This window comes from Chenopodium quinoa, unplaced genomic scaffold, assembly GCF_001683475.1.
Source record: "Chenopodium quinoa cultivar QQ74 unplaced genomic scaffold, ASM168347v1, whole genome shotgun sequence".
NCBI lineage: Eukaryota > Viridiplantae > Streptophyta > Magnoliopsida > Caryophyllales > Amaranthaceae > Chenopodium > Chenopodium quinoa.
In genome coordinates, this window is record NW_018742817.1 from 3034677 (window position 1) to 3093791 (window position 59115).

Sequence of the window (59115 nt, forward strand, 5' to 3'; positions counted from 1 at the left end):
TTTTTTAAAATAAAAACCATAAAGTCAAATTGATTCGAGTCAAGTAATTAAAACGCAAAATGGCTTAATTTACAACGCGTGGTCAAGAAAGGAAGGACGATTAATCAAAGATAACCTCTTCGTACAAGTCCAACTTTTCGACAAACCTATAGCTCGCAAGAGGAAAGCAAGAGTTATAATGGAAACTCAGGAAGAAGTTAACGATCTCAAGAACCAACTGGCTACTGTAATTGAGACACTAAAGCTTCTCGCACTTAAGATCGAGGATCCCGCGAAGCAACAACAAATGGACCTCATGCAAGAAAAGCCTAAGCAAGTTGTCCAGCAACTACAAGTGTCAAGAACTCACATCCCAAGGGGTCTCGGTGGATAAGGATCTTCTTCCGCAGAAGTTCAGTGCCAACGACATCCCAAAGTTTAGGGCAATCGACAACCCCTACTTCCATCTAAGGGCATTTGAAACAATAAATGAGTATCAAGGGTATCGATAAGAAAGTTTTCCCTTCTCTGTTCTCGCTATCTCTCGAGACCGTTTGCCAACAATGGTTCTTTTCTCTTGAAAAAGAAAAGACCTCTACCTGGGAATCCATAGCAAACGCTTTCGTCGATAGGTACAAGTGCAACGTTCAAGTCGAAACTGACCATAAAGAACTTGAAATCCTCAAACAGAAGGAGAATGAAGGCTTCACATCTTTCTTTAACAAGTGGAGAGAAACCTCAGCTAAAATGATTGAGATACCAAGTGAAAAAGAGTCTGTGAGACTGTTCATTAAAAATCTCCAAGAAAAATATTCAAAACATCTTAAATATCAAAATAACCTTCATACCTTTAAGGCTGTTTATGATATTGGGGTTAATATTGAAGATGACTTAGCTAAATCTAAAGCTGCCAACAATAAATCCAACAGTGGTTGGAAAGGAAAGAAGAACGACAATCCTTTTTCTTCCAAAACCGCCCACTCAAATAATGTTAGCGCCTTTAATCTAGGAGAATTCCTCACCATGAATAATCAAGGACAAAAGAAACCCTTTAGGAGAAACTTCACTCCTATTGGCATGAGTTATGACACCGAGTTTGATCGGCTAAATGCAAAAGGTCTTATAACTCCCATTGGACCATTTGGAGATCCACCAGTCGAGAAGAGGTCGCCTAATTGGAACCCCAATGCGCATTTGCAAATATCATCAAGGTAGGGGCCATTCTACTGAAAGTTGTTGGAAGCTTAAGGAAGCTATCCAAGACCTAATTGACAGTAACAAGCTGCCGTTGCCCCCTGCCAGTAAGAAACCGAGTATTGACAATGCACCTCTAGCTCACACATTGGCTATCTCCGATGAAGAAAGCGAAGTTGACCCCTCATATCTCATTAAGCCTGTCAAAGAAACCAACGTCGAAGAGGAAGAAGAAGAGACCTTTTTCGATGTCGAAGATAATTTTCCAGAACCAGCAAATGAGGTAGAGATACGAATACTCACACTGTATCTGAGGGAGACATCGCAACTATTACATGAAACTCTCAAAATTTTGAATGAACTTCACAAGGAATATGATGAAGAACCTAAGAGAGAATTCACACCAGTAAAAACGACTTATGAGGCAAAACACTTTCCCTTACAAGTCACCGAAAGACCCAAGAAGAGCAATAAAGTTTATACTCCAATTGGGATCCCGAATACACAAATGTTTGAAATGCTCTCCGAGAATGGCAAGATCAAACCTCTCGAACCGAGACCATTTGAATCATTAAAAATGACAGATAGATATTACTGTCAATACCATCAGTCAAGAGGACACACCCTAGAAAACTGCTTCAAGTTTAAGGATTTGGTGCAGAAAATGATTGATAGAAAGGAATTAGTCCAAGTTCAACAAGAAGAGGACATAAATGTTAATGGAGTATGGGACAGTGATGAAGAAGATGTCTATCTAAAAGACATATTAGGACCTTCACCTTCTGTATCATACACCACGGACGACATTTGTGCTGAAGAAGATTCATCAATAGACGTCCTCACAAGATCCGGGAGAATACAACCTCCCGTTTCAACAGAACCTATGCCTACTGTACAACAAGTTCCCATACTTATCATCGAAGACAATGACATCGTTAAACAATTCAAGAAAACAAAAGTGGAGATGAATGTATGGAGGCTTCTGGCGACATCTCGAGAACATAGGTTAGCTGTGATGAATGCCTTGGACAAAATCGGGATAGATTCTGACACCACTCCTGAGGGACTAGCTAACTTCCTCACGAGTGACCTCCCTAGTCCTATTAATCTAATCACCTTCTCTGATAAAGACTTACCCCCGGAAGGTGACAAACACTATAAGGCGTTAAACCTCACGGTAGTCTGCAAAAGGATGAATGTTCCCATGACTCTTGTAGACAATGGATCGGCTATTAATGTCTGTCCACTTAGGACTGCGAGGATGCTCGGCATAAAGGATGAGGATTTAACTCCGTCCACACAAGGAATAAGAGCTTACGATAATACTCGACGTCAAGCTCTTAGCAAAATAACCCTAAATGTGACGGCAGGAACAATAGAACATGCTACTACTTTTCAAGTGGTAGACATCAAAGCCTCATTCAATCTGTTGTTAGGACGCCCTTGGCTCCATGATCTAAAGGCCGTCCCTTCATCTCTCCACCAACAAGTGAAAGCCATAGTTAATGGAATCCCCATCACCATTGATGCTTCACCAATGAGGATCAAATTAATAGAGAATCCAATCATCAACGTGGAGCATGACGAAGATGATGAAGACCTATGGGGCTTTAACGAAGAAGTCTCCTTAATCCAAGAGGATGAAAGGACATCTCTTTGCCACGACTCCCATTCCAACATGATTATCAACACTATGCTAAAGAAACAAGGACACTTCCCTGGGATGACCTTAGGAAAGAAGAAGGGGATAGCAAAATCGATAGAGTCACCTGGCCTCCCTAAACTAGATACTTTCGGACTTGGTTTCGATCCGACTCGAAAAGATCTCAAGCGATCCAGGACAAATTGAAAGCACGTGGAGACGCTCGCATTCAAAAGAAAGTAATTCCAATGGATCAGTACCCCCTTACGCTTAATGGTCAGTTTATAAAAGAAGGAGAGGACTATCCATGCCATGAATTTCCCGAACCATTTGTTGTAAATGGCATACGACAACCAGGATTCGAGATTTTCTTGGATTGCTACTTCATTGACGAAATCCCTACTCCCGTCCATAAGGAGAAAGCACCTCCATGCTTTGACTTTAACGTCATGGGATTACTGTTTGGGCAAGAAAAGAATGAGAAAGTTTATGAAGGAAGATAACTCCTCACTCATTCAAACGGTCCTACAAAGCGAAAAATTCGACCCCTCCAAGTGGGAGGAAGATATCAATCACGACAGGGCAAGGGCCAATGTTTGAAGAATCGTCAGAGTCAGAGTCTGAGTTTTTCCCTGTAGAATCTTCTGGGTCTTTAGCTATAACGCCTCCCTTCCTATTTCCTCTCCTAGGATAGTTAGTCATCCAGTCCCTAAGGACATATCGCTCTTTGATGTAATGATCTCAGAGTATAATAATATCACTCATTCTCCTTACTTCTCGTGTTCTTCCCTAACCCAAGATGACGAACATTGCTTAGCTAACGATGAAAAAGATAAATAATTTATTAAAGCAATGGAAACACTTGAAAAGAAAACACCAGTAATTGAAGAGACTGAAACAGTTGACATCTCAAATGATTCAACTCATAAAAGAGAAGTTAAAATCGGACTAACATTGAATAAACAAGAAAGAACCAATTTATTTAACTTGCTTAAAGAATTTATCGATGTATTTGCTTGTTCATATGAAGATATGCCAGGCATTAACAGAGAAATAGCTCAACACACTATACCATTAATTTCCGGAATGAAACTTGTAAAAAAAAAGTTGCGTCGAATGAAACCCGACGTAGCACTTAAAATAAAAGAAGAAGTTCAAAAACAAATAATTGCAGGTTTCATCAAGGTATCCAAATACCCCGAATGGGTCGCCAACGTTGTCCCAGTTCCAAAGAAAGACGGAAGGGTAAGGATGTGTGTCGACTATCGAGATCTAAATAAGGCAAGTCCAAAGGACGACTTCCCTTTGCCACACATCGATATTCTGGTAGACAACACAACAAATCACGCGCTTCTCTCATTCATGGACGGATACGCAGGGTACAAACAGATTCTCATGGCGGAAGAAGACATGGAGAAGACAACTTTCATCACACCATGAGGCACTTACTGTTACATGGTAATGCCATTTGGGTTGAAAAACGCAGGTACTACTTACCAACGTGCAGCAACTGCCTTGCTTCATGACATGATGCACAAAGAAGTTGAAGTATATGTCGACGACATGATTGTGAAATCAAAGGACCGTCCAGGCCATCAAGTAGCCTTAAGAAAATTTTTCGAAAGGTTAAGAAAATACAATATGAGGTTGAATCCATCAAAATGTGCTTTTGGAGTCACCTTAGGCAAGCTCTTGGGGTATGTCATAAGCTCTAGAGGAATAGAGATAGATCCAACCAAGATTAAAGCAATCATGTCAATGTCACCGCCCAAGACTGAGAAACAGATTCGAGGATTCATTGGTCGGTTGCAATACATAAGTAGGTTCATATCAAAACTAACAACGATATGTGAACCAATCTTCAAAAAGCTCAAGAAGAATGTACCAGTAATATGGGATGACGAGTGTCAAAAATCCTTTGACTGGATCAAAGCCTATCTCGCAAATCCTCCCGTGTTAGCGCCAGCATTTCCCGGAATACCTCTTAGGTTATATCTGACGGTTACCAAAGAGACAATGGGAGCCATGCTAGCACAAGAGGTAGAAAACAAAGAGAATGCAATCTATTACTTAAGTAAGAAGATGCTCGAATACGAAACACGCTATACACCACTCGAGAAATTGTGCCTCGCTTTAGTGTGGGCCACAACTAAGTTGAGACATTACATGTTGGTGCATACCGTTTTCGTGGTATCTCGATTAGATCCACTCAAATACTTGTTCGAGAAATCAACGCTCAATGGACGTATTTCAAGATGGATAGTCAACTTAGCCCAGTTCATGTGCGGTTTATGCCACAAAAAGCTATTAAAGGATCCGTGGTGTCAGACTTTCTGGCAGATTTTCCAATAGAAGACTCGACACCAATATAGGACAACGAATTTCTAGATGAAGATTTGATGGTCACCGAAGATGATACTTGGACCTTGTATTTTGACGGAGTCTCAAACCAAAAGGGATGTGGTGTCGGAGTGCTACTAGTATCACCTAAAGAAGAACACGTCCCAATCTCAATAAAACTCGATTTCGACGTTACCAACAATGCTGCTGAATATGAAGCATGTGTGGTAGGCCTTGAAACAGCTTTGGCATTGGGAGTAAAGAAGTTAAGGATATTCGGAGATTCCTCTCTAATCATCAATCAAATATCTAAAAGGTGGAAAGTAAGGAGCGAAAGCCTAGCCCCTTACCAAACTTATCTGGAAACTCTTACCGATCAGTTAGAGAAGGTGGAATACACATATCTACCTAGAGAAGAAAATCAATTTGCTGATGCCTTGGCAAGATTAGCCTCAATGGTTAGGATTCCACAGATATCGAGCAAATGCCTCTAACTATCGAAAAAAGGCACAAACCGGCATATATACAGGCTATAGAAGACGACGACCCAGTCCAAGACGAAGATGAAGAACAAGAAGAAGAACCATGGTACACAGACATTCTCAACTATGTCACCAATGGAGAATACCCTCCTCATGCTGACAAAAGAGCAAAACGAGCCTTGAGACTTTTGGCTTCTCAATATGTACTCATAGACAACGAGCTACATAAAAGGGTACCTAAAGGTCGAGCCCTCCTATGTGTAGGGAAGGTGGATGCACAAAGAATAATGAGAATGATCCACGAAGGAATCTGTGGAACTCATATAAATGGCAAAATGTTAGTCCAGAAAATAATGCGAGAAGGGTATTATTGGACTACCATGAATAGGGACTGCCATCAATATGTGAAAAGATGCCCTAAGTGTCAAATTTACGCCAATTTACAACACGTTCCCCATCTTTGCTCTACACCTACACATCACCATGGCCATTCTCTACATGGGGAATTGACATAATTGGCAAGATCGCTCCTCCAGGGACAGGAGGCCATGAATTTATTCTAGTAGCAATTGATTACTTTACGAAGTGGGTTGAAGCACAATCATATGCTAAACTCACCGCAAAACATGTAGCACTTTTTATCGAGAGAAATATGATTTGTCGATATGGAGTCCCACATGAAATGATAAGTGACAATGGAACTCACTTTCAAGCCGAATGTGAAGAATTAGTACATAAATATGGTATCCAACATCATCATTCGTCCCCTTATAGACCTCAAGCAAACGGAGCAATCGAGGCAGCTAATAAGAATTTAAAGACTATCATCGAGAAAATGACAGAAAATTTTAAGGATTGGCCTGAAAAACTTCACTTTGCATTGTGGGGTTATCGCACGTCAATCCGTACGTCAACAGGAAATACACCATTTTCTTTGGTATATGGAATGGATGTCGTACAACCTGTCGAAGTAGAAATACCATCTCTATGTATTGCGCTAGAAAGTAAACTCAATGAAGTCGAATGGACTAGGGCACGATATGAAGAATTGATCCTACTCGACGAAAAACGACTAGAAGCACTACAACACACTCAGTGCTATCAAACTCGTATGGCTAGACATTTTAATAAGAAGGTCAAGACAAGAAATATCAAAGTAGGAGATTTGGTATTAAAAGCGCTAAGAAAAAATGTTTTAGATCCAAGGGGAAAGTTTAGACCTAATTGGTCTGGCCCCTACATTGTCAAAACAATCCTGTCAGGTGGTGCAGCAAAATTAACTGACATGGATGGCAATGAATTCTCAAATATGACCAATCTTGACCAACTTAAAAAATACTACCCATAATTACTTGATTAGGACACTCAAGAGAGCTACGTTCGGCCTGATTCCTTAGGAAAGGATACGTAGGCAACCCATTACGGGTGCAGCCACTTTATTTTTCGACATCTCCGCGTTCCAGAATCAACAAAAAGTCAACAAAAGTCGGAAAAGCAACTTGCGTCACAGAACAGAGTCTGGCACCAGCCAAAAGCCATTAGCGCCAGACGATGGAATTGGCGCCTGGCGCCGGACCTCAATAGCTGGCGCCAATCTGCAATTACTGACGCCAATTCAGTCATAAAATCTGGGCGAATTTCGGTGTTTTTTCGGAAAATTTTCGACTTCCGTACTTGAAAGATTTCCGAAAATTAATTTTTTTCGGTTTTTCATTGCTTTAATAAAATAAATTTAAAGTAACAATTTAATTGAAAGCTGAAATTTCATTAATGAAATAAAATTACATTGTTAATGGAATTTAAATAAGGCAGAAATAAATTAACTTTAAATAAAAATTAAGATTCTAATAAATCTAAAGCTAAGCAATGTTCTAGTCTTTCTTCTCCTTCTTTGCTCTTTTCCAATTCTTTTCCGCCTCCTCCTCTTCATCCATTACTTTAGCCAGTAGGCATCCTTTAGAAGACCTACATTCAATTTTAGAATAGATTGTTTCTCCTTCAGCTAGCACCCCATGCTTCTTTTCCACCCAAACTTTCTTGTCTGTAGCTTTCCTTTTCCCCTTGTCTCTAGTAGTATTCTTTCTCTTAGGCATTATAGGTGTTTTGAACTCAATTCTTGCACCTAAGTGTTCCTTGGCCGGTGTCACCCTGTCACTGACAAGGGTTAAATCGGTCGCTACAATCTAACTCTCAATCAAACAATACTTATACGAACACCCTATAACCAAGTACAATGGCAAATAAAGGTTCGGTCCACGAGGAACGAGAGTAATTACAATTCAATCTTAAACCTAAGCTAGTTCGAAATCAATGGAAAATGGTGTTCTAAAATAATACTAATAAGATGGAATAAATCAATAAACTAAGACACTAAGGAGAACGGGAATCCGCCTAACCATTGGTAACTAAGCAACAAGGAATCACAAAGACAAACGGGATATGAAAAGACTATAAGTCTGATCAATATCATGTGATAGGAAGACAACGGCCAATACTAAGCTTGGATTTCTCATGCACTTAACATTACTCGATACATAATCAAACCACATTCAATAATGAAATACTCAATTCACAATCTCTTGTTCAAATCAAGAATATCATGCAATCAAATTCAAGATTCTAGGTTAGCTACTCCTATTATAATGAATTAACATGCAATCGCATATAATCAATTTAATCACAATCCGTTTATCAAAATCAATCCTCAATTACATAGATTACCTAGGCCGGGTTTCATCCCGAAACCCTAGCTAGGAGACTACTCACACATATTCATAATCAAAGCAATAATGAATTCCAAAAGCATAATAGATATAAACATGAATTCTGATTAAGGAATAATAAAGCTTGATTAATAAACAAGAATGAATAATACCAATTGTATTGATGCGAATCAATGGAAAAGTTCAGAACTTTGATATCCGTCGTCAATGAATAATACAAAGAATCTTCGCAAATCTTGCTTCAAATCAATCCAAGAAAACTAAAATCTTTAGAAATATCTCTAAGAAAACTAATGAATCTCTAATTCTAAGAACGTTCTCCAATAACTCTCTACAAAGGCTCTCAAAACTATCTCTAAAACTGTCTCTTGAATCCTCTTAAAGTCGGGCCTTATATACGTCTTCTAATTCGGAGAAGTCAAGCGCGCAGTTAACCCTGGATCAGCACGGCCGTGCTGAATTTGGCACGGCCGTGCTAGCTTGTCAGTAAGTAAACCGGATTTCTTCTTCAAATTGGCACGGCCGTGCTATATATGGCACGGCCGTGCTATATATGGCACGGCCGTGCAGCTTCCTGGCACGGCCGTGCTAAAAATGGCACGACCGTGCTGAATATGCTCTAGCACGGGGCTCATACTGAAGCTGACACGGGCACGGGCAACATCTGGCATGGCCGTGCTAATGGCCTGCACGGCCGTGCGGGTGCGTGGATACTGACACGGCCGTGCTATTGGCTTGCACGGCCGTGCTGCCTTGCCTGGGGTTGCTTGCTTATAGGCCAGCACGGGTGTGCCTATGGTAACACGGCCGTGCTGCCTGTGCTATGTAATCAATGCACGGCACTTGAACTTCCTTAACTCCTCGGACTCCGGTCAAGGCTAGCTCGGTTACGCATCAAGGGCTCGGGATCCGATTAAACTCGGTTGATATTACCTGAAAACACATCAAAAACAAACCGAAAACCCGTGAAGCATGTAATATGGGGAACGTAAGCATAACAAGGTAATAATCGGCCAAAGCGGCCCCAAATACATCCAAAATCATCCTAAAATATGCTCTAAAGCGCGCCCTAAAGTGCGCTTGTCAAAACCCCCCAAGCTACACTTTTGCTAGTCCTCGAGCAAAAACCAAGGGAAACACACACAATATCAAATAAACTATGCCATTGCGAACAAATCAAATTAAGCACGAAATGAAATAAATGGATCCTACTTAGAACAACCATGCACGGAAGGAAAACTCACTCAAACAAGCAACGAGACACACAATCCAAGATATCGTTGATCAAATGCGAACAAGACCTAAACCAAGCATAGAGAACAAAGAAATCATGCTTCCCTCTAAACCTGACCAAACCGGCCACGTCATCCCCTTTTGCTTCAAATCCTCACCCTAATTGGCCCCTCGTGATTCCTCGAAGGAACCGGAAGAAGTGATGTTTTGAGGAAATAACAAAGGTATCCCGACATCTCGATTACGCATAATCTTTCCATAGGGTTGAAAGGTATCTCCCTCCACCGTTTGAGAACCGAACACCTCTAAAGTCTAAGGGTCTTAAAAGGGTTGTAATGTATTGGCAATGGGTAAGGTAGGTGAAAACAATTTAAAAAATGGGGTTAATTCCTAAATGAAGCGCAAGAATCACAATTCTCAAAAACAATAGTTCAAAAGATGCAATTCACATTCCACAATAAACATTGATCACACTTTTACACATCCCAAACTCTCTATGTTATACACACTCAAATCACCTTTTTCAAACTTCAAAGCTTTTATTCATATGTCCTCGCCTTTTTCACAATTCGGACGGCTTTTCTCCTTTTTTTATTTTGATTTTCTTTTCTATTTTTTTTCTTCTTTTTTTTCAAAAACAAATTTTCATATTACATCTTTACAATTAAGCTCACTTTCAAACTTGCTCAAACCAACTATCGATCATTATTCTTGATTTATATACAATAAGCTCAAACAAACCTTGCGAGGTAAACGCTTCACAACTAAGGGTTGGTAAAACATTGGCCATCGGGTTTGTAACATGGGTAACCAAGAATGGAATTAAAGCTCAACATGGTTAGCAAGTAAGATGATGTAAAAAGAAAATCAATTTGTAACAAAACAAAAGGAACAAAATAAGAAAAATGAAAAAGGTGCCCTCTTCCTCCCTTAAAAGTGTCAAGTCGGTCTCGGGAGCTACTAGTCAACACAAAGATCGAAAAATGCGTAATCAAGGATCCAAATATGCCACTCAACAAGAATGATGAAGGCTAGAACAAATAAACCTCACGGGATCTAACAAATAAAGCAACTACCAATCAAGGGGGTCAAATCCACAACCGGGAAGCGACTCCATCTTACCACTGCCCAAAGGCATAGAGTTTCACATGACAAAAGTGTTCTAACCAACTACCTTCGCCTAGACTCGTCTACATTGATCAACAATAGACTCAAACTGTGTATTCATCACTGGCTTAAGTAGAAATAGATATTCCACACACATTCATTCACGTTTCGAATCCAAATATGAGCATTATTCCAAAAGTTTATGCAATTAGACAAGTTTATCACGATCCAAAAATATAGGAAAAGACTATGAGGCAAATCATATAAACTAGACTACACATTCTCATAACAGAAGCTTTTCCTATATTGCACACATATATAAACAACTAAGTAATCTAAACAAGCTAAATGGCTCATAAAGAGGCATGAAAATCACATAATAATCCCAATCGACAAACAAGTGATCAATTGATATCAACATCAATGATCCCAGGTTCTTTAGAACCGATCGAACATCCTCGAACCATTCAACTTCTTCCTAAACTAAATTATCCTAAGCACACAAAAACAAAAAAAACTAAGGGAAAAAGGGAAAGATTTCACCAGATGCTTCTTGAAAACACACTAAGACAACATGAGATGCGGCGAAGCTCCTAATGCTACCTCCATGAGTCTTCATATCTGCACAGGTTAGATAGGAACAAACCAAAACGAAACAAAAAGAAACTCGTTTTTTTTTATAGGAATATGAAGAAAAACAAGGGAAAATCAACAAGGAAACCATTCACCCCCCCAAGCTAGTATAGACATTGTCCTCAATGTCAGGCATCGAGAGACTACCTAGAAGGCAAAAAGGGGAAGAGAAAAGTACCTCATTGACTGGGTCTCGGGTTGCCTCCCGGAAGCGCTTCTTTAACGTCATTAGCTTGACGCAACACATGGATTACAGGTTACCCATAATCAATACTTGCCATTGCAGTGGAGATAAGCTCACCATTCTTATTCTTGACAATAGTCACCGCCCTTTTCTTAGGTACTACAAACACAGGGGAAACCCTTCCTTGATGTGTTGGAAGGGGTTTAAGCTTTACCTTTGGTGCTTCATTAGCCTCCTTTGCAATGGCCACATCTAATGCATCTAGAAATTGCTCCTCCATGTCCCTGTTTTCCTTGTTCTCATTCAACTCAAAATCATGATTAGTATAGAATAATTCTTTACGCATATCAGAGACAATGGAATTAACAGTGTCAACCATCATGCAATTATCAGAATTAGAACAAGGATATTTCATAGTTTTATTTAAATCAAAATCTAAAACCTCCTTTCCTACTTTCAATGAAATCTTGGCACCCTTTACATCAATAAGGGCACCCGAAGTAGCTAGGAAAGGACGTCCTAGAATTATAGGTATATGAACATCCTCATCCATATCTAGGACCACAAAGTCAACAGGTATGACAAACTTCCCCACCCTTAGGGGAACATCTTCCACCTTACCCTTTGGAAATTTGATCGATCAATCGGCTAATTGAAGGGATATGTTAATGGGAAGAAGTTCTCCTATATTTAATCGTCGATAAACAGAATATGGCATGAGACTAACACTGGCTCCAAGATCACACAAAGCATTATCAATATTCATTTTGTTTATAGCACAAGGGATTGAAAAGCTACCCGGATCTCCTAACTTAGGAGGCATTTTGTTCATTATTATAGCACTACAGTGTTCAGTGAGGTTAACAGTTTCTACCCCTTCACAGTTTCTTCTACCACTCAATATATCTTTTAAAAACCTAGAATAGTTAGGCATTTGCTTAATAGCATCAGTGAATGGTATAGAAAGGTGGACTTCTCTCAAAGTCTCCAAAAACTTTCCGAATTGGGCATCTAGCTTATGTCTCACATGTTTTTGGGGGTAGGGGAGTCTATGTAATAGGTCGGGTTCATTGGTCTGTGCTCCCACCTGTTCCTTTGGGACCTCAATAATTTTATCTTTTTCTCTGGTCCTCTCATCCTCACTTTCTACAACATTATCAGTGATAGGTGGAGTCACAGGTTGACTCTTTGGTGGTATTACATTATCGCTCCCTATCAAAGTCTTTCCACTCCTAGTGGTGATAGCATTCATAGAATTTTTAGGGTCAATACCTTGAGGCGGTAGTTTTGAAACTCCAACCCCATCTTTTATAGCACTAGCCAACTGAGAAATCTGGGTTTCAAGCATCTTATTATGTGTCATCACTTCACTAAACTTTTTATCAGTGGTGGACATATAAGTGTTGAACATTTTGGCCTGGGACTCCATCATTTCCTCCAAGATAGATCTCTGTGGTGGTCCTTGAGCATAATAATTATCATTTGTAGCTCGGGAACCACGCACATTAGATTGTTGGGGATTTTGATTAGAGTACCCCTTATTATTATTCCAGTTTCCCCTGTTATTAATGTCGTTTCCCCCTTGATTGAATTTCCCTTGGGAATTATGATTCATTTGATTACCCTGTTGGTATTGGTTTTGATTTCCAAAACCACCATGTTGATTATAGGGTCCTTGGGAATTTTGGTCCCTTTGGCCCCTATTTCCCCACTGGTTTTGATAATCAAAATCATTACCTCCCTGATTATAATTGTTCCCTCTTTGATTAGGTGGCAGATATCTATTATTGTCATTCCTAGGTCCGTTATCATAAGACATAGCATTGACCTGTTCATTATTATATCTATTACCATCATTATTATTAGGATCATATGAGGGATCAAAATTACAAGCATTAGTATAATGATCATAAGACCCACAGTTTTCACAGAAAATACATCCTACAAGCATATTAGAAACGGAAGGATTAGGATTCATACCTCTCCCCTTAGATTGGGAGGGAAGATCTTGCAATGGCACGGAATCGAGCTTGGCTTTAATCACTGACATCTCCTTCCCGAGGTTCGTAATTTGTGATGTCAGGTTGCTAATGGCATTGAGGTGGTCCACTGAATAGACCGCTCCTCCACTCTTGTTCACAGCATCTCGCTCGCCGTCTTGCCAATCCATGTGGTGTCGTACCACATCTTCGATAATATCTATGACTTGCTCTTCAGTTTTGTTCATTATTGGGCCACCTGCTCCCGCATCCAAACTGGTCTTCCCTTGAGGACTCAATCCTCCATAGAAAATCTGTAAAACTTGATATGTTGGGATTCCGTGGTGTGGGCACTCTCTTTGGTACTCCTTGTACCTTTCCCATGCTTCATAGATCGACTCCCCACTCCTTTGCCGAAACCCTTGAATCAAGGCTGTAGCATCGGCCGTCTTCTTTTGAGAACAGAATCTTCCCAAAAATGCTGTCGTGACATCATCCCAAGTGTGTAGAGAGTTCGGCTTCACCTCCTTCTCTAACCATTCGAGAGCTCTCCCAATAAGTGAAAAGGGGAAAAGCTTCAATCTCACGAACTCTTGATTCACCCCATTAACCTTGATGGTATTGCAGTACTTCTCAAATTCGTTCAAATGAGCCAAAGGGCTCTCATGCTTGGCACCACTAAACTGCCTTCTCTCGATGAGGGTGATCATAGCTGGCCGGATCTCGAAATCATTGGCCTCAGTAGTGGGTGGAGCAATCCCACTTGAAGCTCTATACGCCCCAGGAGTTCCCAACTCCTTAAGGGGTCGTGCTGCTGGCCGATTAGGTTGGCGCGGTATGTCTTCCATTGGAACCTGTTGTGTGTTGTGTTCCTTTCCTTGAGAGTTTGATGACGTCAATCGAGATTTACGATTGCTCTTCAAAGTTCTTTCGATTTCTGGATCGAAGGGTATTAATTCTCTCTGTTTAGGCTTGCGCATACACACTAACCAAACCAATTAAATAGCAGGGCTACAAGTGTAGCCAAAAGGGAAAAATCTTTTTGTGCTTTTTTTTTATGATGAACTAGACTCAAGAAATCAAAAAGCAATTAACAAACACCGCTCCCCGGCAACGGCGCCATTTTGACAAGGGTTAAATCGGTCGCTACAATCTAACTCTCAATCAAACAATACTTATACGAACACCCTATAACCAAGTACAATGGCAAATAAAGGTTCGGTCCACGAGTAACGAGAGTAATTGCAAATCAATCTTAAACCTAAGCTAGTTCGAAATCAATGGAAAATGGTGTTCTAAAATAATACTAATAAGATGGAATAAATCAATAAACTAAGACACTAGGGAGAACGGGAATCCGCCTAACCATTGGTAACTAAGAAACAAGGAATCACAGAGACAAACAGGATATGAAAAGACTATAAGTCTGATCAATATCATGTGATAGGAAGACAACGGGCAATACTAAGCTTGGATTTCTCATGCACTTAACATTACTCGATACATAATCAAACCACATTCAATAATGAAATACTCAATTCACAATCTCTTGTTCAAATCAAGAATATCATGCAATCAAATTCAAGATTCTAGGTTAGCTACTCCTATTATAATGAATTAACATGCAATCGCATATAATCAATTTAATCACAATCCGTTTATCAAAATCAATCCTCAATTACATAGATTACCTAGGTCGGGTTTCATCCCGAAACCCTAGCTAGGAGACTACTCACACATATTCATAATCAAAGCAATAATGAATTCCAAAAGCATAATAGATATAAACATGAATTCTGATTAAGGAATAATAAAGCTTGATTAATAAACAAGAATGAATAATACCAATTGTATTGATGCGAATCAATGGAAAAGTTCAGAACTTTGATATCCGTCGTCAATGAATAATCCAAAGAATCTTCGCAAATCTTGCTTCAAATCAATCCAAGAAAACTAAAATCTCTAGAAATATCTCTAAGAAAACTAATGAATCTCTAATTCTAAGAACGTTCTCCAATAACTCTCTACAAAGGCTCTCAAAACTATCTCTAAAACTGTCTCTTGAATCCTCTTAAAGTCGGGCCTTATATACGTCTTCTAATTCGGAGAAGTCAAGCGCGCAGTTAACCCTGGATCAGCACGGCCGTGCTGAATTTGGCACGGCCGTGCTAGCTTGTCAGTAAGTAAACCGGATTTCTTCTTCAAATTGGCACGGCCGTGCTATATATGGCACGGCCGTGCAGCTTCCTGGCACGGCCGTGCTAAAAATGGCACGGCCGTGATGAATATGCTCTAGCACGGGGCTCATACTGAAGCTGACACGGGCACGGGCAACATCTGGCACGGCCGTGCTAATGGCCTGCACGGCCGTGCGGGTGCGTGGATACTGACACGGCCGTGCTATTGGCTTGCACGGCTGTGCTGCCTTGCCTGGGGTTGCTTGCTTATAGGCCAGCACGGGTGTGCCTATGGTAACACGGCCGTGCTGCCTGTGCTATGTAATCAATGCACGGCACTTGAACTTCCTTAACTCCTCGGACTCCGGTCAAGGCTAGCTCGGTTACGCATCAAGGGCTCGGGATCCGATTAAACTCGGTTGATATTACCTGAAAACACATCAAAAACAAACCGAAAACCCGTGAAGCATGTAATATGGGGAACGTAAGCATAACAAGGTAATAATCGGCCAAAGCGGCCCCAAATACATCCAAAATCATCCTAAAATATGCTCTAAAGCGCACCCTAAAGTGCGCTTGTCAGTCACCTAGACGATTCTTCACATCGGTTCTACCCTGATCAATTGAAGACTTCTTCAGCAACCACTTCTTTACATCATTAGGTAAAGAAGGGGGAACCTTTTGGGTAATCACTTCCCATAAAGGTCTAGCGCTCCAGTAAGTGTCAAATTTATCTACTTCTTGAGATATGGGATACTCATAGGGAGGACGAAGATCCCCGGAAGGAATATTTTGAAGCAAGCCATATTGTCTCTTTACTCTGCAGGGGTAATAATATGTCATGCGAGACAAGCTTGGAAGACGGCAGAAAGGTTGCTTGTTAACACCAACCATCCTTTTTATTTTCCACCATGGGATGACCCACTTGATAGCAAAGTCACGTGATTCAAAAACTTTCTTCCACCCATGGCGCCCAATTTTAGGGATGCGCTTCTTTATTCTCACAAAGCAGGTGGGCGTATAACTTTCAATGTCGTTCAGAGGGCTAATTAATCCTAGTCTCTCCATTAGCCACATATGTAAAAAATTTCAATGCAAATAAATTAATATTACAATACAAAAATATGTTTTTTGATTTCTGTAATTAAAAATATTATTTTTCTACCTGTAATAAAATTGGAGAACCGCGAAGAGGTGCTTTTGGGTCCCTTTTCAACTCATCTAGACTAATCATAGTCTCTCCAACTATCAATGGCATTGGATTTCTCCCTGATTCAATTTGTTCAAGCACAGTGGTTATAATTGATTGTCCCTCATTAGTTTTACCACTACTAAGACAATATTGATTAAGCATGCAGAATAAGAACGCCCTTCTTCTATATATGTGAAAAGATTCAGAAAGTGGTTTATCAAAATAATAGCGTGCGAATTCTTTTAAGTTCACTACGTTTCCATCTACTATCTTTGATAAACCCCTTTCCTTCAAATTTAAAAAGCGCTCAAAATCCTTATAGTAATATGCATCTACTCTAGGGATTACTACCAGGTCTATTGCAGGAAAGCCTAAAATAGCACCAAATTCCTCTGGCAAAGGGATAATTTCATCATACCCTATTCTAAAACAATGTGTATCAATTTTCCAATATTCTAAAGCGGTATGTATGAAGTCTATGTCTAGATCTACCCCTTTAATGCCATATATTCCCCCCAAGTGAAATAAATCCAATTCTTTTCTTTCTCTAGCATTAAGAGATCGACACCATTCATGAGAATATTGGGTGAAGGTTTTAGTGGCTAAAGACATGATTATTATTTTTTCTAAAGAGAAGAATAATTTTTTCGTTGGAATTATGTGAAGAATCGGCTGAGCAGGGGGCTATTTATGCACAAATTACGAGGAATTTCAATCTGAATGAAATACGGAGTCAGCGTCAATTGGCGTCACCCACCCAAAATTGGCATCACCCATCTGTTTTTGGCGCCACACGCTAGGTGTAGCGCCTGGCGCCACGCACCACAGGCTGGCGCCAGCTAGCGCCAAGTCAGCGGAACGGTCGCGCGTGCTCAGTTTGCGTTTTGATATTAAATTGGAGTCGATTAATGACTTTATGGCCCCATTTTTATTTTTCTAAATATTTTTCTATTTATTAATTAAATATAGCAGTTATTTTTAGTTAATTTTTATTTTTATTTATTTTTTTGAATTAATTTTCAAAAATCAGCCTTTTTCTCCGTTTTATTTTCTCCTTTTTATTTTTTTCTTTTTGGGGGAGAGAGTCGGATAATACCCTCCATCAATAATAAAAATGACGGAATTTTTGCGCAAAATTGTTATCACACTTGCACACACTAACATACAATAACATAAAGAACAAAGTGTCTAAGTAATAAGTCAAAGGCAAAGTTCTATTAAAAGTAAAAATAAAATGCATATATAGAAATAAACTACGGCGCCGGAGGACGTAGGCCCATCATTCCATAAAACTGCGCCGTCCGAGGAGTCACCTCTCCACCAGCTCCGGCCTCAGCACCAGCTCCAGTCTCCTTAGGAGGAAGGAAACTCAAAACAGGACCGCTCTAGCCAAAGTCAACCTGAGGCTGAGACCGCGGAGGCTGCTGCGATGACGAGCCAACCTCGTGCATCCCACCACCTATGAAAGCCGAGGTAGCCTCTCCTACCGGTGCAGCAGGAGCACCCTCAGAAGAAGACCCTGAGCCCTCAGCAACGTCGGCTCGAGCAGCCTCGGAACGACCACCTCTACCTCCGGACGAAGTGCGACGACGTCTCGAGCTAGACCTCGCCGGCTCTCTCCGCCCCTCAGGCCTTGTACAGGTGTGAGAAGCAATCGGCTGACCCTGCAGAAACAAGGTAAAACTGAAGCCATAATGCAGAAATAATGAGTAAAGAAAAGTTACCTCTTAGACAGTGTCGTCTCGACGACAGGTAGCCGCGTTCCTCATCTTGATGAGCTGGCTCCGGAAGGAATCTATGCATCGTGCCATAGCCGAAACCACCTCGCGTGAGAACTGTCAAGGAAAGTTAAGTCAGTAAAATGCATGATAACTGAATACAAGATTCTGAATTAGAACTAGGCTTACCCTAGTCTGGTGACGAGGAATCGACCGCTCCACGAAGCGCTCGCCCTCAGGACCCGGAGAAATCATCTCCTCGATCGGCCCGTACATCCCCTGGTAGTGGATGGACATACGGGGTGGCACAAACTCAGTGGGACCATCCTGCTAAGACAGAAAGAAATCAACAAGGTATTACTTGGGGGGCTACTTAGCGAAAAATAAAAAGCTAAGGATCTTACCCTCACATCCTCGGCCGACACAGGGGCTGGAGCTAACAAAGGAACTAGCTCCTCAGCATAACTCCGCCCAAGGATCACATGGGACCGCCAGAGGGAACCAGACTCCTCAGCCATGCTCGACAACTCTCTCTCGTCGAACATGTGACGTGGTGGAAGAGCAGGAACGACAAAAGCATCGGAAGAGTGTTGTCTAGCAACTCTCTCTCCTAAGTATACAACCGCTCCATAGGTCCCCAGAAAGTAGCGACGCTCAGCAGAGTACTGTGCAGCTAATCCAGGGACTGTCCAACCGCCCCACGGTCGGTATACTACCTCAGGTCCCTATAAGAATACCGATCAGGTAAGAACATGTCTAAAACGTCACAGAAGCGCAAGATAAACACTAAAAGTCGTACCGAGATGATCCGACTCCGGACACGTGCAGTAGACAGGTCCACATGGTGGCCGCCCCAAGAGGCGCTCACCGAATACCCCCTCAGCGATGGTCTCGCCGGCGCAATGGAAGGAAAGTACTCATAGAACCAGATCTACAAAAAGCTAAAGCATGAGTAAATGCTGCCTAACATATAGGGCTAAACTTTATAGGGAATAATGTTTACCTCTATGAATTTCCAGAAAGCAGACAGAGCAACATTCGTCCTAAAGGACCGATGGCGACACGAGTCCCTCAGTGTGCGAACAAAGTCAGTGTAGGCCAAGTTGGCCCAATCATAAGTCCCGATCCACTGGAGATCGCGAATAGCAGGGAGGTAGTAAAGCAATGCCCTACTACCCTTGTAAGGAGAGAGTGTCCCTGACAACAACATCAGCACAAAGATGTGCACCCGCTGCTCTCGGGTGGTCGCATTGTCATCAAGAGCCGCTACCAGTGTTGAGCGGCGAATCCCCCTAGCACTGGACTGAGTCGTCTCGACCTCAGCTCGGGCCCGAACAGCAATCGGCCCCAACAGTTCCGCGACCTCTGGAGAAAAGACGTCGATACCGCCGTCGAATGGCAGCGGCACAGAAGAGAACTCCAGTCCTGTGATGAGACTGAAGTATGTAGGAGTGACCATCATCTCGCCCCATGGAAAATGAAAAGTGTTGGTGGTGTCCCAGAAGAACTCCACCAGAGCGCGTACTACGTGGTGACCCCCGCTGGAGGCAACCATAGCCTCAGAGGTCTCGAACAGGACAACCAGTCCGCAAGACTCCCATAGGAGTCTCGTCTCTCGATCTCTGGCGATATGCATCCTATACAAGTCGCCTAGACCATCACAGCCAGAGCCGTGATGCCGTGTCCTCCCAGGCTCGGTTCCCCGTCTCACCCTCTCAGAAATGTGGTGGAAAGGGGCAAAGAACAAGGTCTGCTCATCCCACTCTGGGAACCGACCAAGCGAAGTGGACGGTGTAGTGGCGTCGTCCACGGGCTCATGCTCCCGTCTAGTGTTTCGGGACCGTGAACCTGAGCCTCGTTGTCTAGCCATGCTACATTGTGCAAAATCATCATAAATTAAGGTTTTATAGTATCTAAAGGTTTGCCTAGCCGCATGATACTATGTTCGCAAAAAAGAGTACGTAGTACTAAAACAGAGCACAAATTCAAATTGAGCATGACAGCATTCTTTCAAGCAATCAAACAATTTCTTGCAACACTATAGTGATTATTGTGACAAATTGAACAAGAATTGCTAGCAGAAACATCAAGAACGGGCCACATTGTTCTTCACAACCTTAGGAGGTCCAACAATGGCAGATTGCTCATTTCTTCACCAAATTGAGTCAAACAAGTCTCAAATTACTCCCAAGGCAATATACAAATATAAACAAGCAATTTCATGGCATAAAACTTGATAAACAAAGCAAATTGTGCATCACAAGTTTCGAATTTTCATGAAATTCGTGAATGAACATGCCAAGAATTCATAAAAACCGGTGTGAGTTGGAGGAAACCTTACATAGATCGGGAATATGGATGAGAAGAGCTTTGATTTGCGACAAATTTGAGCGAATTCGGTTGAGAAATGAGTGAGCAACGATCAATTTAAGTTTTCGGACTTCTCTCGGGTTGTTTCGCGACGAACAGAGCAAGAAATGAAACGGAAAATTGAATTTAAAGAAGAATTCGTGCTGGCGCCAGTCCCTAGGCATTGGCGTCACGTTATGTGCTTGGCGCCAAACGCCAATGCCAGCGCATGGCGCTAATGCCGTAAGGCTGGCGCTGATTGATTTTCAGCGACGCCAAAGCAGCCAGCCCCCTGTTGAGGTTGTGCTAGCCTTCTGCGATATATTTTGGGTTCCTTGGTACGCCAGTTAGCCCCTCTAAACTATTTGACATGATTAGGTAATCGGCTTGATTACATAAAGTGATTGACCTGATGAAAAGATCGTCTCACTTAGCTTAAAGCGCCTAAGCATTGGCTCATTAGCAAAAAGCACCGACATATAGGTTCAAAAGCAAGAGGCATCGACATACAGGTTCAAGAGCAAAGAGCGCCGACGTACAAGCATAGCAAAAGCAAAGTTCAGGCGAACTTTTAAGGATCGACAGGCGTGGATCTTCGGTATTTTCCTTTGGAAAATTATTGCATCAAATGAGGATGACTTCAAGAGAAGATGTCTTCGACATCATTCCCTAGCTTGCGGAAAGTTGTCACAAAAAACTGAAGGTAATTTCAGGGCGAAATTGTCTTCGATCATAGTTCCTGAGGCATGGAAGATGATCGTAATGCGGATGAGAATTATTTCAAGAGAAATAATTTTCGATGATATTCCCTTGGATGTGGAATATTATCACAGCGGAGAAGGTAGTTTCAGGCGAAGCAATCTTCTAATTGGAAGCAGTTACAAGGCGTAGCGGTTTTCAGGCGGGATTGCATTCTCTAGTTTGCAAGAGGTCGTCAAAACAACAACAACAGCAATAGGTTACTTTCAGAGACGTGTGCTCGACGGTGCAAGATACGCGTTTCTTAACTATTTTATCTGTTTAACTAATGCTAGTTTTGCAGGTATCGGCGTTATAAGATTAGTTTAGGATCGCAGAACGTTCTGAATCATTCTCCGTCCCTATCGATACTTTGGCTTTCGTTTTCGGAACTTGCGGTTCTCCAAACTCAGTCAAAGTGGGGGCTTCTGTAGACACCCATTTGTGTCTCCCCAATACCAAACCCAGTGATGAGTGCCTTTCACGTCAAATCATAATCGAATGAAACAAAGTGTGGAAAGGTCTAGCGTTGCGGAAAGTTTTATTTCTCTTCTCTTCTCCCTGTTTTTGAAAACTTTATTTTAAGAAAACAGCCAATACAGTTTTGTTGGTCCATTATATGGGTCCAATAGTGGTGTAGTTGGATGGAGCTTGCAAAGACCTTTCCAACGATATATTATAAGCCCAATTCCGATGAATATTGAGGAATTTATGGCCAATTTACTAAACTGGGCCCGATTTGAGCTTTAAGTACGGCCCAATGATCTAGGGGAGGGCCTAATATGATTTATCATTCCTAATGCAATTAGGAATGGTTTTAGTCTTCTAGAACATTCTAGAAGGTCTTATCATTTTTAATTCAATTAGGATTCTTCAGAGTTTAATTTAGATCAAATAGCATTTTCGACTGAAATTATATTATTTTATCTTCCAGTACGGGAAATTTATCAGATTTTCGAAAACGCGTTGAAATCCAATTTGGCGTCCAACCCAGGCCTTGGCGCCTGGAACCAAGATTGGCGCCAGACGCCAACCATTGGCGTCTGGCACTAGCCACTAGTCCTAGCGCCAATGAGCTAGAGATGGCGCCAAGGTGGTTTTGTGGTCTTCAGACTCTATTTTGATAAATTATCTTTTTTTGGCTGATTTTCTCTATAAATATCGTATCAAATACTCCGTTTTCATCATCAATTACCATTCATTAATTCAACTATCATCATCATCTACATCTATCAATTACCAATACAAAATTCCGCATTCACAAGATCTAGAAACACCTAGCCATATTCAAGGTTGCATTCGCCCTAGACGTGAAAGGTTTTAATTTCTGAGGGTTTGGTCCCAAATCTCTATTTAAATTATTTAATTTGATTGTTTGTTTTATTATTTTTCCTTGAAGTTACTAACGTGTGTATTTTGTAATTAGAAAGAGGTACGAGGCATCCAAGTAAGTACTTTAAGGGATTTTATTGATTAATTGATTTATGATGTAGATATCATGCTTAGATTGTTATTTTGATTCCTAGTATCATGTCTAGGGTATCTTTAATATTAAGTATGATTAAAAGTATGATGCTTCCTATATTCTCCTTAATATTTATTATTATTATGATTATGATTGATTATTATTATTTATTATGTTGCTTGATATTTTATTATTGTTATTACTTGATCACCCTTTTATTGCATGTTTAAAGGGAATTGGTATTTGCAAACACGCTTAATAAGATAATTAATAATCTTGTTAGGTTAATTGTGATTATAAATTCAAGTGATCGCCAATAATAGTTTATTTGTGCATTAAATTCAACCAACATAGATTAAACAGGTTAGGGTTAATCCTATTGATTGTATGTTAGTCAAAAAACGCACATGAATACGAGCAAAATAAAGTAGAGGCCTATTATTAAGGCAGGTTCAATCTCTTTTAGGTTGGATTTGTACTATCATCCCCGAACCCTTATTTGGTTCATGACCTTATGGAGTTGACGATCTCTTGGATCGTTAAGGGGTGTAACCTTCACCTCGTGAACGGTTTACAAGTTCCTTAAAAACTTGTTGGCGACTCTTTTGCTCTATCTTCTTCCCTTTTGGACGCCACCGTAGTTTAGTGTATGATCACAGTGGGGTTCAAGCTAGTGGGATTTAAAAGCTTGAAATTATTCCCTACAATTATAATTATTTTTATTATTATTATGTTGTTTGATATTTATTGGTATTGCTTGATCACACCTTTTATGCATGTTTAAAGGGAATTGGTACTTGTAATCACGCTTAATAAGATAATTAATAATCTTGTTTAGGGTTAATGTGATTATAATTCAAGTGATCGCCAATAATAGTTTTATTTGTGCATTAATATTCAACCAACATAGATAAACAGGTTTAGGGTTAATCCTATTGATAACATGTTAGTCAGAAAGTGCACATAAATACGATCAGAATAAAGTAGAGGCCTATTATTAGGGCAGGTTCAATCTCTTTTAGGTTGGATTTGTACCTTCATCCCCGAACCCTCATTTGGTTCAAGACCTTATGGAGTTGACGATCTCTTGGATCGTTAAGGGGTGTAACCTTCACCCTGTGAACGGTTTACAAGTTCCTAAAACTTGTTGGCGACTCTTTTTCTCTATCTTCTTCCCTTTTGGAAGCCACCGTACTTTAGTGTATGATCACAGTGGGGTTCAAGCTAGGGGGTTAACGCTTGAAATTATTCCCTACACTTAACAGTTTTGTTTTTAAGATTCACACTTAGAATTCTTTTCAGAGTGGATCGTTAAAGCCTGCCCCCTCTTCTCAGCTGGATCCCAAGCTCCGCAAGCAGTCGACTAGCGACGTTTCCTAGAGCCGAAGGAAACACGTCGCCACCAAGCCTGCCAAGAAGGGAACGGGCGCCTCCTCCCCTACTCAGACTCCTACAAAGCCGGACACTCAGCAACGAGTGTCGAAGAGTGGCAAACAGCCACTCACCACTGCTGGCTGCACAGCAGGCGACAACGAAACCGCAGGGGGAGAAAGAGGTAAGTAAGACGAACATTCGACCATGCGCTTTATGAAATGTCACTTTGCTTAAAATCTTGACTTATGTATATTGGTATTGATAGATGCCCCAGTGAAGCCAACTGTCCTCCAGATGGCCAGACGGATGCTCAGGACGCTTGATCCTGAGGACAAGGCTGCCGTTAGAGGGGTCGGACCCTGGACCTGGATGGTATATTGGCGCTTCTTTGCAAAGTACAACTTCTTATAACTTGGTTAATATACATGTTCCAGGTGCGGATCCAAGGGTTCTGCTGGGCGAACTGGGTCCCGCCAACTTACCTACACAAGGCAGCACACGTAAACTGCCTCGCGGGTGGCTCGAGGAACCCCCCTCCGAAGCTTAAGTTAGAGAGAGTTTAGAGAGAGAAAGTGTACTTAGAGAGATGTAGAAAGTATAATAAATTGATTGTCTTACCCCCTTTCTGTTGTACTTTACCCTCTATTTATAGGCGTACCATCTCCTTTGTGGAGAGTTCAGCCTGGTCAGCCCTGCGGGCTGACTCTGCCGGGCTAGTGAGCCCTTCTTTAATTACTTTCCTGGCAGTGAGTGCGCACCCTGGGTGCTGGGCGATAGTTTAGCGGGAGATATCCTATACAACTAGCCCCTCAAGAGGTGGTATGAGGTCACTTAAGCCGACTCTTTGCTTGTAGGAAAATTCTTCTTATTTGAGCCCAGCTAGCAGGAATAGCTCAGCAGGAGCTATCCCCTACAACTAGCCCCTCAAGAGATGGCGTGAGGTTCATTTCATTCCAGTTGTTCTAAGCGTGTAGCCTTATCGGCCATGACTCAACGGGTCGTCTGGCTGAATTAACCTGCACATTCCTAGCCCCTCAAGTCTCTAGGGTGTTGACGCGCCCTGAAGACTTGGGAGGTCAGGTGCTGTTACTGTTGAGTCCGATGCCATATTGTTTGTATGGTGACGTTGGTTCCAGTCTTAAGAAATGACAATCTTGCAGAGAGGATTTTCGATCACTCCCGCTGAAGTCTAAGAAATGACGATCTTGCAGAGAGGATTTTCGATCACTCCCGCTAAAGTCTGAGAAATGACGATCTTGCAGAGAGGATTTTCAATCACTCCCGCTGAATTTTGAGAAATGACGATCTTGCAGAGAGGATTTTCGATCACTCCCGCTGAAGTCTGATGAATGACGATCTTGCAGAGAGGATTTTCGATCACTCCTGCTGAAGTCTGATGAATGACGATCTTGCAGAGAGGATTTTCGATCACTCCCGCTGAAGTCTGAGAAGTGACGATCTTGCAGAGAGGATTTTCGATCACTCCCACTGAAGTCTGAGGAATAACGATCTTACAGAGAGGATTTTCGATCACTCCCGCTGAAGTCTGAGGAATGACAAGCTTGCAGAGAGGATTTTCGATCACTCCCGCTGAAGTCAGAGGAATAACGATCTTGCAGAGAGGATTTTCGATCACTCCTGCTGAAGATTTTTTTTTTTTGGACGAGAATCGCATTTGCATGAGTGGGACACGTGTTGACGATCCGGGCTGTCAGTTTGATTTTACTGAAGTGACATGGCGATTTGGCTTGTGTCTAACTGCCCATTTACTTCGTATTAATTTCACTGTCTCCTCTTTTCACTTGTTTCTTTTACTCCTCTTTTTCATCTTCCCTCTTCATTAATTTGTCATTTCAAAACTTTCGCTCTTTGCTCTTCCTCTTTCAAGTGTTCGAGATCCTCCATTGTTGTGGTAAGTTCTTGCTTCTTCGTCTTTGTTTTTGACTTGTTTCTTCTTTGTTCTTCTTAATTGCAAGTTTGAACTTTCGTCTTGCTGGGCTTTTATTTTCGCCATTGTTGTTGTACTCTGTTGCTTCTGCAACTTTTTCTTTAAAGGTACTTACTTTGTACCTTTTGTTGTTTGTACTTACCCCATTTTTGCGTCTTTTTGCTTTTTCTTCGCAAGATTGTGCCTTTTTTTTCTCCTCAACTGTCGTTGTTCCTATTTATTCTCTTTGTTGTTTTTTTTGGTGTTCTACCCGGTTTACCCTTTGGGCTAATTCGGATTCGGGGATCAGTTCTGGGTGGTTAGGTTCCAGTCCCCTCCCAATTGTTGTTGCAAGGGATCGAACACGGGTCCTCCCTACCAAGTGTAGTCCCAATCACCACTACACCAACAGCCAATTGGTTCTTCTCTTTGTTGTTGTATTTGCGTTCTTGGCTTTTTTCTTCTTATTCCTTCATTGTTCCTAAACTGATTCTTTGATTTTCTGGTGCCCCATTGCTTCTTCTTTCCTTTGCGGGCCTGTATTTCCTTGTAGATTTCATAATATCTTACGCTTCTGATAGTCAAAACATGAGTGAGCCTCAAACGGCCACTAGATCGGATTCCTCTTCCCAATCTTCTCTTTCAGGTGAGCGCCCTGCGCACACTTCTCCTATTTCTCCTTCTTCTTCTCCTACCCCTATTCAAACTGTTATCCCTCCTGACTTTCCTCTTGCTGCGAGCGGGGCGGGTACTGCTGCGACTCCTGCTGCTGTGTTTGGGTCGGGCAGTAGTCGTCCCGTTGAGGGTAGTGCATTTCGCCCTTTCCAGCGCAGGCCCCGCCCTGATTTCTTTGATCCCTATTGCGAGCGAGTGCTCACGCCGGATGGGATTCCTTTATCCCATCTTACTCGCTTGAGGCTGCGCGCAATGCGCCATAAAGAGTTAGCTGATGCTGTCAAGGCTAATCCCCCTGACGTGTCTCTAGTTAGCCCCATTCCCCATGTTCAGCCTTTAAACAGTTTTTCTTGGCTTGATGACATGGCTGACGTGCATCGATTTGATCATTATATAGTGCGAGGCAGAAATACTAGGACTCCATCACCGTCTCCTTCCCCAGCAGTTCAATCAAGCAGAATGACTGAGTCTCCTGGAGACCACTCATATTACGACTGTTAGCCCATTTATGTTGTGGAGCCCATAGAGGAGGGCAAAACTGAATTCTTTCTGGATGACAAGTGTTATGGGCCCAAGAAATGTGTGTTGGATTCTGGTTGGTGCAAGGATGCTGAAAGGCTAGATCTGGCCGTTGTTGGGCAAAAGTTCTATGGTTTTGGGGAGGGTTACAAGTTGGTTCTCCCCGCTGATGGTGCGAAGTTATCGGCTCCCCCTGCAGGTCATATTGCTGTGTTTGCCTCGCAGCTAGATTTGGGTTTGAGGTTTCCTTTGGACCCCACCTTAGAGAAGTTGCTTCGTGCTTTCAACTTCTGCATCTCTCTGGTGCACCCTGCTTCCCTTCACACCCTGATTTTCCTACTGTGGTTTCTAAGGTTTCGAAGGTATCCTGAGTCCCTGCACTTGTTCTAGTCTCTCATGAGCCTGAAGAGGTCTGCTTCTAGGACTGTGTCGGGGTGGTACTATGTTGCTCCCAAGGAGAGTAGGGTCTTGTCCTACCCAAAACTTGGACGTTTCAAGGACTGGACTGGCAAGTTCTTCTGGGTGAGAGTGCCTTCCAACTTTGCTGCCCCACGCAACTTTAGAGAGATTCGTACCAACATGGCCGGGGTCACAATTTCTCCCTCTGAGCCTGCCCGTGAGACAGAAGCTTTTGAGGCTCTACAGGGAGCGGGGACTGGTGACTCCAAGTTTTCCAAGGTCTGGCTTCCCAACTCCATTTACATTGTGGGCAATGAACAGCACTCTGCCGTGCGTTTGTGCCGTACGCATGAGTCTGGTAAGTTTTTCTGCCTTTCCTTTTCCTTCCTCGTCTTATTTAACTTTTTTGCTGTTTTTTTCAGGCTATGACCAGTTGGACAAGCGTATGCTCGGGCTGGCTGATAATTGAAAGGACCCTTTGACCGCCACTCTTGAGAATCTTCCTCATCTTTTTTATACGCTGGAGGTGTTTGCGGGTTCTCTGAAGGGCGAGGTGCGCCTGGCTTCTGCTGAACTGCGGGCTGTTGTTGGCACGACAGCTACTGGTGAGCGCGCTTAGTCCAGCCGTGCTGAGCCTGAACCTTCGTCCTCTACTGTTGGGAGTAGGCGTGAGACTCGCCCCACTCCTCGAAAGGAGGCTTCAGATTCTGAGGCGTTAGTGGCGCCTGCTGCTTCCTCTGAGAAGCAGTCTATCGCGGCTTCTGGCCAGGTGGCACCTCAGACCTCTACTGCCAAAAGGCAACGTGACCAAGCTTCTGATGAACCAAAGGATACTGCCGACGATTTTGCTGACAGTGTTCTCCAGTTTCCCTCTGAGGGGATTGAGACTATTGCTGCGGGTGAAAAACCCGTTTCTTCTGCTGAGCATGTTCTGCTATTTCCTTCTTCTGTTGATGATACTACCGCCGCAAAGGATACTACTGTTCCGTCTGCTGCAGCCGCTGATTTTCAGCTCCCTGATGAGTCTATCATGGAGCTTCCTAGATTTTCGCCGCGTCCCTACGGGCTAAGAGGGCGGCTCTAAAGCGCTTCACGGGGTGGGCTCTCCCGAGCAGGGGGTTCTCACCAGCAAGATCGTCCAGTGATTGACTTGGAGGACGATCCGGTGTCTTCTGCCCCTGCCGGAGATGAGCTAGAGGCGAAAAAGGCTCGCACTTCTTCTGGTCCAGACCCTCTTGCCTCCGCCTCTGCCAACACTAGGCTTCCAGGTGGGAACGCTGGTGGGGAAGACAACCAGAACTCCAGTGAACTTAACCGCTGTGTTCACCAGTTCTTGAGCGATGCCTTTGAGAATTCCTTGTCTACGACCTCACTTTCTACTGGAGGGACTTTCTGCCCCACTGGGGCTATTGAGTTTGGTGAGGTTCCTATTGATGTTCATCTCCGCCCCATACTCTGTCCTGCTGGAGCTGAGCACGCTTCTTTTCGGGCCTTAATAAATGTAAGGGCTGACACATCTTTGTTTGTGGACGACCCTCAGAAGGGCGGTACCTTAGGGTACCATTTGACTTAGGGGGTTTGTCTTCCTACGGATTCTACGCGTAGCTCAGTCAGCCTCCCAGCTGCTACGGCCTGCCATGACCTGCAGAAGGTTAGTTTCTGCTTTCGGTCTTTCTTTTTCTCGTTTCACCCTTTCTTTTCTTCTCTGCTTATTCTGTGGCTGTTGCTTTATTTTACTTTTATTTTATTTTGTTAACTTCTTTTGTTAACTCTCGCTTGGGCTCACCCTTCTCTTCCTCTGCTTTTCTTGCAGCTGGTTATGTCTGTAGGAGATTTGTCCAACGCTCTGTTGTTAGTAAAGAAGGAGTATTAGAATCAAGGCATAATTCTCTCTCAGAAGAATTTGGAGGTCCAGCAAGCTCAGGCTGAGGGGGATGCCATGACCAGTGAGGTGACTCCGCTGAGGGAGAAGGCGGATGCCCTGCAACTCTAGTTTGGAGAATTTCAGCTCACTCAGACCAAGTTGAAGAGCTGCGAGGAATAGTTGGGGACCTCTCAGGCCAGGGTGAAGGGGTTGGAGGTGGAAATAGCAGATCTGCGAGCTGCGCATACTGCTGAGCTGGAAGCGGCTAGGAAAGAGGCTCTCAGATCTTTTGCGCTCTCTCCTGCTTTTGCTAAGCTATTGGCTGATCGCCATGATGGTGGATGGGAGGCTGCGGCTCGGTGCGTTAGCAGCTTATATGGTGAAGGCGAGGAGCAGCAGGTTCGCTTCAACGCTTTCTAGGCTAAGGTTGAAGCTGCAGGTGAGGCTGGCTTGTTTGACCTCCCCGCTGATCATCCTCGTGATGTTGGCTGCAAGATTCCCAACCAGGATGTACTGAACTTGGAGGTGCCTCTTTGCCTTGACGTTGCTGCAGCTATCGGAGTGGAGTCCTTGACTGGTGATCAATAAAGGTTATGGCGGCTGTCACCCTCCTACTCTAGTGGTTCCTCTGAGTTTTCCTCACCCAGATCTGTTGTAACTAGGTAGTTTTTGTTACTATCTTTGGGGTGTATACCTGCCAAAGATTATGTTTCTTTGTGTAATTCCTGAGTACTTTGTCTTTTATTGCTGGGTCTGCCCAGCTTAACTTGAATTTGTGTTCTCCTAACTTTACCTGCCGAGTGTTTCCTTGTCCTGGTGGACGAGGGCTTGGCTTCATTTGTCCCGTGACTGTTTTGCTGAATGTTTAATCTTCCCTAGGGGGCAGAGGTTCAGCTTTACAATGCATGTTTTTTATGATCTTCTTCTGCTGTTTGCCAGTTGTTTATTTTATTGTTTGCACACTTGCCTGGAGCTATGCTTTTCTTAGCAGTATCCAGATCTTTTAGTGCTGCAGCATTTTTATTGCATTTGGTGGGGCCTTGTAGGTTGGGCCTCCCTGCTGAGACTTATTTATGTCATTCAGCTTGTTTATGCTGCAACTTTGTCATTTTGTGAGTTGTCATTCAGCTTGTTTTGTCGTGACTTATTTATGTCGTTCAGCTTGTTTATGCTGCGACTTTGTCATTTTGTGAGTTGTCATTCAGCTTGTTTTGCTGTGACTCATTTATGTCATTCAGCTTGTTTATGCTGCGACTTTGTCTTTTTGTGCCTACTTCTTTTCGTAAGGGCTTATTGTCTGGTTGTCTTCTCCTTTCCTCTCCCCCTCAAAGAGATAAGCTGCGTGGGACTAAGAGAGCCTTAGTGTTGCCCACATAGCTCATCTTCTTCTTTTTCCCCCCTTTTTTTTTCTCCTGCTCCAGCTGAACGTGTCAGGCTTCCCCCTCAGGCGTCCCCGAGGTGGTGCCCTGTTTTGCTGTGAGCAGGTGAGGTGAAGTTTTAGTGAGGGATGTGTTTGCTTTACCACTTTGCGCTAGAGTGCTTCTTGCCTCTGACACTTTGTTATTGTCTTTATTCGACTTCTGCATGTTAGCATATGATGCTTGGGCATAACATATGAAACAAATTTATGCAGCATACTCCTCACGTAGAGGCTTGTATTTCATTTAATAAAAATGGCTTAAATGCCTTAATTAACATAACATGGACTGAATAAAAGTTTATCAGACTTGAAACAACTATGTTTGTTTGTTTGATTTTTTTAGACTGTTTAAACAAAATAATTCTTTAACACATCCGCATTGAAACTGTTTCTTAAGATCTGTCCTTCTTGATATGCAAGGAGGAACGCTCCTGGTCCAACTTGCTCGTGAATGATGAAAGGGCCTTCCCAATTTGCTGATAGCTTTCCATGCTGATTTCCTCTTCCCACTGCTGCTGTCCTTCTAAGGACCAAGTCTCCGGGCAGGAGCTCCCTATGCTTGACCCTCTTGTTGAAAGCTTTTGAAATCCTGCTCTTCTGGGCTGCCAACTTGAGAGCTGCTTTCAGCCTTACTTCTGGCAGGAAAGTCTAGCTCTTCCATCATATGCTTTGCATTTTCTTGCTGCTCATAGTGATGTATTCTCAGGCTGGGGATTTGTACTTCCACTGGGACAACTGCTTCAGCCCCGTAGGCTAGGGTGAAGGGGCTCTTACCGGTTGACTCCTTCTCAGTGATCCTGTTTGCCCACAAGACCTCCGGGACTAGGTCTGCCCACAAGACTTTGTACTCCTCCAGCTTCTTCTGCAGGTCTGTCAGGATCAGCTTGTTTGCTGCTTCTGCTTGACCATTGCTCTGCGGATGGCAGACTGAGGCACTTGCATACTTTGTGCCCATGTCTCCCAAGTAGTCCTTTATGGTGTCTCAATCAAATTGACACCCATGACCAAATACTATACACTGTGGCACCCCGAATCTTGTGATGACGCTCTTCCATATGAATGTCCTGACTTGGGCTGCCTTTATGTACTTAGTGGGTTCGGCCTCTATCCACTTTGTAAAGTAATCTACCGCCAAAATGAGATACTTCCTGCCCACTGACCCAGTGGTGAAAGGTCCCAATATGTCCATTCTCCACTGAGCAAACGAGATCGGGCTGAGGATTGGAGTTAGATCGTTTGCTGGATGATTTATGACTGGTAAATACTTTTGACACTTGTCACATTTTTTCACATATGCTAGTGCGTCTTGTGCGAGAGTTGGCCAATATGCCCCCCTACTGAGGACCTCTACTCCCAATGCTTTTCCACCAATGTGGTTGGCGCATATTCCGGAGTGGGCTTGTTCCATAATGCCCTCCTACTACCACTCTGGAATACACCTCAGCAGCGGCTTTGAGAAGCCCTTTTTGTGGAGTTCCCCGTTCATCACTACATACCAGTTGGCGTCTTTCTTCACCTTTCACTGCAGTTTACCTGCTCTTTTTCGGCAATGCTGCTTTCTTCTAATACTTCGACCATCACTGTCCTTGTTAGGCTTTGTAAAGTGGAGCTTGCTAACTTGGACAAGGCGTCGGCCTGAGAGTTTCCTGCTCTGGGGACCAAATCTATTTGGAAGTGGACTAGCTGGGCACCCAATTCCTTTACCTTGGTTATGTACTTCAGCATGGTGGCTTCCCTTATCTCATACGCCCCCTGCAATTGGCTGCCAATGAGCTGAGAATCAGTTTGCAGGTGTACTTTGCGGGCTCTGGCTGCAAGGCTCATACGCAGGCCTGCCAGCGCCGCTTCGTACTCAGCTTCGTTATTCGATGCTTTGAACTTAATCTTTATGGCATACTCGAATACGTTTCCTTCTGGAGATGTGATTATGACTCCTGCTCCACTCGCCGTTTGGGCCGAGGACCCATCCACTTCCACCTTCCAGACCCCAACATCATCTTCTTTTTCCTCGTAGGAAGCTTCCACTATGAAGTCTGCTAAAGCTTGTGCCTTGATGGCTGCTCTAGACTTGACCTCTAATTCGTACTCAGAAAGTCCAATTGCCCATTTTAAGAGTCTGCCCGATGCATCCATTTTTTGTAATGCTTTCTCCAGCGGGTGGTTTGTGAGAACTTCTATTACATGCGCGTCAAAATATGGCTTTAGCTTCCTTGCTGCTGTGACCACTGCGAAGGCTAGCTTCTCTACCAATGGGTACCTTTGCTCTGCCTCGGTCAGCACGTGGCTCACGAAGTATATTAGCCTTTGCTGCTTTTGTATTTCTACCAGCAAAACGGCTGCGATTGTCTGTATTGATGCAGAGATGTACAGTTGTAGCTTTTCCCTCAGCTCCGGGCTGATCATTGTTGAGAGCTTAGTCAGATGCTCCTTAATACCCTCAAAGGCTTCTTTCTCTTTAGCCCCCCACTTAAATTCTTTGTTCCCCTTCAACAACTGATAGAATGGCAAGGCCTTATCCGTTGACTTGCTGAAGAACCTGGTCAGCGCGGCCATTCTGCCTGTCAACCGCATGATATCCTTGATCCACTTAGGCTCAGGTAGGCTAAGGACTGCTTCGACCTTTTTTAGATTGGCATCTATCCCTCTCTCGCTGATCAGATAACCCAAGAACTTTCCCGAGCTCACCCCAAAGACACATTTCTTCGGGTTGAGTTTGATTTTATATTTGTTCAGGGTGGCAAATGTTTCCTCCAGATCCATTATATGTCCAGCCTGCGTGACGCTCTTAACAATTGAGTCGTCAACGTATACTTCAACATTCCTACCCTTCTGGTGGAGGAATACTCTATCCATTGCCTTCTGAAAAGTTGCCCCAGCATTCTTCAGCCCGAAGGGCATAGCTATGTAATTATACACTCCCCCTTCAGTGATGAATGAGGTTTTCTGTCTGTCTGGCTCATGCAGGTTGATCTGATGGTACCCTAAATAGGCGTCCATGTAGCTTAGTAGGGCGTGTCCGCTGGTTGAGTCTACCAACTGATATATCCGCGGCAGCGGGTAATAGTCCTTTGGGCAGGCCTTATTAAGATCTGTGAAATCAACACACATTCTCCACTGGCCATTTGCTTTCTTTACCATGACCACGTTGGCTAACCACTCTGGGTAGTCATAAGGTTCAATGAATCCTGCTTCCAGGAGCTTCTCCACCTCCTCCTGGATTGCTTGGTTTTTCTCCATGGAGAAGCTTCGTTTTTTCTGCCTGACCGGCTTAATATCCTCCTTTACATTCAGCCTGTGTACCATGACTGCTGGGTCAATTCCGGGCATCTCATCTGCCGAAAATGCGAAAACGTCTTTGTTCTTCCTCAGTAGCTCTGTGAGGTGTACCCCTACTTCTGGATCAATGTCTTTCCCGATTTTCATCGTCCTTGAGGGGTCACCTTCTGTGAGCTCGACTGTGACGTGCTCCCCACTGGGAAGTGGCTTGGCCATTTCCTCTTTTGTGCGCTTAAAGTTTTCCATTGCTAGCTTTTGTTTATCCTTTTCCCTGTGATATTCTTCACGCTTCCTTTTCCTCGACTTCCTCTCAGGTTGTTCAGTGGGCCTTCTCTCTGAACCAGGTTGCTGTCTGGTTCTTGCGGGCTGCTTTAGGGCGGTTATGTAACATTGTTGGGCTGTCTTTTGACTTCCCCTGAGCTTTGCTGACCGTTCCTCATTAATTGTGTAAGCCATGGCAAGGTGATAGGTGGATACCACCCCGCCTATCTTGTGGATGAGAGGTCTTCCCATGATCACATTGTAGGGTGAAGGGGAGTTTATCACGAGGAACTCTGCCCGGAAATCACGCCTTCTTGATCTTTCCCCTACTCGGACTAAGAGTTTGATTATACCCTCTGGGGTAAGCCGTGATCCATTAAACCCGGTGACTTCGTAGCTCACCCTCTTCAGGTCTTTTCTGTCAAACTTCAGCTCGTTGAACGCACTGATGTATATGATGTTGGCTGAACTGCCTCCGTCTATTAGTATTCTTTCCACCTCGCAGTTTGCGATTCTCATTGTCAGCACCAGCGGGTCATCATGGGGGTAAATTATGCCATTCTGGTCATACTCGTCAAACGTGACCTGTGGCTGCGGGGGAAGAGGTGGCCATCTACGCTTATCATTGTCATTTTTTTGATGAATCATCGCCCGTAGGTCAGCTCGCGCTCTGTTGACTGTCCCCCCATGTACTGGGCCCCCGCTGATCACGTACACCCTGCCTTCTAGCTTGCCATCTACGTCCCTGTCTCCGGCTGGGCCCCTCTGACCTCCTCTGCGGTCAGGGCGGCCTGCTCTATCTTCATCCCTCCTTCTAGGAGGGTCATCGCGCTGCTTAAACTGATTCAAGTACCCTCTCCTGACCAAGTCTTCTATGTTGTCTTTCAAATGCGTGCATTCTTCAATGGTGTGACCATGGTCTCTATGGAAGTCACACCACTTGCTGGTATCACGATTTCTGTTAACCATCCTTGGGGGTCTCTGCCACTTGTCATCAGCGTTGTTCACGCTGAATATATGAGACCTGGAATGGGTTAATGGGGTATATTGGTCAAACCTCTCAAGCCTTGGCCCTTTCTTTGGGTCTGACTTCCTTAGTCCCACTGCTCTGTCCACTTCTGTGCGGTTTTGCTCAGCCCTGCTCGGCTGGTCCACCCTGGGTGTGTTCTTTGCCCGGGTGACCTCTGCCCGCTTAGCTGAGTCACCAGGTGCTTTCCTACCCAGCATTGCTCTGTCAGTCTCGTCTGCTTTGATGAACTCGTGCGCTTTGCCCAGCGCTTCATCAAGTGTTTTGAGGCTCTTACGCCCCATATACGCTCTGAATGGTGATCCTGGTAGTAAGCCACTCTACATTGCTAGTAGCGCTACCTCATGGCTCATATTTGGGATGGTTGTTGCCTCCTTGTTGAATCTGGTGATGAACTCCCTCAGGGGCTCGTCTTTCCCTTGAACCAACGACATCAGCTCGGTTGTCATCTTGGTTCGGTCTACCAGGGTTATGAAATGCTCCATGAACATTCTCTTCAACTGGCTGTACGAGTATGCAGAACATTTGGGAATGGCTCCATACCACTCCGCTGCCAGCCCCTCCAGGGTCGGCGGGAAAGCTTTACACCAGACTGATTCTGTCATAGTGTAAAGTACCATATGGTTCTCAAAAGCTGACATGTGGCTTTTGGGTATTGTGGTTCCGTTGTATCTGCAGCTTGGCATCTTTACTTTCTCCATTGATTCCTCTAGAATCTCCCGGAAAAATGGGGAATCATCTGGAGCAACCTGGATTCGCGCTCCTTTGTCTTTCTCCGGGCTGGGTCCTCGCTCTGAGGTCGGTGACCTGCTACGTGGAACTCGCTTCTCCGGGCTGATTCGAGCAGGGGTTATTTCCTCCACACTCCATTCTAGATTCAGGTTACGAACTTCCAGCTCCAATACATTCTTCCTCAGCTGAATGAGCTCTTTCTGCTCAGGGGTGAGGGTCGAGGACGCCGGCTTTTTCGCTACGGGCTCAGCAGCTACCTTTGTCGGTGACGGACTTGCCCCCTTACCCATGTTGGTGAGGACCGCAGTCATTGCAGCCAGCTTCTCCTTACTGCACTTAGAGAGGTTCTGCAGAATGGCTGGCATATTTACGGGCTGCTGTTTTTGAGCTGCGGGTGCTGAAACAATGAGTTCATCGTTCGCGCCTGTTAATGGCATTTCGTATTTGAAAATGGAGTTTGATCCCACCAGGTCGACTGGTTTCGACGCCGCTTTAGCAGCAGCTGATGTCGGTCCGATGGGGTTGGATTTCTGCGAGATGGTCGATTTGGGGTTTTCGGCGAATCCTTTTGGATCGACGGTTTCTGGGGGTGTTTTTTTGTGGTGTTTGGCTGGTCTCATTAGTTTTGGACATGGGTGTCTGTACAGTTTCTTCTCCGGCCATGGTGGTTAGCTAACTAGTCCCTAGCTCAATTGGTGAACCTCAGGTTAGATGATCCTACCCCCTCCTTCTAGCGCCAATTGTTCCAGGTGCGGATCCAAGGGTTCTGCTGGGCGAACTGGGTCCCGTCAACTTACCTACACAAGGCAGCACACGTAAACTGCCCTCGGGGGTGGCTCGAGGAACCCTCCTCCGAAGCTTAAGTTAGAGAGTGTTTAGAGAGAGAAAGTGTACTTAGAGAGATGTAGAAAGTATAATGACTTGATTGTCTTACCCCCATTCCGTTGTACTTTACCCTCTATTTATAGGCGTACCATCTCCTTTGTGGAGAGTTCAGCCTAGTCAGCCCTACAGGCTGACACTGCCGGGCTAGTGAGCCCTCCTTTAATTCCTTTCTTGGCAGTAAGTGCGCACCCTGGGGGCTGGGAGATAGTTCAGCGGGAGCTATCTTATACAATACATATTTTTGTCGAATTGTTTCTAATGAGCTTCTTTGGTTTGGACGCTTGCAGGCTATGCTTCGCGTGAACGGTCTCAAAGGGCCCCTCAATGAGAAGACCAGGGAGGTAAATGCAGAGAATGCTCGGGTCGCCTCTACTCTGGACAAAGCTCAGTTTGAGATTGCTCAAAATGAGATTTTGACACTTGATATGTTGTATTCCCAAGCGTCTACCAACCTGCAAGTTTAGCAGAACTTGGACGCGGCCAAGCAGCGAGTGAGGGAGCTCTAGGACCAAGTCAAGGGCCTTGAAGAGAATCTAGACACTCTCAAGGAGGCGGAGTCCAAGGCGGCTAGCCTTGGGGAGACGGTCAAGAGACTCCGAGGGCGGCTGAGCAACCAGGAGACCCAACTCCGGACTAAGTATAGGTCCTTGATGGAGGAGGAGAAACAAGCCCTGGTTAGAAAAATGATGGACGATAATGAGGTCATCATGCGTGCGGCCTGGGCGGTTGTTCATCCGTCTGCCGATTATCAAACCTGGAAGGTCCAGTTTGATAAGGCAAATGACGAGTTCAATGCTTGGCTCCTCAGGGAGGCTTAGGAGGCGGCCGAGAAGAAGGTGTCTGCCAAGAATGCCTCTGAGGAGTTCAGCTCGTCTGGCGGCTCGTCTTCTGGGGACGAGGAGGATGATCAGGAAACAAAGGAGCATGCGCCGGAGGACAAGGCGGATGCCAATGCTGAGAAGCTCCCCTGATCTTTAAGCTTTATGTTGTTTACTTCTGCGGCCGAATGGCCAATTTCTATGCTTTTCCGGCCTGTGTCCCGAGTAATTATGTTTCTTTACCGACCAGGGGGGTCGGATGATTTGTCAATTAATTCCTAGCTCTGCCAGTTAACATTCATAGTCGTCAATTTTGACGGCTGTTACTTTTTATGAAGCATCTGGTCGTTTGACTGGTTTTGTTTATATTGGTGTTTATGCTTTAAAAAATTTCAAAGCTTCCAATTTTTGTGCATTTAGGCTAAGTTTATTAACCTGTATAGTATGCGAATGTTCTTGCCCCTGGCCGGATGTCGCTTGGTTTCGGTTGAGTGGATTGATTGACATAGAAATTTTGATACTTTGAATAGTATGAATGGTTTCTGAGTCAATCAATCACTATAGTGATTGCCCCAAACCAAGCGGCATACAGCTGCATAGAGCAAAATTCATCCGGCCAAAGGCCTCGCGTAATATGGTAAAATTGCTAAGTCTCTTAACATTTTAATTAAGAACTTATTAGTCCGCCTGCCTTGCCCCATAGCAAAAACAGGCAGTCTGATAGCCTCTAATCCTGAAATAGTAGTTGTCATATGTCTGCACTTTAACACGCGGACAACTTGGTGCTTTTTAGATTTCAAGTTAGATTGAATCAAACGACTGCGAGCGCTACCTTAGCGCATTCGGTAGGGCCGTTTGTTGTTTTAGTAGAGAAATGTGCCACCCAAATAGGAGATGCTTCTCCTCGATGAATTCGCCCGAATGGACGTCGCCGGTTGCTTGACTCATGTTGGAGCAGACAGTCGTACTCATGTTGGAGCAGACGGTAGTTTAAATAATATTCATCCGGCCATTGGCCTCGATTAAAGAATTTGTTCCAGGTATGGATCCAAGGGTTCTGCTGGGTGAGCTAAGTCCCGTTAACAACCTACATAAGGCAGCACACGTAAACTGCCCTCGGGGGTGGCTCGAGGAACCCCTCTCCGAAGCTTAAGTTAGAGAGTGTTTAGAGAGAGAAAGTGTAATTAGAGAGATGTAGAAAGTATAATAACTTGAGTGTCTAACCCCTTTATTGTTGTACTTTACCCTCTATTTATAGTCGTACCATCTCCTTCGTGGAAAGTTCATCCTGGTCAGCCCTACGGGCTGACTCCACCAGGCTGATGAGCCCTCCTTAATTGCTTTCTCGGCAGTGAGTGCGCACCCTGGGGGCTGGGCGATAGTTCAGCGGGAGCTATCTTATACAACTAGCCCTCAAGAGGTGGTATGAGGTCACTCATGTCGACTCTTTATATGCAGGTACATTCTTCTTAACTGAGCCCAGCTGGAAGGAATAGCTCAGCATGAGCTATCCCCTACAACTAGCCCCTCAAGAGATGGCGTGATGTTCTTTTCACGCCATCTGTTCTGAGCGTGTAGCCTTATCGGCCATGGCTCAACGGGTCGTCCGGCTAAATTAATCTGCACACTCCTAGCCCCTCAAGTCTCTAGGGTGTTGATGCGGCCTGGAGACTTGGGAGGCCAGGTTATGTTATTATTGGCTGTGTTGTCATATCGTTTGCATGTTTTACAATGGATCTAAATTTGGGGAATGACAAGCTCGCGGAGAGGAATTTCGGTCACTCCGCTAAAGTCTTAGAAATGACGAGCTCGCTGAGAGGAATTTCGATCACTCCCGTTGAAGTCTGAGAAATGACGAGCTTGTGGAAAGGATTTTCGATCACTCCCGCTGAAGTCTTAGAAATGACGAGCTCGCTGAGAGGATTTTCGATCACTCCCGCTGAAGTGCGTATTCATATTAATTTTATTTTCATTATCTTGTTGTTTTTTTTTTGGCGGGAACAGTTAGACCTGGAAAATGGGTCATTCGGGTCGGGTATGGGTTGGGTCATTTCGGGTCGGGTCAAGTTCGAGTTTAAAGATTATCGGGTGAAGTTCGGGCCGGGTGGGGTCATTTCGGGTTTCGGGTTGATTTCGGGTCAGCCGATAATCGGGTCGGGTCGGGTATCAGGTCAACACTTTGGGTCGAGTTCGGGTCGGGTCAAGTTAGGGTTGGGTCAGTTTGGGTCGGTTCAATTTTCGGGTCGGGTCAATTAGGGTCTGGTCAATTTTCGGGTCCAATTTTCGGGTCAACTTCTAGTCGAGTCATATTCGGGTGATTCATTGGGTTAAATTCAATTTTGTATATATATTTATTTATTTTTTAACGCTATATTTATGAAGGCTATTTTTTCATGGATTATAGTAATTGTTTGACTTTTATTAACCTTTTTTTTTGTGTGTTTAGAATTTTAGACTGAGAATCACTTTCAGGATCTCTTGAAACTAAGAGGGATGCTCTAACTAATTGAGTTATACCTCACTCTCTTATTGATCTTAGTTTTAATACGTACTCTTATTATAATTGTCATTGTTGTAATAATTTCTTTGAATTATTCTTATACCCCCTCCATCCCAAATTACTCTTAACGATTTGACATTTTGCACTATTCACACATCTCACTTTGACCATCTTTTTTAGCTATTATATGAAAGTCAATGTAGTCATGTAGATGTTGTTGGGTCTATTTTAATGTGTAATTTCCTAATATAAACTTTTTATAACTTATATAATTATTTACTAAAAGAAGTTAAAGGACGGGTCATTTTTCGGGTCGGGTCAACTTCGGGTCTCGGGTTAACTTCGGGTCGGGTCGTTTCGGGTCTCGGGTCAACTTTGGGTAGGGTCATCTCGGGTCGGGTCGTTTCGGGTTGGGTCATTTTGGGTTTCGGGTCAAGGTCGGGTCAGTTCCACTTCGGGTTGGGTATGGTTCGGGTCGGGTTAATTCGGGTTTTGGGTCAATTTCGGGTCACTTGTTTCGGGTCGATTTTGGGTCATGGGTCGGGTCATTCGGGTCGGGTCATCGGGTCTGGGTCAGGATTGTCAAGTCTAGGAATAGTGTTTGCATGAGTGGGACACGTGTCGATGATCCAGGCCGTCAGTTTTGCTTTTACTGAAGTGACATGGTGGTTTGGTTTTGCTTTGTGCCCAACCGCCTCTTTACTCTGTATTAAATTCACTGTCTCCTTTTACATTCACTTCTTTTACTTCTCTAATTTTTCATCTTCCCTTCTCCATTTTTATCATTTCAAAATTTTCTCTCTTCATTTCTCTCCTTCAAACGCTTGTGTTCTTCCTGTGATTTAATTGGAATTGTAACATATGCATATGCATTTTAGCTTACCTATTTTTCCACAATAGTACGTGTTCTACGTATGTGGCTAGCCCGGGGGATTTATGCTCTATCAACCCGAAAACGCTCATGGCAATAAGGGTTCGTCCGAGTTTTTAAATCCACCCAAACCATGGAGTCGAGTTCGATCTCATCACAAACTCACGGAGCCGCCCGTTGGCATACACCCTCAAAGGAGGCTGCCTTGCTAACGCGTCCAAACTCTTAACCATGGTACCCTTTGAGACCCAAAAGCTTAACCATAGTGGAACACAGATCTTGACTCTAGGTTGCGAACTTCATTGCATCATTCATGACGATGTGATTATGTGTGCATTTTTTTTATTGATTTTTTTAATTATTTTTTTTATTAAAACCTTTTTATTTTTTTATAGAGTCAAGTCATAGATTTTTTTTTTAATTTTTGAGTCACCCGGATTTTTATTCCCTTATACTGCACAAGAGTCAACTTGTTTTGGTCATAGCCGGAGTTCTAGAAAGAGTACGTGTCTTACAACCTATGGATCTGTAGCCCCGAGTTTTATCGTTCATTTGGAGCTAATTTCATCCTAATCAGAGTCATAGATCAAAAGTTATAACCAATATACTACAACCTGTCCAGTTTAGGTGTCTTTTTATCGTTACATTTTTATTTTATTTTTTTTTAAAAAAAATCGCGTCAAGCTAGTCTTAGCCAAGTCCTTTAATCTGTGTCAACTTGGATTACATAGGATTATAGAATTTTATTTTTATTTATTTATTTTTTTTATACCCATGAGTCATAACTCTTCTAGAATTCTAGTCCTCTTCCTAATTTCTTGCGATCGATTTTTGTGCTAACCTTAACATGTGTTCTTTGTCTTTGATTGTTGTTGATATTATTTATGACTAATGATTTTCAATGGACCGTTTTCACCTAGTAAATAGCATAAACATTTAAATTGGACAAAATTAATAAAGTTAGTTTGTCTTTTAGTTTTCCATGCTATTTGGTCATTAGGTCCTTTGTTTTTCACAACATCCTCATGTCTAGCCATGCGATCATACCACGAGTCTTAATATACTCACCTAATCACATATGTTGAGTCATTGCACACACTTTGTCTTTGAGTAATGCACTATATAGTTTATGATCGTATACTAGGACCATGCATGCATCGTTTTCCGTCGTAATAGGAATGAGTGGAGTTTTTCCCATCAGATTTCAAAATTGTTTCTTACACTCTTCCTTTCCAATCTGAGTATTGAGTGAATGCATTAAGTGAGTTCATCCTTACAAAGTACTTGAGTCTAAAATCACTAGGCAATAGTTGGAAGTATAAGGGGAACGTCACTCCTTCCTTCTTTCCTTCCAATCAAAGCATCAACAACAACAAACTTTTTTCCTCACCAGGCAGCAAGAAGTAACTCATAAACAATCATGAAGATGAAGCACTATGCAAGTTTCTCACCAAGATTTCATGTTTTCTTCTTCTTTTGTTTCAAACCCTCCCTTAAAAAGTCTAGCATAGGCTCTCCTTATCCATGTGTCTAAGTGTCACATTTCTTACCTTCTTCATAAATGAGCATCTCTTTCTTACATTCGATCACGTAATTAGCAAAAATAAAAAAACAAAATTGCCGAACAAAATACAAGGTACACCAATGACTTGAGGCACCTTTGGAACCCATTCATTCCCCATTAACCACTCAATCACAAATCTATTTCTTCATCAACCACTTTGAGCCTCGTCTAACGTTTGGCCTTCATTTCTTTAACCCACATTCACTTAACCCTGGGATTGGAAGATGTGTAATTGTATAACATTCAAAAAGCAAGTAAAAAAAAGAAATAGCAAAGCAACAATAAACACAATGTCTAAAGGCAAGTGTTCCAATGTCTTTGATATGAACACGTCTCAAATTGCGTATCTCATCGAGTGCTTGGTACCGTGCCTGAGTAACATGAATGCTAAGTGAGTGATGGACCGCATGATCTGAGATTGCCTACAATGATTCAAAAGAATGAAAAAAAAAAGAAAAGAAATTCAAAAAAAAAAATATATATATATATATATATATATGAAAAATAAAACTTGCAAAGTCTAATACATAATTGCATATCTTGGGGGCTTCTCTCGGGTCTTGAGCCTTTTACCCCTTTCTTCCTTAAACCATCAGCTTAATAACATTACAACCCTTGAAAGACCTCTTTGAGGTGTGCACACACTTGTGCAAAGTTCGGTTAGAGCTACGTTTGGCCTGATTCCTAACGGATACGTAGGCAACCTCAAATCAAGGTGCGGCCACATTCATATTCATATCCATGCATGATCGAGTCAAAGAATATCCAATGCTTACCCCTACCCATTTAGAGCTAGACTTGGGGGCTTGAACCCACATCACATTAGCTTACCTAGCCTAAAGAATCATCATCTTTGACTCTTCACACATATATTTCCATCACCATATCCTTTGCAGCCTCACCTTAGTATCACTTTCACACATACATATCCATATCATCTTTCCCTTAGGAACCCTTTATCATGAAATCTTGTTTCCCTACCGCGCATGCTTCATCATCTTTCAAGACAACATTCATCAGAAGAAACGTTGTATACTTGCTTAGCTTCTTGACCTGAGCAATGTTCATTGTTTCATGCATCGCATAATGTGCTGAGTAACATTTCTATATCAACGATTTGTAATAATACAAAGAATATCGTTCTTAGCTCCTTGACCTAAGCAACGTTCATAATCACTTCATCTATATACGTGCTTAGCTTCCAAACCTAAGTGATGTTCAAGATCGCTTCTTTACACCATATATGACGCTTAGCTCCATGACTTAAGTTCAATCATCTATCGTGTCACATGATGTAATTGTCCTTAGCCTCCTGGTTTAAGAACATGTATCATGCATACATTATTTTCAGGACAAGCAATTCAATCCATAGGATTCATTTCGTCTTGCTCAAGGAGGAAGTTCAAAACTTCTTCCCTTTTTCATTATTTTATTTTGGGGAAGTTCAAAAACTTTTTCAAAATTTTTATCGAGGGAAGTTCGAAAATAAAATTTCATTTTTCACGTCTTTCTTTTTCGGGAGAAAGTCGGTACCCTCCACTCGTCTCATGACAAAAATGATGGAAGTTTTTTGCTTTTGCATTTTCGGTTGCTTGTGTTTGCACACACACACTCAAACTATACAATCACAAGTCATACTCATGTCATGTCATGTCGTGTCAAGTCAAACTTGGTCAAGTTAGTTGGTCAAGTCAATTACAGTATATACGAGTCCCTTGGCAAATTTTATTTTGCAAGTCTCATCTACAGCCCACGTCCGGGAACAAGCGGACCATTTACAACCCACGTCCGGGGACAAGCGGACCATCTACAGCCCACGTCCGGGGACAAGCGGGCCATCTAGAGCCCACGTCCGGGGACAAGCGGACCATCTACAGCCCACGTCCGGGGACAAGCGGACCGTCTACATCCCACGTCCGGGGAAAAGTGGACCATCTACAGCCCACGTTCGGGGACAATAGAACCACCATCATTTCATGACGCAAGGTTCTCGATACACAGAGACTTGCAATCTCATCATCTGTCGACTTTCCTCAAGCATGGAAAGTACTATCCGCTGGATTTTTCTTCAAGTATAGAAAACCGCCAAATCGGCTTTCCTCAAGCATGGAAGGCATTATCGGTGGAATTCTTCAGGCATAGAGTGACACCAAATTCATCAGTCGGCTTTCCTCAGGCATGTAAAGTATCATCCGGTAAGTTTCTTCAGGCTTAGAAAGCTACCAAACTCATCTGTCAGCTTTCCTCAAGCATGGAAAAAATTTCAACAAACGTCATCTGGTGGATTCCTTCAAGCATATGAAGCTGCCAAACTCATTTGTCACCAATACACTGGTGCCAGATACGTATTCTATCCTTTTACTATTTAATGTGTGGAATTAACATTTTTCTTCAGGTATCGGCGTATAAAGAGTGATTTAAGATCGCAGAACGTCTTAACTCATTCTCCGTCCCTATTGACTACTTTGACTATCGTTTTTGAAACTGACGTTTCTACAAACTCAGTCAAAGTGAGGGCTTCTGTAGACACCTAAAAATGTCTCCCCAAAACCAAACCCGATGATGAACAACCTTTCACCGCCATTATTGGTCGGGTTGAGTATTTAATCTCTTGGAGTGCTTAAATCCATATTTCCATAACATAAACCAACCCAACTTTTATCTCATTTTCCCAAATCATAACCTATTTTTCTCTTTTCGTGCCTTTAAACCCAAAATAATTCATTTCGTGTCCTTTAAAATCATTCATTTCGTGTTCTTTTTATAAAAACGTTTAATACAGTTTATTTTGGTCCATAATCAGGGTCCAATGATTTAACATTTGGACGGGGCTTGAAACGAGCTTTCCAACGATATATTATAAGCCCAAATCCGAGTTATAACGAATAAGTTATGGTCAAAATATTAAACTGAGCCCAAACCAAACCTAAGCCCACCTTACCTACGACCCAATGATCATGTGGAGGGTCCAAATTATTTGATCCAATTCCTAAAACAATTAGGATTATTAGAAGCTTCTATAAGTTTCTAAAAGATCCTAATTATCCTTTTTGAAAAGATAAGATTAAAGAGTTTGAAATTGAATAAAACTCCTTTTTTTGAAAATCCTATTTATATCCGAATTAAAAGACATTCAAAAATAGACAGATATTATTTTCTTGATTCATAGTTTTTATCCAAATTTTATATGGTTGGATACCCTTGAAATTATCTTTCCAATGATGTATTATAATATCAATTCCGAGCTATAACGGAAAAGATATGAATAAAATGTCAAACTCTATCCAAAACTGACACCGTCTCACTATTTCGTCCATATCTTTTATTCTAAAAAATATTTTAATCTGATTCTAATTGGGTTAGAAATAAGACTTCAAGATATTTCCAAAAATATCTTATTCATCTTATTCCGATTTCTGGATCAAAATATATGATAAAACCAAAAAACGTAAAAACTGCAGTCTATCGAGTTTTATTCCGATTTAATTCGGATCTTATCTTGTTTTTTCGACCCTTCTTTTTGTCTCTGTAAATAGAGGTCATATCACCCCTTTTCCAATCATCAACAAGCTTGATCATCAAATCATTCTCTCTTTCTCTCTTTGACACCAAAAATCATTCTTCTTCTCTCTTTCATATGCTAAGCCTTAAACCTATATTCCTAATTACACCATTCTTCCCTTAAGCACTCCAAGGAGTCCATACAATACCCGAAGTTCTATACTTAAACCAAGGCGTGAAAGGTATAATTAACCGAGGGTTTGGACCAAATTAACTCTACTTTTATTTATTTAATTTAATTTTCATTTGCTTTATATTTTTTTATTGAAGTTACTAACAATTTATTCATGATGTAGCAATTTAAAGGAACGCGCGGAATGTGAGTAATTAATTAATTTAATTACTTATTTTATTTTTTTTATATTGCTAGTATCATGATTAGGTTATTTTATATTTGATTTGACTAACAATTTATTTTTAAATTGCTTCCAATATTAATGTTTATTTTATTATTATTTATTGATCACCATATTGCATGTTTAAAGGAAATATGTAATTGAAAATCACGCCTAATAAGATAATTTGGACAACCGGTTTAGGATCCTTTTTAATCTTGTTGTTAATTGAAGTGATCACTACTATTTTAGAATTATGTGTTGCATTAATATTCAACCAATTTAGCATAATAATAGTTTGGAGCAAATTGAATCTTTGTTTGTATGCCTTTTAGATCGCAGGAATTCTTTTCACTATAAGAATTGAGTAGAGGCTAATATGGGTGAATGTGACTCCATGACTCACTTCGTACAATCGTTGTTGCCTATTGTTGTCCCTTATCGTGGTTGCTTTTCTATGATCCATGAACGGTTTACAAGTTCCTTAAAAACTTGTTGGCGGCTCCCTACTTTCCTTGTCCCTAATCGTATACGTCAATTCCCACTTCCTAAGAGTGTCAAGCATATTCACACATGCTTTAACGTAGGTGCACTTCGAGCGACGCCTACACCATTGTTGTTGTATTCTGTTGCTTCTGCAACTTTTTCCCCTAAAGGTACTTACTTTGTCCCTTTTGTCATATGTATTTACCAAATTTCGCTTCTTTTTGCCTTTTTCCGTCACAAAATTGTATCTTTTGATTCTTCCCAACTGTCGTTGTTCAAATTTTTCTCCTTGTTGTTGTTGTAATTGCATTCTTGATTTTTTCTCCTTATTCCTTCATTGTTCTTGTTACCTAAACTGATCTTTTGATTTTCTGGTGCCCCATTGCTTTTTATTCTCTTTATGGACTTGTATTTCTTTGTTGATTTCATCATGTCTGACGCTTCTGATAGTCAAAACATGAGTGAGCCTCCAACGGCCACTGGATCAGATTCTTCTTCTCGATCCTCTCTTTCAGGTGAGCGCCCTGCGCACACTTCCCTTGTTTCTCCTTCTTCTTCTCCTATTCCTGTTCAAACTATTATGCCTTCTGACTTTCCCCCTGCTGGGAGCGGGATGGGTACTGCTGCGACTCTTGCTGCTGCGTCTAGGTCAGGTAGTAGTCATCCCGCTGAGGGTAGTGCTTTTCGCCCTTTCCGGCGCGAACCCCGTCCTGATTTCTTTGATCCTTATTGCGGGCGGGTGCTCATGCTGGATGGGTTTCCTTTATCCCATCTCACTCGTTTGAGGATGCGCGCAATGCGTCATAAAATGTTAGCTAACGCTGTCAAGGCTAATCCCCCTGACGTGTCTCTTGTTAACCTCATTCCCCATGTTCAGCCTTTAAACAGTTTTGCTGGGCTTGATAACATGGCTGACGTGCATCGGTTTGATCATTATGTAGTGCGAGGTGGCAATACTGAGACTCCATCACCGCCTCCTTCTCCAACTGTTCAATCGGGCAGGATGACTGAGCCTCCCAGTGACCGCTCCTATTATGATTGTGAGCCCACTTACGTTGTGGAGCCCGTAGAGGAGGGAAAAACTGAGTTTTTTCTGGATGACAAATGTTATGGGCCCAAAAATTGTGTGTTGGACTCCAGCTGGCGTAAGGATGCTAAGAGGCTGGATCTGGCTGCTGTTGGGCAGAAATTCTATGGTTTCGGGGAGGGTTACGGGCTGGTTCTCCATGCTGATGGTGCGAAGCTATCAGCTCCTCCTGCTGGTCACATTGATGTGTTCGCTTCAGAGCTGGATTTTGGCTTGAGGTTCCCCCTGGACCCTACCCTGGAGAAGTTGCTACGTGCCTTCAACATTTGTATATCTCTGGTGCATCCTGCTTCCCTTCACACTTTGATCTTCTTGCTGTGGTTATTAAGATTTTGAAGGTATCATGAGTCCCTGCACTTGTTCAAGTCTCTGATGAGCCTGAAGAGATCTGCTTCTAGGACTGAGCCAGGGTGGTATTGTGGTGCTCCCAAGGAGAGCTGGGTCTTGTTCTACCTAAAACTTAGCCGCTTCAGGGATTGGACTGGTAAATTTTTTTAGGTGAAGGTGCCTTCCTATTTTGCTGCCCCGCACAACTTCAGAGAGATCCGCACCAACATGGCTGGAGTCACAGTCTCCCCTGCTGAGCCTGCCCGTGAGACAGAAGCTTTTGCGGCTCTGCAGGGAGCGGGGACTGGTGATTCTAAGTTCCCCAAGGTCTGGCTGCCCAACTCCATCTATATTGTGGGCAACGAGCAGCTCTCTGCCATGAGTTTTTGCCTTACGCATGAGTCTAGTAAGCTTTCCACTTTCTGTTCTTTCTTTTTCTTCCTCGTCTCTCTCTTTTTTTTCTTTGCCTTACTTGACTTTTCTGCCCTTTTGCTTTTCAGGCTATGATAAGTTCGACAAGCGTATGCTTGGGCTGGCTAATAATTGGAAAGACCCTTTGACTGCTACCCTTGAGAATCCTCCTCAGCTCTTTGACACGCTGAAGGTGTTTGCGGGCTCTCTGAAGGGTGAAGTGCGTCTAGCTCCTGCTGAGCTGCGGGCTGTCGTTGGCACAACAACTACTGGTGAGCGTGCTGGGTCCAGCCGCGCTGAGGCCGAGCCTTCGTCCTCTACTGTTGGGAGTAGGCATGAGACTCGGCCTACTCCTCGAAGGGTAGCTTCAGAATCTGAGGCGTTAGTGGCGCCTGATGCTTCCCCTGAGAAGCAGTCTGTCGCGGCTTCTGGCTAGGTGGCACCTCAGACTTCTACTGCCAAAAGACAACGTGATTAAGCTTCTAATGATCTAAAAGCTACTGCCGATGATTTTTCTGATAGTGTTCTCCAGTTTTCCTCTGAGGGGGCTAAGACTGCTACTGTGGGTGAAAAAACCATTTCTTCTGTTGAGCATATTCTGCTCTTTCCTTCTTCTTTCAATGATGTTATTGCTGCGAAGGATATTGTTGTCCCTTCTGCTGCAGCCACTGACTTCCAGCTCCCTAACGAGACTGTCATGGAGCTTCCTAGATTTCTGTCGCGTCCCTACGGGCTGAGAGGGCGGCTTCGAAGTGATTCAAGGGGTGGGCTCTCCCGGACAGGGGTTCTTACCAACAAGATCGTCCAATTATCGACTTAGAGGATGTTCTAGTGTCCTCTGCCCCTGCTGGAGATGAGCCGGTAGAGAAAAAGGCTCGCACCTCTCCTGGTCCTGATCCTCTTGCATCTAGATCTGCCAACACCGGGCTTCCAGGTGGGAATGCTGATAGGGGGGTGGACACTCAGAATTCCGGTGAACTTGACCGTTGTGTTCATCAATTCTTGAGTGATGCTTTTGAGAACCCTCTGTCTGCTACCTTACTTTCTGCTGGAGGAACTTTCCACCCTACTAGGGCTATTGAGTTTTCTAAGGTCTCATTGATGTCCATCTCCGCTCAATACTTTGCCCTGCTGGAGCTGAGAATGCTCCCTTTCGGCCCTTGATGAATGTGAGGGGTGATGAGTCTTTGTTTGTGGACGACCCTCAGAAAGGTGGTACCTTGGGGTACCGCTTGACTCAAGGGGTTCGTCTTCCTGATGATTCTATGCGCAGCTCAGTCAGCCTCCCAGCTATTATGGCCTGCCATGACCTGCAGAAGGTTAATTTCTGCTTTTTGTCTTTCTCTTTTTCATTTTAGCTTTTCTTTTCTTCGCTGCTTGCTTTGTTGTTACTGTCTTGTTTTACTTTTATTTTTAGTTAACTTTTTCTTTGGATCACTTCTCCTTCCCTCTGCCTTTCTTGCAGCTTGTTATGTCTGTAGGAGATTTATCCAATGCTCTGTTGTCAGTGGAGAAGGAGTATCAGAATTAGGGCATAACTCTCTCTCAGAAGAATTTGGAGGTTCAACAAGCTCAGGCTGAGAGGGATGCTATGGCCAGTGAAGTGACTCCACTGAGGGGGAGGGAAAACGCCCTGCAGCTCCAGTTGGGAGAATTTCAGCTCACTCATACCAAGTTGAAGAGCTGCGAGGAGCAACTGAAGACCTCTCAAGCCAGGGTGCAAACGTTGGAGGCAGAGGTTGCAGATCTGCGAGCTGCGCACACTGCTGAGCTGGAAGCTGCCAGGAAGGAGGCACTCAAAGCCTTCGTGCTCTCCCCTGCTTTTGCTAAGTTGCTGGCTAATCGCCATGATGGTTGATGGGAGGCTGCAGCTCGGTGCGTAAGCAGCTTATATGGTGAGGGTGAGGAGCAGCAAGCTCGTTTCGACGCTTTTTGGGCTAAGGTTGAGGTTGCGGGAGAGCCTGGCGCATTTGATTTCCCTGCTAATCATCCTCGTGTTATTAGCTGCAAGGTTCTTAACCACGCTGTTCTGAACTTGGAGGTTCCTCTCTGCCCTGATGTTGTTGTGGCTATTGGAGTGGAGTCTTTGGCTGGTGACCAATAAAGGCTATGGTGGTTGTCACCCTCCTACTCCAGTGGTTCTTCTGAGCTCCCCTCACCTAGATCTGTAGTAACCAAGTAGTTTTTGTTGCTATCTTTGGGGTGTATAGCCGCCAAAGATTATATTTCTATGTGTTTCTGCTGAACATTTTATCCTTTGTTGCTGGACTTGTCCAGCTTGACTTAACTTTATATTTTTCCAACTATATTCATTGAGTGTTTCCTTGTCTTGGTAGACGAGGGCTCAGTGTTGCATATGTTGTAATTAACTTGTTGGATGTTTACTCTGCCTTGGTGGGCAGGGGTTCAGCTTTGTGACTATGATGATTTATCTTGCTGAATGTTTCTGTTATTTTACCTTCTGATTATTTCATAGTCTACGTATTTGTCCGGAATTGCTGCTGGGACAAGGTGTAGCAGTAACTAGACCTTAGTACAGCAGTCTCTTTGTTGTATTTGGTGAAACCTCGTAGGTTAGGCTTCACTGATTTCCTGATTTGGTTGTTGAGGGCTCTTTTTCTCTCTTTCTCCTTGTTGTGCTTAGCAGGAGCTCAGGTGAGCTTTGTTCTTCCTGTCCTGATTGCTTTGGATGCTTGTGCATTATGTACTCTACTTGATTTTTATAGAGACTGGTTTGCATGCTAATTAGTATATTCGATTGCGCGTTATTTAATCTGCCCTGCTAAGACTTATTTGTGTCGATCAGCTTTTTTACCTGCTCCCTTTATGTCATTCATCTTGTTTTGCTATGACTTATTTATGTCATTCAGCTTGTTTATGTTGTGACTTGTTTATGTCGTTCAGCTTGTTTATGCTGCGACTTGTCATTTTGTGCCTGCTTACTTCTTTTCGTAAGGGCTTACTGAATGTCTGTCTCCTCCTTTCCTCTCCCCCTCAAAGAGGTGGGCTAAGTGGGACTAAGAGAACCTCAGTGTTGCCCACGTAGCTCATCTTCTTCATTTCCCCTTTTTTCTCCTGCTCAAGCTGAACGTGTCAGGCCTCCCCTTCAGGCGTCCCCGAGGTGGTGCCCTGTTTTTCTTTGAGCAGGTGAGGTGAGGTTTTAGGGAGGGATGCTTTAACTTGTCGTTTTAACGGTACTTTGCCACTATGTGCTAAGTGTTTCTTGTCCCTAACACTTTATAATTATTTTTGTTTGACTTCTGCACATTAACATATGATGCTGGGGCATTACATATTAAACAGATTTACGCAACATACTCCTCACGCAGAGGCTTGTATTTCATTGAATAAAAATGGCTCAAATGCCTTAATTAACATAACATGAACTGAATAAAGGTTTATCAAACTTGAAACAACTATATTTGTTTTTTTAGGCTATTTAAACAAAATATTTCTTTAACACATTAGCATTGAGACTGTTTCTTAAGACCTGACCTTCTTGATCTGCAAGGAGGAATGCTCCCAGTCCAACCTGCTCGTGAATAATGAAAGGGCCTTCCCAGTTTTCTGACAACTTTCCACGCTGATTTCCTCTTCCCACTGCTGTTGTCCTTTTATGGACTAAATATCCGGGGAGGAGCTCTCTATGCCTGACCCTCTTGTTGAAAGCTTTTGAAATTATGCTCTTATGGGCTGCCAGCTTGAGAGCTCTCTATGCCTGACCCTCTTCCCGCACGCGTTTTTCGTTTCCTTGTTGCTCATAGTGTTGTATCCTCAGGCTGGGAATTTGCACTTCCACTAGGACGACTGCATCAGCCCCATAGGCCAGGGTGAAAGGGCTTTTACCAGTGGACTCCTTCTCAGTGGTTCTTTTTGCCCACAGGACCTCTGGGACTAGGTCTACCCATAGGCCTTTGTATTCCTCCAGCTTCCTTTGCAAGGCTGTTAGGATCAGCTTGTTTGTTGCTTCTGCCTGGCCATTACTCTGCGGGTGGCAGACTGAGGCACTTGCATACTTGGTGCCCATGTCCTCTAGGTAGTCCTTGATGGTGTCACAGTCGAACTGACATCCATGATTAAAGACTATGCACTGTGGCACACCGAATCTTGTGTTGATGTTTTTCCATATGAATGTCCTTACTTGGACTACCTTTATGTACTTAGTGGGTTCAACTTCTATCCACTTTGTAAAGTAATCTACTACACGATGAGATACTTCCTGCCCGCTGACCCAATGGTGAAGAGTCCCAATATGTCCATTCCCCACTAAGCAAACGGGATCGGGCTGAGGATTGGAGTTAGATCATTTGCTGGTTGGTTTATAACTGGTGAATACTTTTGACACTTGTTGCATTTTTTTACATATGCTAGCGCTTCCTGCGTGAGAGTTGGCTAGTATGCACTCCTTCTGAGGACTTCTACTCTCACTGCCTTTCCACCAATGTGGTTAGCACATATTCCCGAGTGGGCTTCTTCCATAATGCCTTCCTGCTCCCACTCTGGGATGCACCTCAGCAGTGGTTTTGAGAAGCCTTTCTTGTTGAGCTCCCCATTCATCACCACATACCAATTGGCGTCCTTCTTCACCTTCTTAGCTTGTACTTCGTCATCGGGCAGCGAGCCATGAACTTTGTATGCCAGAATGTCTGAAAACCAGGCCCTCTGCTGTTCAATGCAGTTTACCTGCTCCTTTTCGGTAATACTACTTTCCTCTAGGACTTCAACCATCACTATCCTTGTGAGGCTTTGTAATGTGGAACTGGCTAACTTAGATAAAGCGTCAGCCTAGGAATTTCCTGCTCTAGGAACTAAGTCTATCTAAAAGTGGACTAGCTGAGCTGCCAGCTCTTTTACTTTAGTTACATATTTCAGTATGGCGGCTTCTCTAATCTCGTACGCTCCTTGCAATTGGCTGGCGACAAGCTGAGAATCAGTTTGCAGATGTACTTTGCGGGCTCCCGCTACGATGCTCATACGCAGGCATGCCAGCGCTGCTTCGTACTCTGCTTCATTGTTTGATACTTTGAACTTGAACTTTATGGCGTACTCGAATACATGTCCCTATGGGGATGTTATTATGACTCCTGCTCCACTTCCCGTTTGGACTGAGGATCCATCTACTTCCACCTTCCAGACCCCAATATCATCCTCTTTCTCCTCATAGGAGGCTTCCACTATGAAGTCCGCTAAGGCTTGTGCCTTGATGGCTATCCTAGGTTTGTCCTCGAATTCGTACTTAGAAAGTTCAATTGCCCACTTTAGGAGTCATCCTGATGCATCCCTTTTCTGTAACGCTTTTTCCAGTGGGTGATTTGTGAGGATTTGTATTACATGCTCGTCAAAATATGGTTTTAACTTCCTTGTTGTGGTGACCACTGCGAAGACCAGCTTCTCAACCAATGGGTACCTTTGTTCTGCCTCAATCAGTACATGGCTCACGAAGTATATTGGACTCTGCTGCTTTTGTCTTTCTACCAGCAGAACGGCTGCGATTGTCTGTATTGACGCAGAGATGTACAGTGGCAACTTTTCCCTCAACTCCGGGCTGATCATTGTTGGGAGCTTAGTCAGATGCTCCTTAATACCCTCAAAGGCTTCTTTTTCTTTGGTTCCCCACTTAAATTCTCTGTTCCCTTTCAATAGCTGATAGAACAACAGAACCTTATCCGCTGACTTGCTGATGAACCTGGCCAGCGCGGCCACTCTGCCCGTCAACCGCATGATATCCTTGATGCGCTTAGGACTGCTTCGACCATTTTTGGATTTGCGTCTATCCCTCTATCGCTGATCGGAATACCTAAGAACTTTCCTAAACTCACTCCAAAGACACATTTCTTCGGGTTGAGTTTGATTTTATACTTGTTTAGGGTGGCAAATGTTTCTTTCAGATCCATGATATGCCCTGCCTGCATGACACTCTTAACAATTGAGTCGTCAACGTATACTTCAACATTTCTGCCCTTTTGGTGTAGGAATACCCTATCCATTGCCTTTTGAAAGGTTGCCCCAGTATTCTTCGGCCCGAAGGGCATAGCTATGTAATTGTACACTCCCCCTTTGGTGATGAATGCGGTTTTCAGCCGGTCTGGTTCATGCAGGTTTATCTGATGGTACCCTAAGAAGGCTTCCATGAAGCTTAGCAAGGCGTGCCCGCTGGTTGAGCTACCAGCTGATCGATCCGTGGCAGCGGGTAACAGTCTTTTGGGCATGCCTTATTGAGATCTGTGAAATCAACACACATTCTCCACTTGCCATTTGCTTTCTTTACCATGACCACGTTGGCTAACCACTCTAGGTAGTCACAAGGTTCAATGAATCCTGCCTCCAAGAGTTTCTCCACCTCCTCTTGGATTGCTTGATTTTTCTCCGTGGAGAAGCTTCGTATTTTCTGCCTAAATGGCTTAATATCCTCCTTCACATTCAGCCTGTGTACCATGAATGTAGGGTCAATTTCGGGCATCTCATCTACGGAAAATGCGAAAATATCCTTGATTTTCCTCAGCAACTCTACGAGGTGTACCCCTACTCCTAGATCAATGTCTTTCCCAATTTTCACCGTTCTTGAGGGGTCACCTTCTGTGAGCTCGACCATGACATGCTCCCCACTGGGAAGTGGTCTAGCCATCTCCTCTTTTGCAGGCTTGAAGTTTTCCATTGCTAACTTCTGTTTATCCTTTTCCCTGCGATATTCTTCATGCTTCCTTTTCCTTAACTTCCTCTCAGCCTGCTCAGGGGGCCTTCTCTCTGAGCCAGGCTGCTATCTGGTTTTTGCGGGCTACTTTAGGGCAGTTATGTAACATTGTTGAGCTGTCTTCTGACTTCCCCTAAGCTTTGCTGACCATCCCTCATTAGTTGTGTAGGCCATGGCAAGGTGATAGGTGGATACCACTCCGCCTATCTTGTGGATGAGTGGTCTTCCCATGATCACATTGTAGGGTGAAGGGGAGTTTATCACAAGGAATTCTACTCGAACATCACGCCTTCTTGATCTCTCACCCACCCGGACTGAGAGCTCGATTATACCTTCCGGGGTTAGTCCCGATCCATTAAACCCGGTGACTTCGTAACTCACCCTCTGCAGATCCTTCTTGTCCAACTTCAGCTCGTTAAACGCGCTGATGTATATGATGTTGGCTGAGCTGCCTCCATCTATCAATATCCTATCCACTTCCCAGTTTGCAATTCTCATTGTCACTACCAGTGTATCATCATGAGGGTAAATTTGCCCTTCTGGTCATACTCGTCAAACGTGGCTCGTGGTTGCGGGGGAAGAGGTGGCCATCTACGCTTCTCATTGTCGTTTATCTGATGTATCATCGCCCGCAGGTCGGCCCGTGCTCTGTTAACTGTTCCTCCATGCACTGGACCCCCATTGATCACATATACCCTGCCTTCTGGCTAGCCATCTTTGTCTCGGTCTCCAGCGGGACCCCTATGACCTCCTCTGCGGTCAGCGCGACCTGCTCTATCCTCATCCCTCCTTCTGGAAGGGTCATCGCGCTGCTTAAACTGATTCTCCTGACTGAATCTTCTATGTTATCCTTCAAGTGTGTGCATTCCTCGGTGGTGTGGCCATGGTCTCTATGGAAGTCACACCACTTGCTGGTATCACGGTTCCTATTAACCATCCTTGTGTGTCTCTGCCACTTATCATCAGCTTTATTCACGCTGAATATATGAGACCTTGAGTGAGTTAGTGGGGTATATTGGTCGAACCTCCCAGGCCTTGGCCCTCTCTTTGGATCTGACCTTCTCACCCCCACTGCTCTGTCCGCTTCTCTGCGTCTTTACTCGGCCCTGCTCGGCTGGTCATCCCTAGGTGTGTTCTCTGCCCGGGTGACCTCTACCCGCTTAACTGAGTCACTTGGTGCCTTCCTACTCAGCATGGCTCTGTTAGTCTCGTCTGCTTTGATGAACTCGTGCGCTTTACCTAGCGCTTTAGCAAGTGTTTGGAGACTCTTACGCCCCATATACGCTCTGAATGGTGAGCCTGGTAGTAAGCCACTCTGCATTGCTATTTGTGCTACCTCTTGACTCATATTTGGGATGGTTGTTGCCTCTTTGTTGAATCTGGTGATAAACTCCCTCATGGGCTCGTCTTTCCCTTGAACTAATGACATCAGCTCGGTTGTCATTTTAGTTCGGTCTACCAGGGTTATGAAATGCTCTTGAACATTCTCTTCAGCTGGTTATACGAGTATACGGAACATTTAGGAATAGCTCCATGCCACTCCGCTGCCAGCCCCTCCAGGGTCGGCGGGAACGCCTTACACCAGACTGAGTCCGTCATAGTATAAAGTACCATGTGGTTCTCAAAAGCTGATATGTGACTTTTGGGTGTTGTGGTTCCATTATATCTGCAGCTCGATATCTTTATCTTCTCCATTGGTTCTTCCAGAATCTCTCGGCAAAATGGGGAATCATCTGGAACAACCTGGATTCGTGCTCGTTTGTCTCTTTTTGGGCTGGGTCCCCGCTCTGTGGCTGGTGACCTGCTGCGGGGGACCTGCTTCTCTGGGCTGACCTGAGCCGGAGTTATTTCCTCCACGCTCCATTCTCGATTCAGATTACGAGCTTCCAACTCTAATACCCTCTTCCTCAGCTGAATGAGCTCCTTTTGCTCAGGGATGACGGCTGAGGAAGCCGGCTTCTTTGTTGCGGGCTTCGCAGCTGCCGTTGTCGGTGACGGATTTGCCCCCTTACCCATATTGGTAAGGACCGCCGTCATTGCTGCCAGCTGCTCCTTACTGCACTTAGAGAGGTTCTGCAGGATGGCTGGTGTAGACACCCATTTGTGTCTCCTCAAAACCAAACCCAGTGATGAGTACCTTTCACGTCGAATCATAATCGAATGAAACGAAAGTGTGGAAAGGTCTAGTGTTGCGGAAAGTTTTATTTCTTTTCTTTTCTCTTCTCTCTGTTTTTGAAAACTTTATTTTAAGAAAACAGCCAATCCAGTTTGGTTGGTCCATGATATGGGTCCAATAGTAGTGTAGTTGGATGGGGCTTGCAAAGACCTTTCCAACGATATATTATAAGCCCAATTCCGATGAATATTGAGGAATTTATGGCCAATTTACTAAACTGGGCCCGGTTTGAGTTTTAAGTACGGCCCAATGATCTAGGGGAGGGCCTAATATGATTTATCATTCCTAATGTAATTAGGAATGGTTTTGGTCTTCTAGAACATTCTAGAAGGTTCTTATCATTCTTAATTCAATTAGGATCCTTTAGAGTTTTAATTAGATCAAATAGCATTCTCGACTGAAATTATATTATTTTATCTTCCAGTACGGGAATTTTATCAGAATTTCGAAAACGCGTTAAAAGCCGGTTTGGCGTCCAACCCCAGGCCTTGGCGCCTGGAACCAGGATTGGCGCCAGACGCCACCCATTGGCGCCTGGCGCTAGCCACTGGTCCTGGCGCCAATGAGCCAGGGCTGGCGCCAAGGTGGTTCTGTGGTCTTCAGACTCTGTTTTGATAAATTATCTTTTTTGGCTGATTTTCTCCATAAATATCATATCAAAAATTCCTTTTTGATTCACCAATTATCAACTATCTTCATCATCTACATCTATTAATCAATTCTCATCAATTTTCCAATTCTCATCAATTCTCTTCATTCATCATCTTTCGTTCATCAATCATCAATAACATTGA

At 43.5% G+C, this 59115-nt stretch overlaps 3 protein-coding genes across 3 annotated transcripts; all 3 read right to left on the reverse strand.

Moving 5' to 3' along the window:
* Window positions 1-31866: 31866 nt before the first annotated feature.
* On the reverse strand, window positions 31867-32268 carry LOC110726003. Its single transcript, XM_021905479.1, has one exon. It carries the CDS (start codon window positions 32266-32268, stop codon window positions 31867-31869), a length of 402 nt encoding a protein of 133 aa, XP_021761171.1.
* Window positions 32269-32825: 557 nt separating this feature from the next.
* On the reverse strand, window positions 32826-36161 carry LOC110726005. The gene has a single exon (XM_021905480.1). It carries the CDS (start codon window positions 36159-36161, stop codon window positions 32826-32828), a length of 3336 nt encoding a protein of 1111 aa, XP_021761172.1.
* Window positions 36162-56229: 20068 nt separating this feature from the next.
* LOC110726006 lies at window positions 56230-56643 on the reverse strand. The gene has a single exon (XM_021905481.1). It carries the CDS (start codon window positions 56641-56643, stop codon window positions 56230-56232), a length of 414 nt encoding a protein of 137 aa, XP_021761173.1.
* Between the last annotated feature and the right edge of the window lie 2472 nt (window positions 56644-59115).

Coding starts and splice junctions, on each gene's coding strand:
- LOC110726003 (XM_021905479.1), bottom strand. CDS start 32,268: ATGGGCACAAAGTATGCAAGTGCCTCAGTCTGCCATCCGCAGAGCAAT.
- LOC110726005 (XM_021905480.1), bottom strand. CDS start 36,161: ATGGGGCGTAAGAGCCTCAAAACACTTGATGAAGCGCTGGGCAAAGCG.
- LOC110726006 (XM_021905481.1), bottom strand. CDS start 56,643: ATGAGAATTGCAAACTGGGAAGTGGATAGGATATTGATAGATGGAGGC.